This window comes from Protopterus annectens, chromosome 14.part0 (assembly GCF_019279795.1).
Source record: "Protopterus annectens isolate FY-2018-M chromosome 14.part0, PAN1.0, whole genome shotgun sequence".
Classification (NCBI taxonomy): Eukaryota; Metazoa; Chordata; order Ceratodontiformes; family Protopteridae; genus Protopterus; species Protopterus annectens.
In genome coordinates this window covers 686,611,148-686,683,236 of record NC_056748.1, presented here as the reverse complement: position 1 = coordinate 686,683,236, position 72,089 = coordinate 686,611,148, and positions in this window count along the sequence as shown.

Genomic DNA, 72,089 nt, shown 5'->3' with positions numbered 1-72,089 from the left:
TATCACCTTCAGCACCCCTTATCAGAGGAATGCCTGGGGGATCCATACTCATACCACTGTTGTTTTCACTCTTTATTAAACAAACAACCCCTCCAATCTCTCCAACGTTCCTGTCACTCTTTACACAGATGTCACGGTTATCATTCAGTCTAGTCCCTCACATTTAGCTATTCAAACCCACCTTTGGTCTGACCTCTACTCCATTCATTCATGACCAAACAACCATAAGCTACACTAAACCCCTCCAAAACAAAAAAAAGTATGATATTTGGAACCTTGCAAAAGCTGAAATAACTCACAATATTGTACATTTCAATGGCTGCCCAATACAAACAACCACAACTTTTAAATAGGTTTATAGCTAATTATGTAACTTTCAAAGCCATATTGAAAACACGAGGAAAATGATTAGGCCTCTTTTATTTTGCTCCTGGATAATATCTCCCATTCTCTCCAGTCCAGTAGGCAAAGGATTCCTACTTGCTCATCTTGAAGACAGGCCACCCACCACTGCTATTGCCCCTAAAAAATCATCTCTTCTACAGTCCATTGAAAATTAAATGTAATGATTAATTTCCAATTTCTCCTACAGGAACGCCACTACAGCATCCTCTCCAAATCCAAATGGCTACCAGTCTCCTACAGAGTTGAGCTACTCCTAGGGTTTTGTTCTTTTTAAAGTACTTCTACCAGGTGTCTTTTCACCTCTTGCAGCCAAACTCCATAATACCCCCCCCCCCATAACCTCCTCAGCCTCTCCCAATTATCTCCCTCAATCAAGACACCCTATACCAAATTGCACTGTACTGGCCATGCCTTTTAAAATTCTTGCAATCATACTTTAACATTTCTTCCATGCTCACCTAAAAGAAGTCTCCTCTTTCCCCACTTTCAGAGCACAGTTCAAAAGATATCTCCATCAAAAATCTGACTGCAAGTGATTTTCCACTGGGCACATCACATAACTCCTTCCTCATTTTGCATCACTTCTACTTTGATACTCTATTCTCACTTGCTGCTTCCCACTCATATTTACTACTAAAATTAATTTACATTTGTTTTTATACTCTGTTAATAATAATTATATAATTTCAATTGTCAGTGAGATTTGTTACCTTCTGTGATCATCCCGTCTTTGTGCATCTGTTTTGTTTTATTTTTTTTAGTTTATTCACCTGGTCTCTGCCTGCACATGGTCTGTTGTGATCAGTGTGCTACCCTGGTAAATAAAATAAATAAATAAACAAGTACTTAAGTTACTTTGCTAGGTATTGCCCCACTATACATTTAGAGTGAAGCAGTAGATGCCACCACAAAAGACTCAGGCACAGTTTGCTAATTGTAATCAGTCTTTAAAATACCTTTAAGGGAGAATAAGACAGACAGTTCTACTAAATTCTGCACTGTCGGCTGTCTTCTGTTTAAAAATTGTCTGTAAACCTCATAATTGTCTCTAGCTAAGATATTTAAGTTGCTAGAAAGCTAGGGATGATGATAATTCAGGTAGCATTTTAGATGCTGTTGAGGAATGCTAGCAATCTTCTAATACTGGTGATCATGCACCCACTTCAAAACTTTACTAAAAGAGCACCTAAAAACATGCTGGCTGTGCCCTTGCAAATCCCACTCTAATATCACCCACCCCATCCAACCACTACCTTTCTTTCACCCACCCCACTAACTACCTTGATTATAGCAAGCTCAGATGCTCATAAGCCTACTACTTATTATACAGCAGGAACTTCTTATTGTAACAATTGTTAATGTCTGGTATGTACTTCGCAGATAAAGATTCTAGTTGTCTACTGATGTACTATGTTCTTCATCTATAACTATGTTTGTAATTAATTGCTATGTTACTCAAATTGTTAATCGTTATGTAAATCCAATGTAACTACTGTCTGTATATTTTAACTGTGGAGCTTTTCTCCCCGGGCCTCCGCTGAAAATGGACCTACGTCCAGTCGGACACTCCCGGTCAACAAATGTAAATAAATAAAATCATATGAGAATGATGGACATAAATTAAAAATCAAATCATTAGATGAAAATAAACACAGTGTTGTACTGACTGTGTTTGGCAATGCCACCCTAACCAATTGTTAGCAATCCGTTCTTGGTTGCGGGATCATTGCATAGGCATTATTTGATTGCACAGTAGTTGGCTTATCAAGTTGCTCAATGGACATATTTTACAGCAGGTGGGAGGAGAATTGCATACACTTTTGGTTTTTGATTTCTGGTTATAGGTAATGTTTTAAGCAGAAGTCACTATTAATGATTTTAATTCTGGATAATAGTTGTCAGTTTGTTTTCTATATCCACTGTATCAGCATAGTTATAGTGTACTGTGTTAAATTATTAATGTGAATGTTTCTGTATACCATAAGGACAGAGTAGCCTTTTCATGTAAAGTGGTAGAGTCAGTCTCCTGAGTGTGCCATTTGGCTTGGTGGCTTTAATACTAATGTTAGTCATAGTTCTAAAATTCCTTGCAGACTTTTTTATGTGCAAAAAATGTGCATAGTGTCAAAAAAAACATGTCTACACATTATAAAATATATTATGTGGGGCTTTGTCTTAAGATATAAATGTATGTCATTGACTGAAACTTCTTTTTTTTTCAGACTGCCTTGATTTTTATTCCTTAATGTGAAGTGAACAAAATGTTACATCTGGAAAAATGTTTTGAAAGTAGATTTGGACTTGCATGTTAGTACTGCTTCTCAGTCTCGGCCCATGCCTTTTATGGTCTGATCATCTGTATCTAGTAGTATCCATAACTGATCAATACTGTGTGTTTGTTTATTTAAACTATACCACAGTAGCCTACTGATACAAAGTTATCCTGGTTTTCCACCTGAGAAATTAAGACAAGACTTACAGTTTCAGAGCAGTCCTTGGTCAATTGTGATTGTTCTTAACACATACTTGTCTTGCTTTGGCTCATTAGCAGCAGTGCAAAGAACTGCCTGCTCACACCCTTGTTCTCCCCTCCCCTTCCCTGTTTATTACCTTAAGACAATCCCAGATTTAATAAATATTACCTGTGGCAGGCACCATTTGTAAAACTACAATCCACTCTGCTACAGGCCCCATGAAGGCTCAGTGTCTCTCCAGTAAGTGTTTTACAACTGTAAATGCCTATTTATGTTGAATTGTATTAGACATTTTACAACTGTATATGTTTATGTTGAATTGTGTTAGACATCTAATATGTTTTATGCTTTATTTTTGATGTTACTATGGCATGCACCAACTTGTTACTAGTATAATAGTATGTATGGTCTATTTGCATAGCTGCACCTTGTTCACTAATGTTATTCATGTAATAGTGTTGTGTGTAGACAGCTCATGCTAGTGTCTAAATTATTTCTATAAGTTTGTGCTGTTACTGGTGGATAGCATCACATTAGAGAACCACGACAGATTGCTGCTCGCTATATTTTTATCTGTGGCTGCATAACTGTCTGTTTTTTGTTTTCTAATGTTCTTCCAATTGGCTCAGTATCTGCATATACTAAGTAGTGGTTCAGGACATTGCATGTGGTAGCTATTTGCTCAGTGTGTTTTTTATAATCTTTATAATATATATTTACCATCTCAAAAGTGCTTACTCCTCTCTGTACTCTTCTTTTCTAGACCTAATACCACTCTTAAGTATTCAACTGCGGTACCACCTTTAACATTCCTATAAGAAAAGTGCAGTCCGGGTCTGAACTGTCTGCAAACAGCTACAGTTAATTTTGAGTATGTGTCTAACTGTTTGAGCCAATCTTCATTTTCCCGGAGAGCACTGTGCTTTGGCTGTAAGCAGCCCCCACCACCACCACCACACACACACATCTTCCATTTTCTCTTATTCCCTTCTGTTAGCAAATAGTATCCATAACTGATCAATACTGTGTGTTTGTTTATTTAAACTATACCACAGTAGCCTACTTATACAAGGTTATCCTGGTTTTCCACCTGAGAAATTAAGACAAGACTCACAGTTTAAGAGCAGTCCTTGCTCAATTGTGGTTGTTCTTAACACATACTTGTCTTGCTTTGGCTCATTAGCAGCAGTGCAAAGAATTGCCTGCTCACACCCTTGTTCTTCCCACCCCTCCCCTTCCCTGTTTATTACCTTAAGACAATCCCAGAGTTAATAAATATTACCCTCCCATCTTTCCAATAGCCAACCACAGCTAACTCAACACTACCTCCTCCATATTCCCTCTACTATCACACCTCCTCAACTGACATGTACAAGCATACCTTTCCTTTGCTCACTGCATGCACTCTCCTTGCATATCTTACATCCTACCAAAGCTCCATCATTCCCCACTCAACCACTACCACTGTACTACTACTCACACCACCACCCATGTCTCACCCATACCAGCTCCCTCCCACCAGCTCAAGAACCATCCCGATGCACCCCCACATATTCTACCAACTATATTACTCAAGCGTAAAGCATCCTACAACTTAACATAGTAACCCTCCCACCATACCTATACCCACAGAGAAAAATCATAAAATTTCCCTTATAAACAAACACATTCTAAAACTGAGAAAACTAATAATCTCATGCATATCAAAACTAGCCCTAAGTGGAGACATCCACTCCAACCCTCTTCCCTACCATCTCCAACCCCAATCCTCACAATCAGACTAGAAATCACAACTTCTCCCATATTACAGCCAATAGAAAGCCAAGTGACTTCCTTCTACTAAGCCTAAATATTAGAAGTATATCCAGCAAAGTCCATGAACTCCATGCCACCATAGACTTATACTCCCCAGATATAGTCGTCCTGACAGAAACCTGGCTAAAACCTCACATTACCAGTGAGAAAATACTCCCTACAGGTTACGGCATACTAAGAGTAGACCGGCTAAACAAAAAAGGAGGTGGTGTAGCTATAATATTTAAAGAACAACTAAACATCCAGATCTTAAAATCATCAGCTCCACAAATAGGCAATGAAGAAATAATATATACCAACCTCAAAATTAACCGAAACAAAACCATCAACATAATTGGATGCTACTTCCCACCCGGCCAAAACATCCTCCACTAGAAAACCTCTCAGCTGGTCTACCCACCATCTCACCCAAGAAACTATCATCTTAGGTGATTTCAATATTGACTGGCAATCCTGTTCTGACAACAATCCAACCCATCATGTACACCTTCATGGCTTCACCCAACTAGTCCAGTCACCAACAAGGATAAATAAAAACTCCAGCAAGCACTCTACCCTGGATTGATACTAGTCAGTAGAACCCCCAGTCATATATAACAGGCTGTTTATCAGATAGCCTCAGTGATCACTCCCCAACATTCCTACTCAAAAAATACCTGTACCAAGCTAAACCTGTCATCTATCATCCAAATCGTAAAAAAATCAACTTTAACCCACTCACATTCATCTCATCCCTCAAAGAATGTATTGGATGCTCTAAAGTACCTCAGTCTAGATGACCAGTTGAATCTTTTAATACTACCTTCCTGAACATCCTTAATTACCAAGACCCATAAGATTTTCCAGAACCAAAGCACAACCCTCCCATGGCTGCAGAAACCACTAAGTCAGAAATGAAAATAGGGATAAAGCCTGGAACACTGGTGCAAAACCAAAACCCTCATGGCTAGACATGAAATTCCTAGAACTACACAATAGAGTCAAAATAAATTGTGTTAGACATCTAATATGTTTTATGCTTTATTTTTGATGTTACTATGGCATGCACCAACTTGTTTCTAGTATAATAGTATGTATGGTCTATTTGCATAGCTGCACCTTGTTCACTAATGTTATTCATGTAATAGTGTTGTGTGTAGACAGCTCATGCTAGTGTCTAAATTATTTCTATAAGTTTGTGCTGTTACTGGTGGATAGCATCACATTAGAGAACCACGACAGATTGCTGCTCGCTATATTTTTATCTGTGGCTGCATAACTGTCTGTTTTTTGTTTTCTAATGTTCTTCCAATTGGCTCAGTATCTGCATATACTAAGTAGTGGTTCAGGACATTGCATGTGGTAGCTATTTGCTCAGTGTGTTTTTTATAATCTTTATAATATATATTTACCATCTCAAAAGTGCTTACTCCTCTCTGTACTCTTCTTTTCTAGACCTAACACCACTCTTAAGTATTCAACTGCTTTACCACCTTTAACATTCCTATAAGAAAAGTGCAGTCCGGGTCTGAACTGTCTGCAAACAGCTACAGTTAATTTTGAGTATGTGTCTAACTCTTTCAGCCAATCTTCATTTTCCCCTGGAGAGCACTGTGCTTTGGCTGTAAGCAGCCCCCACCACCACCACACACACACATCTTCCATTTTCTCTTATTCCCTTCTGTTAGCAAATAGTATCCATAACTGATCAATACTGTGTGTTTGTTTATTTAAACTATACCACAGTAGCCTACTGATACAAGGTTATCCTGGTTTTCCACCTGAGAAATTAAGACAAGACTTACAGTTTCAGAGCAGTCCTTGGTCAATTGTGATTGTTCTTAACACATACTTGTCTTGCTTTGGCTCATTAGCAGCAGTGCAAAGAACTGCCTGCTCACACCCTTGTTCTCCCCTCCCCTTCCCTGTTTATTACCTTAAGACAATCCCAGATTTAATAAATATTACCTGTGGCAGGCACCATTTGTAAAACTACAATCCACTCTGCTACAGGCCCCATGAAGGCTCAGTGTCTCTCCAGTAAGTGTTTTACAACTGTAAATGCCTATTTATGTTGAATTGTATTAGACATTTTACAACTGTATATGTTTATGTTGAATTGTGTTAGACATCTAATATGTTTTATGCTTTATTTTTGATGTTACTATGGCATGCACCAACTTGTTACTAGTATAATAGTATGTATGGTCTATTTGCATAGCTGCACCTTGTTCACTAATGTTATTCATGTAATAGTGTTGTGTGTAGACAGCTCATGCTAGTGTCTAAATTATTTCTATAAGTTTGTGCTGTTACTGGTGGATAGCATCACATTAGAGAACCACGACAGATTGCTGCTCGCTATATTTTTATCTGTGGCTGCATAACTGTCTGTTTTTTGTTTTCTAATGTTCTTCCAATTGGCTCAGTATCTGCATATACTAAGTAGTGGTTCAGGACATTGCATGTGGTAGCTATTTGCTCAGTGTGTTTTTTATAATCTTTATAATATATATTTACCATCTCAAAAGTGCTTACTCCTCTCTGTACTCTTCTTTTCTAGACCTAACACCACTCTTAAGTATTCAACTGCGGTACCACCTTTAACATTCCTATAAGAAAAGTGCAGTCCGGGTCTGAACTGTCTGCAAACAGCTACAGTTAATTTTGAGTATGTGTCTAACTGTTTGAGCCAATCTTCATTTTCCCCTGGAGAGCACTGTGCTTTGGCTGTAAGCAGCCCCCCCACCACCACCACCACACACACACATCTTCCATTTTCTCTTATTCCCTTCTGTTAGCAAATAGTATCCATAACTGATCAATACTGTGTGTTTGTTTATTTAAACTATACCACAGTAGCCTACTGATACAAGGTTATCCTGGTTTTCCACCTGAGAAATTAAGACAAGACTTACAGTTTCAGAGCAGTCCTTGGTCAATTGTGATTGTTCTTAACACATACTTGTCTTGCTTTGTGATTGTTTCCAGCCCCTCATACAGGAACCTAACAGGGTCTCTACCGCGCTCCGCCCTGCCCCTATTCCCTCCGCCCCAGTGGTCCCACCTTTATTGCACTCAAACCCTCCCATCTTTCCAATAGCCAACCACAGCTAACCCAACACTACCTCCTCCATATTCCCTCTACTATCACACCTCCTCAACTGACATGTACAAGCATACCTTTCCTTTGCTCACTGCATGCACTCTCCTTGCATATCTTACATCCTACCAAAGCTCCATCATTCCCCCACTCAACCACTACCACTGTACTACTACTCACACCACCACCCATGTCTCACCCATACTCAGCTCCCCTCCCACCAGCTCAAGAACCATCCCGATGCACCCCCCACATATTCTACCAACTATATTACTCAAACGTAAAGCATCCCTACAACTTAACATAGTAACCCTCCCACCATACCTATTACCCACAGAGAAAAATTATAAAATTTCCCTTATAAACAAACACATTCTAAAACTGAGAAAACTAATAATCTCATGCATATCAAAACTAGCCCTAAGTGGAGACATCCACTCCAACCCTGGCCCTACCATCTCCAACCCCAATCCTCACAATCAGACTAGAAATCACAACTTCTCCCATATTACAGCCAATAGAAAGCCAAGTGACTTCCTTCTACTAAGCCTAAATATTAGAAGTATATCCAGCAAAGTCCATGAACTCCATGCCACCATAGACTTATACTCCCCAGATATAGTCGTCCTGACAGAAACCTGGCTAAAACCTCACATTACCAGTGAGAAAATACTCCCTACAGGTTACGGCATACTAAGAGTAGACCGGCTAAACAAAAAAGGAGGTGGTGTAGCTATAATATTTAAAGAACAACTAAACATCCAGATCTTAAAATCATCAGCTCCACAAATAGGCAATGAAGAAATAATATATACCAACCTCAAAATTAACCGAAACAAAACCATCAACATAATTGGATGCTACTTCCCACCCGGCCAAAACATCCCTCCACTAGAAAACCTCCTCAGCTGGTCTACCCACCATCTCACCCAAGAAACTATCATCTTAGGTGATTTAAATATTGACTGGCAATCCTGTTCTGACAACAATCCAACCCATCATGTACACCTTCATGGCTTCACCCAACTAGTCCAGTCACCAACAAGGATAAATAAAAACTCCAGCAAGCACTCTACCCTGGATTGGATACTAGTCAGTAAGAACCCCCAGTCATATATAACAGGCTGTTTATCAGATAGCCTCAGTGATCACTCCCCAACATTCCTACTCAAAAAATACCTGTACCAAGCTAAACCTGTCATCTATCATCAAATACGTAAAAAAATCAACTTTAACCCACTCACATTCATCTCATCCCTCAAAGAATGTAACTGGCATGCTCTAAAGTACCTCAGTCTAGATGACGCAGTTGAATCTTTTAATACTACCTTCCTGAACATCCTTAATTACCAAGACCCCATAAGATTTTCCAGAACCAAAGCACAACCCTCCCCATGGCTACAGAAAACCACTAAGTCAGAAATGAAAAACAGGGATAAAGCCTGGGAACACTGGTGCAAAACCAAAACCCCCGCAGCTAGACAGAAATTCCTAGAACTACACAATAGAGTCAAAAAGCTAATAAAACGGGACAAATTCCAATACTACCAGTCTGCCCTAGACTCCTCACAACACAGCCCCAAACAATTCTGGTCCTCCATAAACTCTATCCTCCACCCAGGTAAAGTCAGTACCCCTCCTCCTAACATCCCTCACTCCTCAGAAAATATTGCTACCTCATTCAACACACACTTCACCCAAACCATACTATCACTAGCTAAACAACACACACCCCTTCCCCTCCAACCCACACCTTCAACTAGTAATCTCCCCACTGCCTTCTCTTTCTCCTGTACCTACCTCCAACATAAAAACTCTTAACTAAACTTAAACCCACCAAATTAGCAGCAGACAACCTCCCAAGTGAATACCTACAAATCGCAGCTGATGCTCTGGCCTACCCAGTATCCATCTTGATTAACCGATCTCTGTCAGAAAGTTACGTTCCCACATTGTGGAAAGTCTCACATATAATTCCCCTCCACAAAGGCGGACCCTCTGCAGAACTAACCAATTACCGCCCCATAGCTATTCTCTCTCCACTCTCCAAAATACTAGAGAGATGCATACACTCTCAGGTCTCACACTACCTCCTTACTAACAACCTCCTTTCCAGTACACAGCATGGTTTCCAATCAAACCATAGCACCACCACTGCCTTACTCTCCTTTACTAACACTATCCTTCAGCATAAAAACAATGGCTATCTCTCCTCTGCTACTTTCCTAGACCTATCTAAAGCATTTGACATGGTCCCACACAAACAACTTATCTCTGTCCTCAATAACCTATCCTTCTCACAATCAGTCACCAACTGGTTTCAGAGTTACCTGTCTGACCGCCAACAATCCGTTGTATGGCAGAATGACATATCTCCCCAACTACCTGTCTCCATAGGGGTTCCCCAAGGATCCATCCTTGGACCCCTACTTTTCTCTGTTTACACCAATAATCTAGCCTCTGCCACCAAACATGGCACACTCATCCAATACGCAGATGACTCTACCATCATCTGCTCAGCCCAGTTCCTACCCAAACTGCAAAAAGTCACACAGGAAGCCTTTTCCTCTGTTGAAACATGGTTATCCGATGCCCAATTAATACTCAACCCAAACAAAACTAAACTACTCATCTTCCAACCCACCAAACATACTCAAAACAACTCTCACTTTAACATCACAGCAAAAGACAACACCACTATATACCCAACTGAACACACCAAATTGCTAGGAGTGGAAATAGACAATAAACTAAAATTTGACATTCACATATCCATGACCATAAAAAAAGTCCACAAAAAAACTAGGAGCATTATACAGAAATAAACAATTTCTCACCAAAGCAGCAAAGATTTCAATAGCAAATTCCCACCTTATCTCCACCCTACTTTATGCCTCTCCAGTATATACCAACCTGAGGCAATGTGATCTAAACAAGCTAGAGACCTGCTACAACCAAATCGCAAAATTCGCCACAGGGGCATCCTACCATAGTCACCACTGTCTCTCACTTGCTGAACTGGGCTGGCTTGAACTCCCTCACCTCCTTCAGTGGTATCAACTCTCACTCACCCACAAACTAGTAAACCATCCACTAAATGTCCCATCCCTCCAGAATCTACTCCAACCCTATCGCACCACCAGACCACTAAGATCCAGCAACAAAAATCACTTGCAGATCACTAAAGCCAATAACTCTGCTGGTGAAGCACTATTCTCTTGCGCCATAGCCAAATTATGGAACTCACTCCCACCCACAATTACCTCCGTACCATCATGCACCAACTTCAAAACTTTATTAAAAGCGCACCTAAAACATGCTGGCTATGCCCTTGCAACTCCCACTCTAATATCATCCACCCCATCCAACTACTACCTTTCTTTCACCTCCACTAACTACCTTGATGATAGCAAGCTCAGATGCTCATAAGCCTAGTACTTATTATACAACAGGAACTTCTCATTGTTACATTTGTTAATGCCTGTTATGTACTTCACAGATAAAGATTCTAGTTGTCTACTGATGTACTATGTTCTTCATCTGTAAATATGTTGTAAGTAATTTCTATGTTAAATTGTTAATCACTATGTAATCCAATGTAACTACTGTCTGTTTATTTTACTGTGGAGCTTTTCTCCCCGGGCCTCCGCTGAAAATGGACCCACGTCCAGTCGGACACTCCCGGTCAACAAATTTAAATAAAGTAAAATAAATAAAATAAATATATATATATATATATATATATATATATATATATATATATATATATATATATATATATATATATATATATGACCATTGTAGGGTACCTTTAATTTTACTATGAGGTGAAGGGTAAGATTGATACATACAAACATATGTATATTGTTTATATATATATATGTGTGTGTGTGTGTGTGTGTGTGTATGTATGTATTCCGTAATTCATACTATACATTATGACAAGCTTTGGAAGTCTGAATATGTTCAGTTTTTAATAATATTTTAATGAGAAGAAGTTATAAGTTAAACATTTTTTTTTTTATGTTTTGTCCGAGTGGTTATGTAACATGAGTGCATTAAAATATAGAGAATTTATTAAGTTTCTCAAAAATGCAAGGTTGACTGAATTTTAGATAATTGAAGTTCCATCATTTTAATTGCCACAAACTACAAAATATTTGATAAAGCAGTTCAGAATATACTATGTAAGCAGTGCACTGCCTTCCTTAAAACAGGCAAAATAGTTTTCATGCAAAATCCATTTCTCCTTAAACCCATGCTCAAGGCAATAAAAAGCACCTAATAGATGGTACAACCAGACTTTATTGCAAGCAACTCATAAAACATAGGTAAACACTTCATTCCAAATAGGACAGTAATCGCATCCTTTTCAACTATAGCATGCAGGTAGCATGACAGAATGCTCACCTCAAACAAAGAATAAATCAACAAGCTAAAATCAGAACCAATCAAGCAACAAAAATGTGTCAGCATGTAAGAATGCTCATCTTTCCCATGAACATTATTCAGATAATAGTGTCATACCATGACTCTCTACACAACAGTCCCACAATCCCTTCAAGGGCAGTGTACCGCAGCTCACTCTGTACGACAAGTGGAAGGAATGCAAGGAAAAGTAGGATATTTCCATTACAAAGGGATATGGACCCTTTTTCTGCCCACCAGGCAGGAACAGCCTTAGGTCAACTGGTGCCCTAGGCAAAAGGGCTCCATGGTGCCCCCTACCACACCATCTGGTGCCCCCATCCTGGTCTACCTAAACCAAATAAATACTGGAAAAGTGCCCCGCCACAGCGGCGCCCTAGGCAGCCACCTAGTTGGCCTATGCCTAAGGCCGGCTATGCCACCAGGTTGCCATAGGAGTCTGTGTCCCCTTCCTTCTATCAGCCTAGTAAAACAAGCCATCATAAGCCCAAAAGAAACATATTCATCAGAACAGTAAAAGGTTAACATTAAATAAATCTAGACCTATGTCACTGGGGCAAACACAATAATCGAATAATTAATGGCTGTGTGATTTTTGATAGTATATAAAAATGGTTAGTATGTGTTAGAATTTTATACACTGATGAAGGGTTTGTTTGACCTTAAAGCTTTATTTTACTAAACACTTGTTCAATATCAGCGTTGCTTGGTTTGTTTCATTCTACACCCACTGGGGCAAACATACTGGGTCTAATGTAGAAGGGATAACACACAGCAAAATCTCTGTGCTCCATCACTGAGAAGCCTAAAACTAGACCAACCCTCACCATAGTATGACCAACAAATTTCCTGTTCATCTCCACCACTTTGAAAATAGTAGCAGACTTCCAAACCAACCAAGGAATGATACTTAGCCAAATCAAAACTGTTCATGGAAATTTCTGCTTAACCATCATCAGATCCCTGATAATCTTTGACAGGAGCCTATAGCTGGTACAATACTGAAGTCATTTTACCCTAAATGTATGATTAAAAACTGAGGTACTCCATATACTGCCTAAATATGATTCCAAATACCAATCAGCTCCCACCAATGAAAGTCTCTGTGGCCTCACCGAATGACCTTTTAATTTGCAGGATCAAGGCCAAAAGATATGATCTCAGACTTCACTGACACTCTTCTAGAAAGTCAATAGATGAATGAAAAGCCCAGAAAAACATCTTCTTCCTACTTGAAAAAAGAGAACAGGAAGTAACACACACAGCATGTCATGATTGAAATCACATAATAAAATAATTTAGTCTAACTACCTAATATAGGATAAAAAGGCACAGGAAACTTATTAGCTTGCCTGATAATTCCCTCAATCTGCCTTCCATGGCTAAGTCAGAAATCCTGCAAATTCTGAATTAACTAGTTCAGTACCATTAGGCCCGGTGCCTTGAGACCCCGATTCTTAATGCCTAAAATGGGCCCAGAACTCAGTCTTGTTATACCTCCTTGTCCAGTAGTGACTGGACTACCTCATCTCTGTCCCTGACTGACCTCAGATGACTATTAACCTTCTTGCAATCCTTGCCTTGATTTAATAGGGATTTCTAACAGTAGAGTCCTGCAAGAGACCCCAAGCAGCTTCCTTGTCCATGCACAGTTCAAGCAAACTCATCAAACCTTCTAGCCTAATAGTGGAATGAGAGGGCTGGCCTCTCAGCCCTCTTGAAAAGGGCATTTTACCTCCTAACTTCCCATTTCCCCACCTCATTCACAATATGTCTCTATTTCCTTTTTACCTGTTGTTATTCGACAAATTTAGTGTCCTTCCTTTCTTATACCAGCTCTTTTTTGCACTGCGCATCTCTTCACAATGAGTGCACAGATGCACAAATCTGCACACCAGCCAGATACACTTTCTTTCATAGAAAGCTCAGGGCAACCTATGACTGCCAGTTCTCCTTCCAGACAGCTTTTTATGAAATCATGACTAACTAAGAGTTGGCATGCCTGCACTCCCACCATAAGGACTAATCTACTGCCTTTAATTTTTGTAACTGCTCATTCTAACACAGTTATGCATTTCCTCAAAATACTGAGCTTCCATAAGCCAAAAAGAGTAATTTTAGCTGAGTCTCCTTCCCTAAAACTTCTGTCATTTAGTAAACAACCACTAAAAAACAGTTATCCCATTCCTTGGCACTAACTGGCACCTCTTTTGCTTGATGCAATAAAAACCTCTACAAATTCATCTCTCTGAATTGTTTTCTTTTACTGCTGGAGGAATAAGAGGAATAATAAAAATGCCTGTATCTCCAAAAAAAAAAAAATTCTTTCTCACTCATAATGGTTGAGCTCCAGATGTATCCTTACTGAGGTCCCCAACCACTGATCCCAACTGGGCTTTACTGTCCTGGTCCTGCTCATAAGACCTCAGCAGCTCATGCAATCCAGATCTGTCCTGATAATTGAGCTTTTGCATTAAGCTTAATAACAACTCACCTGACAACTGGTTTTGTACAGCTGTCTGCCTTGAATCAACACTAAATTACCAACAAAAGTGTTACTTGGAACAAGCTGAGGTCCTGCCACCATAATGACAGCTGCTGCATTCTGTTTGTCCTGCTTTATCTCCCTCTTTTACTAAGGGCCTCTGTATATATGCAGGCATCTCCTCCTTTCCTCTTCCAACTGATCTTTGCTGTCACCTCTTGGATGACTCTCGATCCCCCATTTGGAGATGTCTTTCAGCTAATTGAAAAATAGCTTCACTGCCTGGGCCATAATTACCTGCCATCTCTGTTTCACCTTAGGTGCATCCTAGAGGAGAGCAAAAGGAAGCACTAAGAAACCCGTCTTTTGACAATTTTTTTATCTTGCTAGCTGAGTCACTTAAATACCTGATATAGCCTTCCTTCTTGCCCTCCTTCTCTTATGTGACAGGCCACCTGAAAAATGGCCGAAAATCATACCTGATCCCCATAATGCCCTGCCTCACCTAGGTTTCCTATCCAATCTCTTACTCAATGCCCTACATAAATGTATGTACATTTTTTTTTAATATTACCATTTCTCCCCTTGATAGCATTATCCTAATTTATGCTAACATTAATTCTCTTTTATAATAATAATAATAATAATAAATATATGCATAAGGATACCCATCTACCCAACCCTTGCCACCTTCAAGGTAAACATAGATAACAGGATGGCCAGCTTCAAATTCTGTTTGGTCTATTTTTTCTTGCCCTTCTTGAGGATAGAGGGACATTTTTTCTAGGATTTTGGCTAGGCTTGAAATGGTCTCCACAGCCATTGCCTAGTACTTACCTATGAACATATAAACCAGTCGGCCCCTAACAATCACTTAACCCATTCTACACTCCAGATAAGCACAGTATCTAATGAACCCATGGTTCTCTCCCGAGGCTTATATACCGAAGCATCCATATCTGTGCATCTCCCACTCCTGATTTCCCCTAGTTGCCTAGATTTTGACTCATATTTTGGTCTGTCCTTCCTAACCTTTGTGCTTCAGAAAATCATTGCATATTAAAGCTACAAACCTATGACACTTCAGACAGAATGTGAAATCTGCTATTCCTGACTTTTCTAAAACAGTAAGGAGATATATAATAAAAACACAATGACCAACCAAGTATTCTGAAATGTTTTAATCCACACACTAAGCGCTTTCACCATCAACACATGGCATCATCAGAGCGAATGGAATCAAATTGTTCCCTTGCTTTTATACATAATATTAAAACAATGCTCCAATTGGCCAACACCATAATTACCTTGTTCTTAAAGCAGCAAACTCGTGCATTAATACAATGTTTGTGAAACATATATATTTATACAAAATTCTTACAAATGAAATATATATATATATATATATATATATATATATATGCATAACATATAGCAACATTATAAAAATAGTATGCTGAAAGTGTACATTTTTACCCCTCTATATAACATTTGCCTTTTGTTTCAGTATTGGTTTTAGGGAGATGTGTTCATTTAAACCAGGTGACATAAAAGCTTTTAACAAAGTCTGCCATCTGTATTCCAAAAGTTCCACCTTTAGTTTTTCATCTCCTCCTCTTTCACTGAACAACACCTTGTCTATGACAAAAAATACAAATCTCCTAAAGTTAGTACACTTCGTACTGTGTACATATAGGGCGTTGTGTATATCATGACCCTTGATAGCCCTGAGATGTTCCCCTATCCTATCTTTTAGTCTCCTAATAGTCTTACCTACGTAGTAGGTGCTACAGTTGGTACACGTGGCCAAATACATCACCTTTGTTGTATTACAATTAACTCTTCCTGGACAGGTAATAGATCTGTTGTACCCTTGTATACTAACATAAGGGCCATCACTGATATACCTACACATCCTACAAGTACCACATCTACTCATTTTAGAGACAATGTTTTTGATATTATGCTGTTCCAAAAATTCCTTTATATACCTTCCCCTTGAATAAACTATTCTAGGGAAAGTCCCAAGAAGATTTTTTAATTCACCACTGAAACAAAAATTCCATGCTGTACGAACAACTTCCTCTATTTATTTTACTTGACTGTTGTAAGTTAATAGTAAAGCTCTAGAGTTGACTAAATCTTGTTGTTTAGATATCATCGTGGTATAAGGGACCCCATTCCTAAGTCAAAGTAAGATTAAAGTTCATGAAATTAATATTGCTTCAGTCTTTGATGTTAGCCAGAATTGCTCTTTGCAGCACCCGCAGTGTGCCAGTAATGACTCTCTCTGCAATTCGTACAAGTTACATATATCGGTAACATATCTAGTTGTAGATTCTTTTTTGTTACACCCGTTGCTCCTACTAGTACTAGAACTGTCTGGGTATCTTTCATCCACATTGCTCTTGTTTCTGCCTGCAAATCTTGATATTTTATGACTTTATGTATCTCTGTACGCACTATGGTGGTGGTGCTGCGGTAGCGCTGTTGCCTCACAGTAAGACGTTGTCCCATTCGATTCTCAGCTAGAGCATCTTTTGTCTGGAGACATGCGTGAATGGGCGTACCTTCGTTGAAGGTTGTGCATCAAGGCTGGCAACTTGGCACATAAAATTCTACTGCCAATCATTAGCAGACCGGAGTTCTGCTGTGGCCACCCCTAACCGGGAAAAGTCGAAAGACACAACATGTATCTCTGTACGTAATGCACTGTAGTCACGGGGTGTGGCAATTTCAATCATTAATGTTACTTTTGTCTTCTTTTCATGGACCACTATATCTGATTCTCTCACATCTATGTCTTGAACTGTTGGTAATGTGTGAGCCCATGTGATGTATACTTCATCATTTTCTGTGATGCTTTGTGGCTCATGTTTCCAGTTTTTTTCAGCTACTTCAATACTGTAATGTTTGCACAATTCCCAGTGCAACAGTCTTGCCACATTATTATGCCTTTCAGTATACAGTCCTTCTGCCATTAGTATGTCACAATCAGGTGTGCAACTGTTTCCAATTCTGTATTACAAAACCTTCATTTGTCTGTTTTACCCACATGTTCAGTGAACTTTGTCAACTACCATGTACATAGTCTACTATCTTGGGCCGCCAGTATTAGCCTTTCATTTCTTTGTTTGAATTCACCTCTCCTGCACTATTCCTGCATTTGATCCTGAACAACATGAGGTTGTTCCAGGAGCTTTCTATACTTCCAGCTATATTTATGCATTTTCTACATTTCTTGCCTTCTCATCTGATCCTTCACCTTATATTCTTTTTTTTTTGGCACATTCAGTTGCTGCTTGATATTATCTACTTCTGGTTTGATTTCCATTCCCACTTGATGCCAGTATGCTTCTACTAGACTCAGCAGGGAAGTCAACTTAGATTTATTCTCATGCTACAAAACTTTCACTACATTTTGGTCTTGTGAGGTCAGCAGATATTTATGCAGTCCCAAGATTGCAGATCTGTACATGTTATCATTTTCAAGGAGACCCGTACCTCCTTCGGAATGGGGAATATATAATCTTTGTGTGCCCTGATTTTTATAATTCATTTGATGAGCATGAAGCATCATTCTTGTTTTCCTGTCAGTCACTCCAAAACTGTAAGTTAGGACAAAAAAAAACAAATTGGTTTATACCTTGGACTTTGTTCCTAGATGTCAGCACTGTTTTCAGGATTGATTAAATATTCCTTACTGATTTTTATTCACATTTGTGCATGTTTTATTGTTGATCCTTCATTAATTCCCAAATATTTATACAGGCCCTCTTGCTCAAGTTCTTTTTCCATTTTTTCACATTCTTGTCCCAAACTGATGTTTTCTTGGTGCTGCACCATTCCTGCTTTAAAGGTTGCTTTTGCACATCTACCAAGACCAAATGACATTCTTATATCATCTGAATAAGTCTGGCTACTTACAGCTGTGTTCTCATTCCCTCATCTGTATAGTTATGCAGTTTAAAATCATCTACAAAGAGAAGTTGAGAAATCTTTACACTTTGCTGCTTTCTGGGAGCCAAAATGTAACAATGGCCTAATCTGTTAAGCAGACAACTTAATGGGTTAAGGGCAAGACAAAAGAGCAGCCATGACAGAGAGTCAACCTGGAATATCTCCCTATGAATTTTTATCACTGGAATAATAATTTGCCCTTTATCATGGCTTAACTGCAAAGTGGTTTGCCACTCTTTCATGGTCACTGTGATGTAGTTTATCAGTGCATGGTGTATCCTATACATTTTTAAGGACTCTTTTATCCATGAATGTGGGATACTGCTAAATGCTTTTTTGTAGTCTATCCATGTCATACTTAGATTCTTCCCCTTTTTACAGTTCTCAACTATGACTTTAACAACAAATGATCCCTTGTTCCATATGACTTTCTTTTATTACCTTTTAGTTCTATTGCCATGATTGAGTTTTCTTCTAAATGACTGTAAACTCTGTCGGCATCAATTCCAGTGTATAGTTTACACATCATCAGAAGGCAAGTTTTTGGTTTATAGTTTTTAGGATTGCTTTTACAGATTGGCTCTTAAGTAGGAGTATTGTTTTTCCTGTTGTTAGCCAGGCTGCTATTTCTTCGGGGTGTGCATATAAATAGTTCTTACTCATGGCTAAATCTTCACGTAAAGATGCTAATACTTTTAACCAGAAGTTAGGTACTGCATCTGGGACTGGAGTTTCCCAATTAGAGGCTTTTCTTAACTTTGTTTGGCCATTACTTCATCCCATTGCATATCCTGTACATCTGAACTTCTTAGTCTTTCTTTGACTTCTTCTATCAATTTAGCATCTTTGTTACATTGCACAGGGTATTCATAGATGTTTCTCCAAAATGTATTTATTTTTTGTTTTTTGATGGTGTTTCCATTCGTTTTGCATTGTTTCCCAGTTCTCTGTGAAACTTTTTTTGGGTCATCAATAAAATGCTTGTTTTGTACTTTTCATTTATATTTATTTATGTATTTTTCTGCCTGTGCTATTTTTAGTTTATTTGTGATGGTGCACAATAACTCCTGATCTGTTCTGGTACTGTGCATTGCTTTTTTCGTGTCTATCTTTCCAGATATTTTTTTTTTCTGTTCCCTCATCTATACTCTTCTAACATTGACACTTCTTGTCTTAACTGCTTTATAGTTTTCTCTATTTGATACTTCCATGACGGTATTCGATTTCACCCCCTCAAACTTCGAACTTCTTGGGGTTTATTTAGTTTCTGTAGTCTATTTCTTTCATTGACTTTAATATGTCTGTCCATCTCTATTAAATCAAGCAACTCTTTTCTTAGATCATTTTGTTCTGCACTGAGGGCATATACTCTGTTCCCCATTTCCTGTGAGCATTCCGTAGATAGTTCCACAGCATCTTCCTGTACCACATTTTCTTTGATTTCATCCTGTGTTGTCTATTGCTTTTTTATATGGCAACTCCACAGCCTATCACCCCACAGCACTGGCTGCATCAGAGTTGCCACAGATTCTTGTTCCTTCCTTTGCTGTGAAACTCCCAACTGAAAGTTTGTATTGGTTTCCTATGGAAGCCCCTAAGGTATCTTCTTCTTGCAACTGATCAGACAAAGATATTATTGGTTCCCCATGTGGCTTAATCAATAAGATACTAGTTTTTTTTTTTTTACTTATTGTAGTACTGTGGCACTGCTTGCTTAATGATTTAAAAAGTAAATAAAGCTAACATAAAGAAAGCATTATATGATTGACCTCAGTCTTGTAAAGCACAGTGCAAGCAATGAACTTCTTCAACTTCTGCTATTCCTGTTATTAATTAATCATAGAGAGCTCAAGATCAAGCAGAAGCCTCATGACAAAGGAATCTTCTGAGAAGCACAACTCCCACTACACCCTAAACGGATGACTCCTACCAAGAGCAAGAAGGGAAGTGCCATTCCTTGGACCTTGTGAGACTCACCCTGCCTCTTTCCATACCAGTCATCACCAACCAAGTGAGAACTGGTGGTATTTATTTCATTACTCAATACAATTAATTATTATATGTTTGTACATTTTCTACTATTAGGGTGCAATAAAAAATGTTTCTTTCTTATAATAATTGCCATGGATTTGACTTTTCTGGAGAGCTCATTTTACCTAGCATTCTGTAATAGTCACATCATGGCAGCAAAACCTCACTGCCACATCCCAGAATATGGGGCTACAGTGATCACTCATTTGAACCACTCAAAATTATAATGTAATTTTCACCTCTCAATCTGAACCCCTCCTTCCAAATGTTGATAACTTTGCCCTGAGCACATTATAACCTTTCTGGTCATGGTGAAGTCGGATGAATGGCATTGCAAGTCTGTTCTTTGCGCTGTATACCCCAGATGTGAAAATCCAAGCATCAGTCTATTCTATGATATCTGTGCCATAAGCTTGAAGTCCTGCTGCTTCTTTCTGCATTTTTCTCTACTCACAATTCACCCTGCCTTTCTGCTGCTGCTGCTACAACTTGTATGTCAGGTCGTGTCATAACATTCATCTGCTGATCTGTTTGTTTACACAATACCATGTTATGAACTGTGGTACACTCAACAAGAACTTTGCTGCATTTGTCCAGATTATATTGAAGTACCCCTTCCTGGAGTGTCTAATAATCAGTAACATCACTTCATTAGTCTGAATACGTGATCATCTATGTTTTGGGTTTCTGAATTAACCGTGTTATATATAATTTTCTGCATGGTCTAGAGTATACATCCCAGGGTCACTAACCAGGGCTTTAGGACATGTATATTATCACCTGCAGCACACAACAGCAGCATATTATGTGTGCCTGTTCCCTGCATGCATAATGTGTGTGTGTGTGTGTGTGTGTGTGTGTGTGTGTGTGTGTGTGTGTGTGTGTGTGTGTGTGTGTGTGTGTGTGTGTGTGTGTACAATCTATCTGTAATCTCCTTGCATCTACCAACCAGGTGACTCTGTGGTAAGTCCCCTTACAAGAACAATTGATAGAGATAAGTTGTGCCAAATGTGTGAATCATGAGAACTGTTATGTGGTGTCCAGATACATTATAAATAATCCCCTGGCTGTTAAAAGATGCCTGTTATTTCAAGGAATGGATGCCTTTTCTTGTAATGTACTGCATGCCCTCTTGAACAAGTGGTACCTTGATTACAAATAGGTGAAATTTGTGTCTCACCTAAATGGTAAAAATGGCCTGTATGTTTTGCTCTCTTCTCTGCAGTCCTGGGAAACCAACTATACTCCTTCACATATTGTAGCAGAATGTTAAGAAACTGGTTTGGATTCATGTGGCTGATGCTTGCAGTATCCCTAATGTGTCACCAACAGATCCCTGGAAGGTCCATGTAGATAACTTGGTTAATGCTACAGATACCGTTGTGTCCACATGAATGTGCATGCCATGCATTACACTTGTGGGTGACACAGATTGACTAAGTCATTTACAGTATCCGTGTGTGCTCAGAAAAGATCTACAGTGTGAAAGTCTGCCAGGTGATGGTATATCAGTTGCTGTCTATGCATTCTGCACTGGCACAGATATACAAGACTTGCAGTATACCATGACTGGCTCCAACAGTTATCAACACATGCTGCTGTGATACTGCTTCTTTCTACTTCTAGAATGGTTTTGTATATACCATGAGAATATCCCTGATCCATAAAGAAACTGTCCACAGTCATTGGTTCAGCCAGGTTATGGTAAGTGAGGTCCATTAGCATGGATAGCCACAGTATGCAGTACCACAATAATTCAAGAACTAGCTACAGTGGCTGCACCACAAATCTGCTGCTGTGATGCCTAAAATGTTTTTTAGCTTTCCCCATTAGGGGTCACCACAGCTGATCACAGGTATGCAAACTGATTGGCAGTGTAGTTTTTACGGTGTTGAATTGTAAGCCTAGCACCCGACCTTCACAGAAGGCACACATGCATGCAGACATCTACCTTCATGTCTTTAAAACTCATTCAACTACAGGGGGACATGTAAACTCCACACAGAAGGTGCTCCAGCTGAGAATAGACCTGGAGAATCTCTTGCTGCGAGGCAACAATGCTAACCTCTGCACCACTGATGTGATGCCTGTGCTGTTTTTATTATTTTTCCTTCATAAAATGGGTCCCATCATGTACACTGCAAATCTTGGCTTTAAAAACAAATATGCACTAACACATAATGTTGCCATTCATACATTTCTGAATTTGCCTTCTATTTTAGATTTCTTCATTTTCGTAATCCATGTTACTCACTCGCATGATGTTCTTCATTTGTATATCAGTAATGTGCCATGTATCATGCTGTTTTGTGATTTGACCACTTTGTGACCAATCTGTCTGTATCATAGAGTCTCCCACACCATGTCCATGACCCCTGTCTTTGCTATTTTTCACTCCCAATACATGCACAGTATACAAGTGTGAGCCAGCTTCTTTTGGATTTGCTCAAAGTGCTTGTTTGTCTGTTTGTTTATTGGTTGTTTTTTTATTGCTGACCTATATTTATTAGTAGTCTTCATATCATTGTTTAGTACTATGAAACATGTGGTAGTACTCATTAACAGAAGGAGTATAATGTCTTCAAACTAGTTATTACTCTCAGGATACATGACACTAATGATCCTCGATCATTTATATAGGGCTGTTATTTCACAATTATCAGGATATACTATTTCCTTTTGTTCATCCTTTCCACTTTTTATTATTCAAGTAAAATAGGAGAAATAAAAGTGTGGCATCATTTTACTGCTATTATTTTTCTTTCTTATGCTTTTCCAGGGCCCACTGAAGTGCTGATTAATGTGGTTTCCTCAACAATGTTGGCTACACTTGTCAGTATAAAATGAAAAACTTTTAATGAAACAATTCCTGTCTTTGTAACATCTTTGTGTTAACACTGACTGGTCTCTGCAGTTTAAGCAGAATATTTATTTTCACTCTGCTTTGAGAAATTATCAGGGGTACTCAGTACTGAATATTATGAGTAATATGTCTAGGTGTTCTTGAATTACAAATTTATGCCATTTGACTAAATGTCTTTTAACATTTTTAGGTAAGTGGTATAGCAAATGTAGTATTTGTTGATATGATTACCAACAACTTGATAATTTTCATATTTCATATCATCATTTTCAGTTTAATAATATATAATGTTGCCCTTCTATTGCAAAATTGCTGATGTGTGACAATAAAAATGTGAGAACATATTCAGCAAAGTATATTATTATCAATGTGCACCAGTCTGTTTTGCATAAATAAGCATATCTGTAACTTATCAATTCCATGTGGATTATTTTTGAAGTACTGCAAAACAATTCACCATCTTTCTTTTTTATAGAAATGCTTTATGATGATTCTGTGCATCTTGCAGAATACTCAGCATAACTGACTGCCAGAGATAAGATTAACATAAAGTAAAAGGTTTTGGTGATTGAGTATTATACTAATTTATGTTCATTTCATTTTTGCTTGCAGTTTTCTAATGTTCTCTTATTGGTGAAAGAAAAATATATCTGTCTCAATAATGGCTGATAAATTAAAATTAAAAGTGCCTTTAGACAGTTTTCATGAGTAAATTGGAAAAAAGTATAAACAGGGATGTTCTTAATTGGAGACAGAAAGTGCAACAAACAAGCTAATTTAATTTTATAAGTCTCATTTCCCAAAGCAACTGAATTCTTCTAATGACCTTTCTAATCACCTTAGAGGGTTCCTGAAGTTCTGTTATGAACAACTGTGTATTTTCAAATAAATTAGAAAACTTGGTTATGACCTTGCAACTTTGCATTATAATGGCAGTTAATTAGGCTGAGGTACATAAGTAATATTTAAATCCAAAGTAGCACATAAAATATAACAACATTTATTTCTGGTCAATTAATCTGCAATATGTATTTAAAATTATTCAAAACTGTTAAATATTACAGGCATTTATTGTAGTAAACCTTGGTAACATTTCTTGCCTCTCAAATAATTTTGAAAAACTGTAAGACACAAAGACATATAAACACACACACACACACACACATACATACATATTCACTTTTGATCATTTAATAGTAATTTGTAAACACAATGTACAAGCTTTTCATTACAGAATAGTGAGTTGGTTGTGGTATATGACATTATTCATTTTATGTAGGATATAGCAAAATAATGAAATATTATGTTTAAAAAGAATAAGTAAAATGTTTCTTAGGAGATAAATGCAATCTCAGCTTAGCCAGAGTACTTCAGGTTATGACATACCATCTCCCTTTCTTTAGAGAGTCACTGCTTGTCAGTTAGCCTGTTACATTGGCAGAACAATTATAAAGGCTTATCTCTATTTTTTAACTGCAAAATGCTTCCCTGAAAAACAATGACTGTTACCGCCATTTGAAAGATAGTGCTAGTTTTTAGAAATGTATTTAGAATTTAATACTATATATATAGTATCACTTCCTATGGTTTCATTACAAACCAATCCCTTCTCATTATACATGTATACACACTTTCCACCCCATATCCTCCACTAATCCTTTAACCCACATCCCTCAACCAAAACAACTCAAATACCTCTACTACTTAACTCAACTCCTAACTTCCATACTTTTATCTGGTGATATACACCCCAACCCAGGCCCAAACCTCTCCTCCTCAAATTCTAAATCCATCCTATTTGCATCCCTTAACGCACAAAGCATAGCTAACAAAATTCCAAATCTACATTCCTGGTTATTTCATAACAAACCAGACATCCTAGCCATTTCTGAAACCTGGCTAAAACCACATATAAAAGATTCAGAGATAGTACCACCTAACTACTCAATCATCAGATCAGACAGAACCCATAAAAAGGGAGGTGGTGTAGCCCTACTCTACTCATCCTCCCTATGTATAACTCCCTATAACAAAGCCATCCCCCAGTTCTACAAAGCAGAATTAATACTGGCTCTTCTCCAGCTGAACAAACACAAATACATATACATTGTCTCTCTTTACATTCCCCCAGGAGACAATATACCAATTCTCAAAGAAATCCTCTCCTGGCTCTCAGCTAACATTAAAAATGAAATTATAATCATGGGAGATACCAATATTAACTGGTCCTCCATTCAGTCCCCCTCTCACTCCCTTAACATCAACCTATATAACTACTGTCAACTCATCAACTCCATTACTAGACCATACAAAGACTTCACCAGTAGCAGCACCCTAGATTGGATTCTAGTCTCCCACCTTCACTACTACCCAGATAGCGGAACATTACCTGACTCCCTCAGTGACCACCTTCCTATCTTCACTAGACGTCTTCCTTCTCCCTTACAAGTCACTCATAATTATATTACTTCCCGATGCCACAAAAACTTTAACCCAGAAGCCTTCTGCAATTCCCTAAAATCACTTAACTGGTACCCCTTGATGATGCAATCATTCACTTTAATACCACATTCCTAAACCTTCTAGATACTCATGCTCCTTCAAAAACCAAAAGAATAAAAAAACAATCCACTCCCTGGTTAACTGCGCACACCCTAACCTCCATGTGACTTAGAGACAAAGCCTGGACACAATATCAAAAGAACAAATCTATATCTTCCCTCAATGAATACAAAACTCTTCATAACTCAGTAAAAAAACTTATCTCTACAGACCGTCGTAACTACTTCACCCGACTCCAAACAAATCACAAAACTAACCCTCAAAAATTCTGGTGGGCTATAACTATGCTCCTAAAACCCGGAACCACAGAAAACCCAATCCCCTGCCCAAATGTAGATGACACAGATCTTGCTACCCAATTCAATTCCTTCTTCATAGACTCTATCACCAAACTTACCTCCTCTTTCTCAAATAACATTCCTTCTCCTACCTCCACTTCTCCTCACTCTTCTCCCACCTCTCCTCTTGCTTCTCCCCCTCCAACTTCTCCCACTTCTCCTCAGACTTCTCCCCCTCCAAGTTCTCCCACCCCTCTTCATGCTTCTCCCCCTCCAACTTCCCCCATTCACACCACAGCCCCACCTTTCTCCTTAACTCCTATTCCTACATCCACCATATATAAACTCCTGAAACAACTAAAACCATGCACCAATGCCCCAGATAACATTCCCTCATATTACCTTAGCATAGCTGCAGAAGCCATTGCCCTCCCTATCAGCATACTAATTAACCACTCTATCCAAGAAAGTACTGTTCCTCAAATCTGGAAAAAAGCTTACATCATTCCCCTACACAAAGGTGGTAACAATAATAACATTACCAATTTCCGTCCCATAGCCATCCTGTCTCCCCTTTCAAAAGTTCTAGAAAAATGTATCCATCTACAGCTCCTTCCCCATCTTCTGGACAACAATCTATTAACTCCCACACAGCACGGATTCAGACCCCATCATAGCACCATGACCGCTCTCCTATCCTTCCTTGAAACTCTGAATAAAGCAAGAGACTCTGGCTTCAATGTATCTACCATCCTACTCGATCTCTCTAAAGCCTTCGACACTATCTCTCATAACCTACTTCTTACTAAGCTATCTAACCTAAACCTTACCCCCTCTTCCCTACATTGGTTTACTAGCTATCTCTCTAATAGGCAACAAGCCGTCAAATGGAAAAAAGCCACCTCCTCCTTCCTCAACACCCCTACAGGTGTTTCACAAGGTTCTATTTTAGGTCCGCTCCTCTTCAATATCTTTATTAATGACTTCTACCACTCTATCCCCCTTGCAAACATTATTCAATATTCAGACGACTCCACAATCATTTGTGCTTCCTCATCTATCCCAACACTTCTAAAACTCACCCAAGACTCTTTCACCACCACAGAACAATGGATGAAAGACAACCATCTTGCGCTCAATGCTGCTAAGACTAAACTTATGATATTTACCCCCTCCAAAACAAATTACTTTGATAGATCTCTATTCACTATCACCAGCCAGAACAACACATCTCTTGAGCTGGTATCTGAAGCCAAACTACTGGGTGTCCAAATTGATGACAAGCTCAAATTCAACTCCCATCTGCTACTAAATATAAAGAAAACTCATCAAAAATTGGGCATGCTCTACCGTCACAATAGGTTCCTCACCTCAACTACCAAAATTACTCTCTCTACCACATTTCTCCTTCCCTCCCTTCTCTATGGTGCCCCTCTTCTTACAAACCTACAATCTTCTCTGAAAACCAAGCTGTCCTCTTGTTGCAATAAAATAGCCAGATTCGCCACCAGTAATAAATTATCCACCCATCACTGTGAACCTCTCTTCCAACTCAACTGGCAAGAGCTTCCTAACTACCTCTCCTACACTCAGCTCACCTATGCACATAAACTCATTTTCCAGCCATCCCTCTGTCCCTCTCTCTCATCTACCTTCAAAATGCAAACAACTCAAAGACTTCTAAGATCTAATAATCAAAACTTCATTGAAGTTTACAGACCCTTACAACCTCCTGGACAAAACCTCCTGTCCTTCTCACTAGCACGCCTATGGAACTCCCTTCCCCCCTGCATTCGAACCATTACCAACCTACCATCCTTTAAAAAATCCCTACACTCTCATCTAAAATCCTCTTGGGAATGCTCCTGTATACATCCCTCATAACCTACTCGCTACTCCCAACACTTCTCCTCTTTTCCTTTTTCTCAAAACCTAACCAGCAAATTCATGCTGGCTTCTAGCATATAACTCCTTATTTGTACCCTGCAATCTTACAATGTTTTTCTTTAATTTCTCACGTAAACTATGTGTGTAATATAACCTTTGTATAATCTGTATATGGACTATAATCTTTGTATTATCTGTATGTGGAGCTTTTCTCCCCAGGACTCCATTGAAAATGGGTTCTTTAGGCCCAATGGACTATCCTGGTTAAACAACTGCAAATAAATAAATAAAAAAAATATATATATATATATATATATATATATATATATATATATATATACACACAGAGAGAGAGAGAAGTATATATATATATATATATATATATATATAGAGAGAGAGAGAGAGAGTGCATGATTTGAAAATAGGTACATTAGAAAGGCAACATAATTGTGTCATGTATTGTTTCCTTATATTTCTAAGGCTTTTGTAATTGTTTAACATCTGATTGGAAATACACCCCCCCTTTAGTTTCACTGTATGACACCTTCTGTCTTGATCCTAAAACTGAAGTCTAGCCTTGTGCTCATTCTTACTTTGTTGCTTACAGTGGTATTTGTTAGCATGTTCAAGAGATGCATTCTCATGGTGTATGATGAAAGATTATGACATTCATGTTGGGATAGTCCTTAGAATCATATAATTTGATATACTTCACAGCCAGTTTTGAATTTTCTGATTTTCTTGGAAATTTTTTTTTGTTTGTTTACTCTCTGTGTTTTTCAATACATTTACAGTTGCTTTAGTTGCCAAACACATTAGCAGTAAAAGCAGTTGCAGAAATAAATCCAGCCCTTTCAAGCAAGAAATTTAGCAATTTTATCTCTATACTGTTTTTTTTTTTTTGCTGAGGACTCTTCTTTTAGGTATGATTCATAACAAAAGAGGTTCATGCTAATGGAGCTGAGATGATTTCTACTAAATGTATGTCACTTTGTGTACTTTGCTAACATATTTAGTAATAATCTAGACACATGAGCATGCCCACTATCAAACATTTCAAAGAACACCATTTCTTTGAGTTTGTTAAAATAGATAAAAATGAAAACTTCCTCCAAATTCCACCAAAGAAAAACATCTCTGTCATTTCATTTACATACATCATGCTACTTCTAAAGATCACTCCCCAAAAGTGTAATCAGTGGATTTCCAGTATCTAAAGACCACTCCCCAAAAATGTAACCAGTGGATCTCCAGAATCTAAAGACCACTCCCCAAAAATGTCATCAGTGGATCTCCAGTATATAAATGTATTAAACATTTTTAATTATGGTAAATAATGACAGCATTGATGTCTCAGAGAAGCAAAAGCATTTATCACAGATTGCCATACTGCAAGTTTCTATACTGAATATCCAGAGACAGTGCATATATTTAGTTTATTAACATTACTGCAAATTGCAGGATTCAAAATGCAGTGCTGCTTTTAGCAAGAAGCAGAGATTCTGATCAGTTTTGCAATAAATCATTTCTACACTGCTTAAACAAAAATTGATGACAAGGTGAATGGATGTCAACGTAATCATATGTATCTTTACAGGTATATACTGAACAATGGAATATAAAACCATGAATCTTTCAAGTGTACAAATTGCCAAATTTATTTTGGTTTCTGAAACATGATCTTTTGGCATTGAAAAGATTTGTCATGCCTTAAAGTCAAAGATAATCAATTTTAAGTTGGAAGTGTAATTATTTACAGCAAACTTTTTTTTTTCTTTTGTCTTACTCAGATAAGTTTCCAGGGCTGAGATAGGTGGGGTCTCGCACTCTGATAGCAAATAATAACCAGCTACAGTGGGGTAAAAATTTATATAAGTGATATCTGCTACTGTTGCCCTATGTAATTTCTCTATTGATGATGGGTCCAAGGTAGATTATTATAATTTTGTCTTTTAATAAAAGTCCAAGCAACTCAAAACAACTATTATTGCAAGGTACCCTTGTGACAACTGAAACAAATGATTAGTAAAATGGATAAGGTAATTCAATGAAAAGGTAGCCAGAATGACATTCAAAGTCACATAAGCAGCATTTTTTATTATATGCATTAGAATGGGATGAGTGTTTTGCCATCTCTATCATATAAACATTGTCTCATCATGCTGGAAAAGCAACAGCCTAAGAAAATACATTTCATAAATCATTATATTTTACTTGAAACCACAAGATTATCCTTTAAATGTGTTTATAGTGTGAGACTCAAAGGTAGATAGGTAAATTTACCACTGAAAGTAAACTTTTTTTTATATCACTTCCATGTCCTATTTCCTAAGCAGATCATATGTTGCTACAGTGACTTTAGCTTAGCATGTTCCTTAGTCCAATTATTAGTAAAAGATACTACGGCATTTAAAAGAGTTGAGGTGTTTTATTATCTAACTAGGGAAGATCAATAATACTTCAGTTTAATGAATGTGGTATATGTTTTGCTTCTTTTACTGAACTAAACAAGTTTACAGAAACTCAAAACTACGGTTCAGTCTTCGGATTTAATGCACATTTATCTCTCCTATGATTAGCCCAAAATATGCAGTTCATCTTTCAAATGTTAAATCATTAATTTGATTTATTTAAAATGTAAAGCTTTCTTACAATCAGAAAATGATCTTGAGATATAGTTTAGCATAATATCTAAGCAACAGGTAGTCTTAACATATTACACCTTTTTAAAATACTTTTATGTCCATAAAAGTAAAATAATAAAGATGACAGTTAAAATAACATTACACACAAACAACAGGAGCACGGAATAGAAAATGAGATGAATATTTGAGGAGTTATGGGTTTGACTAAGCCATACAATAGTTGGATAAATAGGGTTCTGTCATGATCTATTTTTTTAGTTTTAACCAAAAGACACATCATTACTATTTTCCTGTATTATTAAATAACATGCAAAGTAAGCATTATTTTTTTACATAATATTTATCCTACAGATGTACAATTATTCAGTACATTCAGGCAAGTATGCTGTCCAGTCTTGCCATCCTACCTACCAGTTACTGTACCTCCCTGTATATCCATAACTTTTGGAATGCCTGTTCAAAAAACAAGGCACAAAGTATTGATGTCTCCTGTATGTAACAACCCTGCACACTGTGTGGTATGCTGACTGCCACTAACGAGTCACTGGGCTGATGTAAAGTCTCTCCTGTGGCACAAATTTCAATCTTACCTTGACTACCTGTCACCAAACAAAAAGAGTATTTTATATTGTAAAATATAGCAACGTACTGTATAAATCTCCAACACAGTTTATTGTTAGCACTTTTGTTCAAGACAATAGATGAAGTTCATCTATTTTCTTGAATGAAAGTGCTAACAATAAACTGTGTTGGAGATTTATACAGTCCGTTGCCATTTTTTGTTTTACTAAGTCGAATCGTTTTTGGAGTTTATATATTGTAAAATATGTTAAGTCTATATATTTATATTAGCATGGGCTTCATGCCACTTTCCTTTCCATGACTGTAGTAGCTAGTACTCCCTCATTCACAATTAAATTCTATCTCAATTTCATGTGCTTTACCATAACCATTCCTATTCATTAAAAAAAAAAGCAAAACAAAAAAAAAAAAAAACCTCCTCTTTGGCCAAGAAAATCAAGTCAGTACTTCAAAATAAGACAAAAAAGTAAATGACCAAATGTTCAGGTTTGAAACCGGTCTTAAGGTAAAGTTAGCCACACCAATGTAGATAACACTTTGGAAAACGTAAAGAACAAACTGTAATAACAAAGAATCCTTGTAGGCTTTGTAGACTGACATCTCCAAACTTATATGAAGTGCCTGATTATTAAGGAACAGTCTCATGTCGAATATCAGATTGAGAGTAATAATATGCCATACATAATCTGGCTTTATATCAAAATGGATAAAAATACATTTTTAGTATTAATATTCACTCCTAGGATGAATAACAGATCAGAGTACATCATAGAATATACATTTGACAGCTATATTGAGGTACAATTTGGCTATACTGAAAACTTATATAACATGGATAGTGTTGTTTGGACAATAGTTTATTGTATTCTGACACATGACAGCAAGGTGTCAAGGCTTTTATTACTTCTACACAGGTGCACATCAGAACTGATTTAGCATACAGGTAAACCTGCATTTATGGGCTTGGCTCCATAGTTTATTTAAAACGAGTTAAAATGTTATACCTGATATTCTGCATCATAGTCATTGTATTACTGCTGCTCGTTTGGCAATAGACTCTTAGGAGGATTTATAAAAGCTGTAATATTTGTAGCAGCTATGAAAACAGAATATTCTGCCAGATATGAATGAGCACATTTTTCCCTTATCTAGCATATCCTTAGTTCTTGGTTTTATGCATTTTGCAGTTACTTTACCCCAATACACCACATATCAAAAACATTAAAAATATTGTTAATTGCTCTAAACATACAGGTAAAAAAAGTATTTAGAAACTAATTAGTATTTCTTATCTTGTTACTTTCCATTTAATTTCTGGCAACATTTTCTCTCATAAGCATAAAACATGTTGTAGTACAGGAAAATAATTAGCAATCAGAATTTAGGTACTCATTTTTATAACTTTTAAAATAACTGAAAAGTAAATGGTTATGAACATTTATTCACATAGTTTTAAAGAAATATACTTCATCCACAGATTATTTAAAAAAAATTAAGACTCTTAATGTAATAAAAGCAATTCTGGTAATGATGTACCTCAGGAGAGCTCACTAATTTAATATTAGGGAGGTCCCATTAGATCTTTTTAAAGAAAATTGAGATCAATAGTAGGGTAAGCATGGAACCCTGACAGACTCCTTTAGTAACATCATCATGAAGAGTAGCTGCTGTACTGCTGACCTGCTTTTCTAAGGAATCTACAGTGAGGCTACGTCTAACATCATAAAACATGATGAGCAGTTTGTAGAGCATATTTTAATTCTAAAAAACAAAAATCACCTCTAAGTTGCCTTCCTCCATATTTGTTAGTATTTGGTTCACAAGGGGATAAGTAAATGTTTTTGTGTTGCATGTTTGCCTAAAACCATGCTGTGTGACAGGCTGTTAGATTTTTGATGTATGAAGTGTTTGATCATACCCAGCTTTAGCAAGTAGGCATATATGTATGTATGTATGTGTGTGTGTGTGTGTGTGTGTGGGGGGGGGGCTTGTAGTTACTGACAGTATAAAATAATAATGAAAACCCATTTTTAAAGAGGGTGAGCACTGTAATTTAAATTAGCACATATATGTGACTCAAGAGTTTTACACAAAATGGTAATCTAAACTAGTGAGAAGAAGAACCAGCTCCTCAAAATCAAGAGGGGGTTTAATAGCATTTCTCAATGTCTAAGGTGAAAAAAGACAGGATGTAATACAAAAATGGAGCCAGGCTACCATGGCAGAAAATCAGGCTATGGCTGCATTAACATTTGTGCATATGAGAACATTGCTGACCCAGATCAGCTACTATGAACTAGGCCAGGCTCAGCTTGTTTAGAGGAGTTGCAGCATGATCTACAACACAGGTCATGGAGACAAATATGATATTAACAGGGATAGCTAAAGGTTAATATACTTGAGACTGTGACAGCTTTGTAAAAGCTTTGTTGGGGACAAAACTACCTGCTTCAGAAATTCATGTTGGACATTGTCACAGGACTGGCAGGGTACCAGGAAATCAGTATAACCATAGACAAATAATTTCTCCACTTTGTGACTTGTAAAACAAAATAAAAACAATTCTGTTCCTGTCATAGTGACCTGGTGTCAGATGGTTGTGTAGCACAGAGTGTATCAATCAGGAGTTCTGTCCCAACACAAGACAGAGGACGACTGCATTTCACTAGTTATTAAACTTGCTGAACACAATATAATTAAATTTCAGCTGCAGTACCTGGTTCTGTTTAATGTGTCCTGTCAAATGGAACCTGGTCCACTACCACCCCCAAGGAAACCCAAAACTAGTTAAAGAAAAAGAGCAGAGTAGTCATCGATGAAACAGAACAGGATGGAATGTGAAAGAAAGGGGCATCCCTTGGCCAAGAACAGCAAGGTAGCCAGCAGGACCTCACTAAAGATTGTTTCCATTATTTAAACAGATATCAAATGTTGAGGGAGTATTCTAAGATAGTTTAGCAGTTAATCAGAGCTAAAGCCTGTTCAGGAATGTTGTGTTATTAGGACAGAGTGTCTCACTGAAGTGGACTAAGAACCCTGTTATGAGCATGAGATGATAAGAAGTACTGAACATTAACTTGCCTCAAGTATAGTGTACTTCTGTGTGCATGCATGATCAAGAGAGAAATACTGGGAGGCCGGCTTTCTCATAGTGTATCAGCTGGAGGCATGACACACAGATGTTTATACTTTGACAATCCTAGACTCCCTGAGGGCAGAGAATTAAATACAATTTAGGGAAGTAGTGAAAGGCAGAAGGGGCAATATGTTCAACTTGTCTGCTTGGTATCTGAAGATGAGACCTTTATACTGGACAGGCAGAAACTGAGCTCTGTGTTCAGCTCTACAGGTTACCCTTATAATGTTGTTTCAAAAGTTTTTGAAGAAGTTACTCTTAAAAGAAACAAAGGTAACTAAAACCCCTGTTAAGAAATTGCAGTTAGATGATATGCACTACCATGGTTAAGCAATCTAGGGATGACTTTTCTAAAGCATTTATTAACAGTTATAACTTAAACATAGTAATGTAGCGCAGGTACTCAAGAAAAACTGGAGTATCTTTTCATATTTTGATAATGTGATGGATATGGTAGGAGAACCCCCCCCCCCCATAGTAGTGTATAGAAAAGCAAAGTTGTTTAAACAGTACTTTGACAGAGTTGAAGATGATTCCATCTTAAAAATAGAAAAGAAAGTTGGGACCTATAAATATGGGTTTTGCCCACAGTGTAAATATATTTTAGACAGATTTTATAGTCATCATTGGGGTTAAGATAAAATCTGGGTACCATACCAATTGTAATTCCATGGGTGATTTATATTGTTTTATGCCAGCTCTGTGAAGAATTTTACATAGATAAGACCAAAATGCAGCTTAGAGGTCATATTTATGAGCATTGTTTATACATAAAGAATAAAAGTAATTTCATGTGCATTATTTTTTTTTTGTTAGAAATAATACATAAAAGTGCAAGGGGAGGACCATGGGAATACATATCTGAATCAAGGGAGTTAAAGTGGCAAATTAAATTTAGTGCCCTTATACCCCTGGACTAAATGAATGTATATATGTTTCAAGTATATTAAAGTTACGATCTTATAATATGTGAAAAATTAAAATATTTATATGGTGTGTATTTAATCAGATATTTTAACATGTGTGTGTGTGTGCATATATACATATATATATACATATATATATATATATATATATATATATATATATATATATAAACATATCTTTTAATATTATTTATGAGGAATTAATGCCGGGAGAGCTTTTCTATATTACTAGTGTTAAATTTTGTTTTTTTTTTTATGATTGTTGCTGGTTAAACATGGATTAAATGAGGAGGGTTATTTAAATGTAGATTGTTTTGGTTATATTAGACTCTGAAGAAGTCTTTTGTTGTATGCAAGATGAAAGTGCTTAATCCGTTCATTAAAAGTTTATGATTTATTGTCCCAGTCCACTTCAATAAACACATCACACCAAATGATGTTTGATTACCTTTATTAAAATCTTATAAAAATAACTTTGTTAATCAACATTTATTAATTACAACTGAAACATAGTATAGCTGATTCTAATCCCAGTATAAATCCATATAATATTAATAAGGACAACGCAACCTTGCTCATCCTGACCCAGTAAGCAGCATCCATGCCTCCACTCACTTACTTTACTTATGAAGCAGCATCCCACCACTCACTTCATTTACCATTTAATGAGTTACACCTCCAACCTAATAAGCAGCATCCTTACCTTAGCTTGCTTGTTTTACTTATGAAACAGTGTCCCATTACTCGCTTCATTTACCACTTATTAAATTAAACATCTAACCAAATAAACAGCATCCTTACCTCCACTCGCTTATTTATCAAGCAGTCTCCAACTGCTCACTTTTCTTTCCCAAATGATTGAAGTAAACTTCCAATACCACGGGGGAACAGAAGAGGGCAAGCCTGTCCCTCTTCTCCACCCTACCCAGCCTGATAAAATAATGATCCCCACTATTCCAGCAAGAAGTGGGAGGGAGGGAAAGTAGCAAGTTCATGTCAAAATGTGATTCCTTTCCCAATTACACTTGCATAATCCCCTTAAGCCCCTCCCTACTCGTACCTCATTTCCTACCAATCATCCCTCCTTCCCATTTAACCCTTTCCTCATCCTATCTTCTTAACTACCACTAATATATTTATCTAAACTCCACTCTGAAGATGTCCTTGGACAAATTGGTTTGTTATTAAACCTCATTTGTTTTCCTTGGCTGGTTGCTGTTTTTTTTTTTAATTTTTGGTCAGTTTGTGTCAGTTCTTTGTATTTATGAATTAATAGAGAGAAGTATTAATCTATATTTCATTGATCATTGTATGCCTTTTTAATCAACTTTAATCATTTATAGCAATAATTGTTTTAGATGCTTGTGTAAATAGTTATTTGTTTAATTATCTTAATGTATTTGTTCCTGTGTATAGAATTTCAGTAAAAATATTAAAAAAAAGATGTATACTGAAAACCATGACATTTCTTTTTAACTAATGCTCTGTAATAGTATTAATTATAATAATATAATATATTGATAATATTATTGTAATAGTATTATGTTTGTGGTACTATTATTTAATATCAGTCTCAAATCATGGCCACTTACTGTTGCCTGCATTCATATAACTGCTGGACATAAGCATGTCATTAAGATTGTTTTCATGAGCAAACTGTGAAGATCCCATGTTTGTTTTGTATCATCACCTAGTGTTATCTTCATGGAAATCAAAGCCATAAAGTATCTTTGTGCTTAAGAATAGCTTGAAATACTGGGTGGTATTCATAGTCAGTACGAGATTGCATTAAGGCCATCCATGTGGTCGGAGAATGAGCTGAAAGCTGTAATTGACAGAGGTCACTCACACTGCCACATGATGGCCATGAATAAGCCTAAGCAAACAAAGTCATAATGAGATATAAATGGGAAATGATGTAACCCAGCATGTGCTAATGAAGCATTCTCTCACCTATTTTGCAATTCAAAGTAAAATGTTTCCACTTTTCCGCGCCATATGCAGATATGCGATATAAAGGGTAGTCTCACCATTCCTGTCTATATCACAATCCACAAAAATGCTATCACTTACTGCTATTTTCCTTTGTGAGCTTTTTGTCTTGGTTGAGCCAAAACCACTTGTGCACAGCAGCACTCACAGACCAAGGTAGAGAGAGAAGCAGAGGATAACTCACTATAATTTTGATAACTGGAAGATATTTCATAGGTTTAGATTGGACAGAGATATTATAAGGGTCTTGGTGAGTATGTATGACCTGCCATAGGGGTAATGGAAAATGTGTGGACTTCCTGTCTCTGTGGATACTACAGCATATATAGCCCTTACTGTATTTGCCACAAGAGACCTTCCAGAGAAAGACTGGGGACATGTCTCTCTCTGGCAGTACTCTGATCCCTAACAATGTCCCTGCATATTTGCTGGTGGACAGCTATTGCTTTACATGTTTTCTGGTGTAGCTGTAACAAATTCATGCATCTGGCCTCCCCACTGTAAAGGTGTTACTGTCGACATTGTTATCTCTGAATGCCTGCCATTATCCTGAAAGGGTTCTTCTGGGTTTGGTGATACTGGTGTATAAGTGCATGAGTTTTCTCTCCGTAAAAGTGTGGTGGCATGTCAGCTTATGCTTGATTTTGTGATATGCTGTCACTTCTTTAACAGGTACTAATGTGCTGTGCGGTTCATAGGTGTATACTAGGCTAATGTCTCTGGACCCTTTACAAGCCTAGCCAAAAAATTGCCCAGGCACCGTGCCACCTGATGTTAGTTCACAGTGCCCATATCCAGTAGGGCAACTGGAGTGATCCCTGGGATGAACTTTCTGTTACCCAGATTTCTCTTGAAAAGGGCCAGTGAGGTGCTCTGTGTGACATGAATGGAAAGCTTATTCCAGAGTATGGGCAGTCTTTCGGAGATGAACCTGTCCCTCAGCATGTTCTGTTAATTGTGGAAATGAGGTTGTGATCTTTGGAGCGTGTGGCATGGGGGTGATTGGGATTTATTTAGGTGTAGCATTTCAAGTAGTGCTGGGTCTGACATGGCTTTGTAAGTCAAGCAGAGATCACCTCTAAGTAGACAAAAAGAGACTGATAACAGACGAAGTTTCATGATTCTGTCCAAGTAGGACATATGTTTAAGGCCTAGGATCCTTTTTGTGAGGTACTTTTGTGGCCTCTCCAGCTGTTGTAGGTGTCTGGTCAGGTACATGCCACAAGTGGGTCATTATATTCAATAACTGGTCTAATGAGGAATGAGTAGAGAGGGATGATGACCTATTTCTTCCTGGATGCAAAACCTTTGGTTATAATCTGTGCCAAAAAGAAAGACTTTCTGACCACAATGGCAATGTGGTGGTCGAAGGTGAGATGGCTGTTGACCTGGGTGCCCAGATCTCTAAATGGCCCCTTCAGTGTTCAATGGGATCCCATCAGCATGGCAATTCATGGGAAATGAAGTTTTTTCCAAAGGAAATGATAATGCACTTTTTGGCATTAAGCTTCAGGCCATGGTTCTGACACCAGTCATTGGTCTCAGAGAGGCCCTTTTGTAGGATGTCTGCATCATTTGGGGAGTTGATAGTGACTCCTAGCTTGCAGTTATCAGTGAACTTGGTCATCCAGAGTCCTTCTATGTTGGCTTGGACTTCTGAGAAGTAGATGCCAAACAGGAGAAAGCCCAAGATCGAGCCCTGTGGGACTCCGCTTGTGACTGGTCAACAGTCTGACTTGGAATCTGCAGCTTCTCTCTTTGGGTCCTGTCTGTGAGCCAGTTTGCAACCCACTTAGTGATGTAAGGATTGATGCCTAGTTTGGTAAGTTTATCAATGATACCTGAGTGGGGAATGGTATCAAAGTCCTTGGCCAGGTCAAGATAGGCTGTATGTACTGCCTTACCCTCATCCACAGCTTTGGTGACTGCCTCAAAGAATTTAACCAGGTTCAGCAGACAGGATCTCTCCTTGACAAAGCCAAACTGTGTGGGGTCAAGAGTTTGTAGATTGCCTATATCTTTAAAAAGGTCTATGATGATGTGCTCCATAGATTTGCATACCAGACTAGTCAGGCTAATGGGGCAATAGTTCCCAGGGTCTGTAGTTGCTCCCCCTTTATAAAGTGGTATGACTGTAGCAGTGTGCCATTCATTAGGGACATAACCAGAGGTAAGGCTATGCTTGAACTGGGCACAGAGATGTGGTGCCAGTTCATTTTGCAGGTCATGTAGGATGCAGCCAGGGATATTATCTGGTCCTATGGATGCTGTATTCTTGGCTTCGGACAATGCAGCTTTTACCTGTGCCATAGAAATGGGGGGGTACCAGGCTTTCTTCTGGTATTGTGATAGGGCCCTTGGAGGGTGGGTAAAGTTGGCACTGAATCTGTATGCCAGTATGTTGGCTATATCTGTTGGCTCAGTATAGGAGTTGCCATTGTGCAATAACTCAAAGCAAATCTGGATATTGCCTTGGAAGTTTTTGATATAGCTATAGAAGGCTTTGCGGTTGTTTTTGGTGTTAGCTGCAATTCTGCCTTCATAGCTGGCTTTCGAGGATTTGATAAGGGATCTCAGCTTTTTCTTAAGCCTGATAAGGGAGGTTTTCCAGTCTTTTGACTTCATTCTTTTCTGCAACAGTTTCTTCTTTCTGTTGTAGAGTTTACTGATGGCTGGAGACCACCGAGACCACCAGAATGGCTTTCTTTTTTGGAGGATAATGTCTTAGTTCTATTTAGTATGGCAGGGTCCATGCATTTGTGTATGTGCTCGTACAGTGCATTGGTGTATGATTTGGCAGTTATGTAGCTATGTTCCATTGGCATATGTGCCAAGAAGTTAACCATCTCCATTTTTAGGAACCCAAAGTTGGCTTTAGACAAGTTTTTCAGGGTGATCACCTTAGGGGGGATTATAGGTGAGATGGAGATTTCCAAGGTGATCAGTTTGTGTTCGGCTTTAACCAGGGAGGAATTGACTATAGGTATGGAGCGGTGGTGTCCCATGTCAGTGATAACCAGGTCGAGGATGTTGCTTCCTCTAGCAGGGGGTCAGAATGAGCTAGTCCAGGGCATTGGAATTGATAAATTCCAGAAAGCATTGAGCCTGTACATTGGTACTTGAATAGTTTTCCCAGTTGATGGAAGGGTAGTTGAAGTCACCCAGTATGAGAGTATTGGGTTGGACTTTGATAGAGTCCAGGGTGCTTAGGAACTTGGAGTGAGAGTCTAGGGACATGTTTGGGGTTCTGTAGCAGGCTATGACTTGCTGTCTTACCCAGTGTTAGTTGTACCTGAAGTATCTTGGCTGCATTATGGTGGGTTACCAGTCTAGAGGTGGGCGTATCCTTTAAGAATATGGAGACACCACTGCCTTTGGAGCTTCCAGCCATATTCTAGAGCCGAAAGGTATGGAAAGAGTTGTAGCCTGTGAGCATGGGCGTGCTTTCTGCCTCTTTAAACTAGGTCTCCGTTACAGCACAGATGTTGACATTCTCCATTTTGAGGTGAACTTCGAGTGAGTGCATCTTTAGATTGAGACTTCTAGCATCAAGCAGCATGACCCTCAGATTGCATTTGTTTGTAGGTGTTACAGTGTAATTTTTGTCTTTGGAACACTGCCTAAAAAGGCACTATAGGGGTGGCAAGAGCTTTAGCCAGTACCCAGAATTCCAGGGGTGACAGATGCAGGCCATCTTTGGTAAAGCGTCGCGGTCTGTCGATCATGTCATCCCAGGCAGACAGATACTGGATCCCCTTAGAATGACACCAGAAAGTTAGCCAATTGTTGATGTGTGAGATCCTGCCATTAAACTGGAGGACTGTATGCCATCTTTCCATTAAACTGGAGGACTGTATGCCATCGCACCATTAAATTAAAGGACTGTATGCCATCTTGACATTAAATTGGAGGACTGTATGCCGTCTTGCCATTAAATTGAAGGACTGTATGCCATCTTGCCATTAAAATGGAGGACTGTATGCCATCTTGCCATTAAATTGGAGGACTGTATGCCATCTTGCCATTAAATTGGAGGACTGTATGGCACTTTCCTCAGGCTGCCTCAGATATTACTATGTTATCATCATCATCATTTTCAGCAACCATTCTGCTGCTGATATCCTCCAAATTTATCGGTATACTAACCCTGTAAAAACTTTTTTTAAAACATTACTAATAGTGAAATAGCATACTCTACTACATACTTATTAAGGAGTTGTGGGGGAAACTTACCATGTCCCTGCCTTCACTGTCATTCTGTGTAAATGTGGAAGTTTCACTTATTAATAGTAATTGCCATGTGTAATGTAATCACTCCATGTCAGTGTTCAGGTCTCTGTATAAATATATAATATTTTTAAATCAACATCCCTGAGCAGATGAGTGCTACTGCTGCAGACATTGGTAATAGCCAGCCTCCCTACCACCCTTAATTATTTCAGTGCCATCTTCTTCTGTACCATAGTCATCCCCACAGAAGAAGGGAAGGTCTTCCTCATTTGATGTTAATGTGATAATTGTTGGATCCCCCATACTAGTGTGGGTAATTGCCTTCTTCCTCATCTTGCTACTACTATGACCTAACAATTCATTTGCCACCTTCTTGTAATGTGTTAATGTGGAGATTCTTCTGCTGACTACATTAATGTGCAGAACAACTTGGTGCCAGGCTTTTGTTTCTAAGCTTGTTTAAGACCCCCTTTACCAAAAACACATTTACCATATGTCCTAAGGACTGCCATGAGGCTGCAGTTTTCATCATGGCTGAAGTTATCCTTTCCCTGCTTTGATCCTTTGTTCTGCATCATCACTGCACATAAAAAATATTCCACAGTAATACACAGAAAAAAGAAACAAAAACTTTTGATGTAATTATCAGTTTAAACAACACAATAATGACAGCATGCCTGTCATCATCAAAAGAGATAAGGTAGATGACACAAACCACATATTTATGTAACATGCAAAATCTCAGTCCAGCCAAGTAAAGTTATGGCACAATAATGTCTGCAGTACCATAAAACATTCACAACACAGTTTAACAGACTTGTCCTTCCCTAGCCCCTATCACTGTCTTGTATTCATAATACTGCCATTTTTCATTCTTCAGCTACACTCAGAAATGTCCACATATTGAACCAACAAAACATGCTTAGCACTTCAGTACTTCCCACTTAACCCATTGCATTTCTACTATTTAGGCACAAGCACTGAATGACAACCGCAGTAAATGACTTTCTCAGTAATTACTAATCATTTCCACTGCTGCTGTAATGATTTTTTTCATTTACAAATGACAACTTTACAGTAGTCACTGAAGCCATTGTAATTTGCCCAGCATACTAGCTGATATGATGGAGAGAAGGAAGGTTGATATATTGTGTGTGCAAGAGACCAGATGGAAGGGGAGTAAGGCCAGGTGTATAGGAGGTGGGTTCAAATTGTTCTATCATGGTGTGAATGGGAGGAGAAATGGGGTAGGGGTTATCCTGAAGGAATAGTATGCCAAGAGTGTTCCAGAGGTGAAAAGAGTGTCAGAGTGATGTTTATGAAGCTGGAAATTGATGGTGTAATGATGAATGTTGTTAGTGCATATGCTTCACATGTTGGGTGTATGATGGATGAGAAAGAAAAATTTTGGAGTGAGTTGGAGGAAGTGGTGGTGAGTGTAGCCAAGGGTGAGAGACTGGTGACTGAAGCAGATTTCAATGGGCATGTTGGTGAAGGGAACAGGGGGGATAAGGAAGTGATGGGCAGGTATGGTGTTAAGGAGAGGAATGCCAAAGGTCAGATGGTAGTGGATTTTGTGAAAAGGGTGGACATGGCTGTGGTGAATACGTATTTTAAGAAGAGGGACGAGCAGAGGGTGATGTACAAAAGTGGAGAAAGATGCAAACAGATGCAGTAGGACCAGTCTGAAGGAGATTGGAGACTGTAAAGTGGTGACAGGGGAAAGTGTAGTTAGGCAGCATAGAATGGTGGTTTGTAGGATGACGGTGATCAAGTAGAGGAGGACAAGTGTTAAAGTTGGAAAAGGGTGATTGTGAGGTGGAGTTCAGAGAAGAGTTTCACAGGAACTGAGGGCAGTGAAGAGTTACTGAATAGCTGGGTAACTACAACAGAGATGGTAAGGGAGACAGCTAGAAAGGTGCTTGGTGTAACATCTGGAAAGAGGAAGGAGGACAAGGAGATCTGGTGGTGGAATGAGGAAGTACAGGAGAGTATACAGAGGTAGAGGCTGTTGAAGAAGAAGTGGGATTGTCAGGGAGATGAAGAAAGTAGACAGGAGTATAAGGAGATGAGCATGGCAAAGAGAGAGGTGGCGAAGGCTAAGGATAAGGCATATGGAGAGTTGTATGAAAGGTTGGACACTAAAGAGGGAGAAAAGGATCTGTACCAATTGGCTAGACAGAGGGACCGAGCTGGGAAAGATGTGCAGCAGGTAAGGGTGATAAAAGATAGTGAGGGAAATGTACTGACAATCGAGGAGAGTGTATTGAGCAGATGGGAAACGGTACTTTGAGGAGCTGATGAATGGAGAGAATGAGTGACAGAGAAGGCTGGATGATGTGGGGATAGTGAATCATGAAGTGAAACAGATTAGCAAGGAGGAAGTACAGACAGCTATGAGGAGGATGAAGAATGGAAAGGCTGTTGGTCCAAATGACATACCAGTGTAAGCATGGTGGTGGAGTTTTTAACCAGATTGTTTACTGAAATCTTGGAAAGTCAGAGGATGCCTGAGGAGTGGAGGAAAAAGTGTTTTGGTACCTATTTTTAAGAATAAGGGTGATGTACAGAACTGTAGTAACTACAGAGGGATAAAACTGATCGGTCACAACTTGAAGTTGTGGGAAAGAGTAGTGGAAGCTAGGTTAAGAAGGGAGGTGATGATTAGTGATAAGCAGTATGGTTTCTTGCTGGGAAAGAGCACTACAGATGCAATGTTTGCTCTGAGAGTGTTGATGGAGAAATATAGAGAAGGTCAGAAGGAGCTGCATTGTGTCTTTGTGGACTTGGAGAAAGCATATGATAGGGTGCCTAGAGAGGAGTTGTGGTATTGTATGAGGAAGTCAGGAGCGGCAGAGAAGTATGTAAGAGTGGTATAGGATATGTATGAGGGTAGTGTGACAGTGGTGAAGTCTGCAGTGGAAGTGACTGATGCGTTTAAGGTGGAGGTGGGATTGCATCAAGGATCAGCTCTGAGCCCTTTCTTGTTTGCAATGGTGATAGGTTAACAGACGAGATCAGACAGGAGACCCCATGGACTATGCTGTTTGCAGATGACATTGTGATCTGTAGTGAGAGTAGAGACCAGGTTGAGGAGACCCTGGAGAGGTGGAGATATGCTCTAGAGAGGAGAGGAATGAAGGTCAGCAGGACTCAGACAGAATATGTGTGTGTGTGAATGAGAGGGAGGATAGAGGAATGCTGAGGTTGCAGTGAGTAGAGTTGGCGAATGTGGATGAGTTTAAGTACTTGGGATCAGCAGTTCAGAGTAATGGAAGAGAGGTGGAGAAGAGTGTCAGGAATGATTTCTGACAGATGGGTACCAGTAAGAGTGAAAGGGAAGGTCTACAAGAGGGTAGTGAGACCAGCTATGTTGTATGGGTTGGAGACGGTGGCATTAACAAAAAGGCAGGAGTCAGAGCTGGAAGTGGCAGAGTTAAAGGTGTTAATATTTGCCCTGGGTGTGACAAGAATGGACAGGATTAGGAACCAGTATATTAGAGGGTCATCTCAGGTTGGATGGTTTGGAGACAAAGTCATCGAGGCGAGATTGCATTGGTTTGGACATATGCTGAGGAGGGATGCTGGGTATATTGGGAAAAGGATGCTAATGATGGAGCTGCCAGGCAAGAGGAAAAGAGGAAGGCCTAAGATAAGGTTTATGGATGTGGTGAGAGAGGACATGCAGGTGGTTGGTGTGATACAGCAATATTGCACAGGACAGTAAGAAATGGAAACAGATGATCCGCTGTGGTGACCCCTAATGGGAACAGCCAAAAAAGAAGAAATCAATAACACAAACATTTCTTGAACTGAACTCACAAATGTTACATCATTCTAAAGTATGTCTTATTAATATGAAGTACTTTGATTGTTTTATCTTAATTTAAAAAGCCTGCAGTTTCCCAAGTCATTTACAGCCTCTGAAGAGTAATACAAACTTAATGTGGTGGCATTAAAGTACTTCACATAAATTCAGGTCCGTTTATGTGTGCTGTATGCAAGTAGGCCATTTTATATTTATCTATATGAAGTGCAGTAATAAACCATCACTTATGCACATAAGTCATTATTGGCTACTCATAAATGTGGCCTCATGTTGAAATGAATATACTGCAGACACCAGTATGAGCATGCCGCAGGAATGTGTGGATTGCTCCAGATATGTTGAAAACTGAATATATTTAGATAGAAAAACAGAATATAGTCATATGCGTGAACGTTTGCACAACCTTCAAGTGTAATCTCTGCCTATCTAATACCATTTACATACCTTCTCACCTCAAACCACTTAACATTGAAAAAATTGGTAATAACACACAGAAATATTTATTTCTGCTATCCCACCCCACCCCACCCCAAAAAAAAAAATAATGTTTCTGTACTGCATTAATAAATGACATTCATGTACAGTACTACAAAAAACGATAGGAAAAACAAAGGACAGCAATAGTAAGTAATATAAAGAACTTAATGATTTGATGATTTCATGCTTTTTTTTAATTTAGCCATCATATAAATGAAATGGGACTGTATTCCTTTAAAACATGAATGTAACAAAGCATTTTTGGTTAAACTAAACTAACTCATCAATGTCATCAGTGCCTGGTATAATTCCCCTTTTGGTTAACTGGGTTTGATTAAGGTGATACCGCACCCCACAGGGTGTCATCCTAAACCTGTGAACCACAGCCCTGCCCATACTTTGTTTATTTTAGTTCTGGAATGTAATGATTGAAGCACCTGTAAAGGTACAAGGCAACACTCCAAGCTGGTCAGATAAGAGACAATAATTATGCTCTACAAAAACCACTGACCAGTGAAAAATGCATGGAATGTAAAGTATTAACTCCTGGAAGGCTGTGTTGCCAAGGTACTAGAGTTTTTATTAAAAGTTTAATACTTTGTGTGCAGTGTGTTTTTCACTGGTCAGTGTTTTTTGTATATTTTATTCCTCCTTTGAGTGGCTTTTGCATAATTATGATCTATCTTCATAGCAAATCCTACCTGGACATGATCCAGATGTGTATCTGTGGTTCAGAACAGAAAAAGATTGATATCTGGCAGGATTTGGGTGATCACCTGTCATCCAAAACAGGGATCACCCTTCCAGCTAATGGTGCGGTCATGGGTAAAATGACCTACAGATGCATAGGCTTAACCAGTTGGCTGAGAAGGTTGACCTTGTGACCTGGTAGTGGTGAAAAGGCTAGATTTCTATAGTATTATTTTTTTTTTGGTCATATTAACACAGATTTAAAAAATAAACTATAAGAAGGCTTATAATTGAAGATATTTAATACACAAAATGTATACCTGCAACTATTTGTCTATAACATCATTACAATAATGCGAAAAAAAGTATAAACATATGCTCACACAGAACTTCACCTGTACAATAATATATGGAAATTTTAAGTGATAACATAATTGTCTGTATAAATTCAACTGTAATATAGGTATTAGTAACACAATAATCTGAATGTATACATCTGTATGTGGCAGAAATACATCTGCATCAGTAGACTTACAACTACTTTTTCATGTATTTATACAGAAAGCAAAAAAATGCATTTTCACATAATTTCAATTTAGTATTGCATTACCTATTGATAGTAGTTAAATTACAAGCAGACAGTTTTTTTGCATTGAAATGATTTTGTCTGTGTAGGCCAGAAAAAAATTTAGTGTAACAGTTGTAAAAGACTGTCGTTTCTTCCACAATATCAACTGCACATACATGATGGCTGAAGTCTCAGTAAGGCACCACACCCTAGTTAGAGGGCCAGTTGGGGAAGAGGGTGGGGTTGTATTGTCAAGTAAATGATCAGTATATCTATTAGTGAGAAATGACCAGTTGTATTACTTCTGTATTACTTTTGTTTACATTTTTAAATCATCTCCTTATATGCTTAGAATTACTAGATAGAAAACTATCAAAACACATTTTTAAACGGCTAAGAAACTGAAAACATCCTTTAATTGGTACATTTTTCTGTGTGAACACCTTCTCCCTGAACGCAATTCACAGACTGTTTCAAGCAAAGCATAATATTACAAAACACAATTCTTCCAAAACTGTAACAATATCTTTATAACTTGTAGTAAAGGGAAGATCCATACAGTATACAAATTCAAACATTAATGCACATTTAAACAAATCCATAGTAAGAAAGTACAGCAGAGTGAAATGTCCTGCAAATTACAAAAAGTGCATCCATGATATTAAGGAAAAAAAGAGGAGAAATACACCTAAACAACAATTATCTTATCTCTTATCTTTCTAGCTGAGGAGGAAATCCAGTATAACAAACATCAGTAGGACAACCACAAGGCATGTTGAAGAAGTTGGAAAGCATGAATAAAGTAGAAGTACTTTGTATTCATATGACTTCATTTACATGTGTGTGTGTGTGTGTGTGTGTGTGTGTGTGTGTGTGTGTGTATATATATATATATATATATATATATATATATATATATATATATATATACATGGTTCCATTTCTTTAACTTGAAATACTGAAATCCTGAATTTCAGTATTTCGAGTCAAGAATGTTGAACCCTCAAAATCACGAAACACCACAATCACGAACACTATCAACATCAAACCTAAGAAAACACAAATAGATACATAACCCTCCCCCCAAAACAACACAGACACTGCCAACACAAAACTGACACCACTACCACCACATGATTCTGAAGGGGGGCAAGCCCACCTGCACCCCCATGTGGGGGGCTGTGCCCACCCACACCCTCGCTACTTATATATACCAACTCTGAGCTTTGGCCAGTTAAGACCTATATGAAATCAAATCAACTGGACGTATAAGTGAATTTAAGTAAATCTTTATGTGTACTTTTTTCAAACAATACAGCATTTAAATTGATTTATTTGTGTTGCATTGAATACTATCTAGCTGGAAGTTGTGGCTCTGTTTTTTCAGTTAATGCTTGTTAGAATTCTTGAATAGTCAGTGATAAGTGGGGGTATCTGCACTTTTTTTTCAAATAATACAACAATTAAATTGACTTATTGTGTTGCATTGAATACTATCTAGCTGGAAGTTGTGGCTCTGTTTTTTTTTCAGTTAATGCTTGTTAGCATTCTTGAATAGCCAGTAATAAGTTGGGCTATCTGCACTTTTTTTTCAAATAATACAGCATTTGCATTGATTTATTTGTGTTGCATTGAATACTATCAAGCTGAAAGTTGTGGCTCTGTTTTTTCAGTTAATGCTTGTTAGCATTCTTGAATAGCCAGTGATAAGTGGGGATATCTGCACTTTTTTTCAAATAATACAGCATTTAAATTGATTTATTTGTGTTGCATTGAATACTATCTAGCTGGACGTTGTGGCTCTGTTTTTCCAGTTGATGCTTGTTAGAAATCTTGAATAACCAGTAATAAGGGGTTGGGAGGGTGGTCTAATGGTTAAGGTGTTTGCCTTACAAACACAAGTCACAGGGATAGAGTCTCACAAGGGATAATTGGCTAGGCTTAAAATGGCTCACAAGGCAGTTAGCTTAGTACTAATTTATGAACCCATGAACCTATAAGTGGGGGTATCTGCAATTTTTTCAAATAATACAGCATTTAAATTGATTTATTTGTGTTGCATTGAATACTATCTAGCTGGAAGTTGTGGCTCTGTTTTTTCAGTTAGTGCTTGTTAGAATTCTTGAATAGCCAGTAATAAGTGGGGAGGGGGGTATCTGCACTTTGTTTCAAATAATACATTATTTAAATTGATTTATCTGTGTTGCACTGAATACTATCTAGCTGGAAGTTTTGGCTCTGTTTTTTCAGTCAATGCTTGTTAGAATTCTTGAATAGCCACTGATAAGAGGGGGTATGTGCACTTTTGTTTTCAAATAATACTGCATCTAAATTGATTTATTTGTGTTGCATTGTATGCTATCTAGCTGGAAGTTGTTACTCTGTGAATAGCCAGTGATAAGTGGGGTATCTCCACTTTTTTCAAATAATACAGCATTTAAATTATTTGTGTTGCATTGAATACTATCTAGCTGGAAGTTGTGGCTCTGTTTTTTCAGTTAATGCTTGTTAGAAATCTTGATTAGCCAGTGATATGGTGTTGGTAGAGTGATCTAATGGTTAAGGTGTTTGCATTACAAACACAAAGTGCTGGGATTGAGTCTCACAATGGATAATTGGCTAGGCTTAAAACGGCTCACAAGGCAGTTAGCTTAGTACTAATCTATGTACCTAGAAGTGGGGGTATCTGCATTTTTTTCAAATAATACAGCATTTAAATTGATTTATTTGTGTTGCATTGAATACTATCTATCTTGAAGTTGTGGCTCTGTTTTTTCAGTTAATTCTTGTTAGAATTCTTGAATAGCCAGTGATAAGTGAGGGTATCTGTACTTTTTTTTTAAATAATTCATCATTTAAATTGATTTATTTGTGTTGCATTGAATACCATCTAACTGGAAGTTGTTCCTCTGTTTTTTTCAGTTAATGCTTGTTAGAATTCTTGAAGAGCCAGTGATAAGTGGGGGTATCTGCAATTTTTTTCAAACAATACAGCATTTACATTGATTTGTTTGTGTTGTATTGAATACTATCTTGCTGGAAGTTGTGGCTCTGTTTTTTCAGTTAATGCTTGTTAGAATTTTTGAATAGCCAGTGATAAGTAGGGGTATCTGCACTTTTTTTTCAAATAATACAGCATTTAAATTGATTTATTTGTGTTGCATTGAATACTATCTAGCTGGAAGTTGTGGCTCTGTTTTTTCAGTTAAGGCTTGTTAGAAATCTTGAATAACCAGTGATAAGGGGTTGGGAGGGTGGTCTAATGGTTAAGGTGTTAGCCTTACAAACACAAGTCACAGGGATTGAGTCTCACATGGGATAATTGGCTAGGCTTAAAATGGCTCACGCAGCAGTTAGCTTAGTACTAATCTATGAACCTATGAACCTATAAGTGGGGGTATCTGCATTGTTTTCAAATAATACAGCATTTAAATTGATTTATTTGAGTTGCATTGAATACTATCTAGCTGGAAGTTGTGGCTCTGTTTTTTCAGTTAGTGCTTGTTAGAATTCTTGAATAGACAGTGATAAGTGGGGGGTATCTGCACTTTTTTCAAATAATACATTATTTAAATTGATTTATTTGTGTTGCACTGAATACTATCTAGCTGGAAGTTATGGCTCTGTTTTTTCAGTTAATGCTTGTTAGAATTCTTGAATAGCCATTGATAGGTAGGGGTATCTGCACTTTTTTTCAAATAATGCAGCATTTAAATTGATTTATTTGTGTTGCACTGAATACTATCTAGCTGTATGTTGTGGCTCTGTTTTTTCAGTTAATTGTTAGAATTCTTGAATAGCCAGTGATAAGTGGGGTATCTGCACTTTTATTTCAAACAGTGCAGCATTTAAATTGATTTATTTGTGTTGCATTGAATACAATCTAGCTGGAAGTTGTGGCTCTGTTTTTTCAGTTAATGCTTGTTAGAATTCTTGAATAGCCAGTGATAAGTGGGGTATCTGCACTTTTTTTCAAATACAGCATTTAAATTGATTTATTTGTGTTGCATTGAATACTATCTAGCTGGAAGTTGTGGCTCTGTTTTTTTTCAGTTAATGCTTGTTAGAATTATTAAATAGCCAGTGATAAGTGGGGGGATCTGCAGTTTTTTCAAATAATACAGCATTTAAATTGATTTATTTGTGTGGCATTGAATACTATCTAGCTCAAAGTTATGCCTCTGTTTTTTTCAGTTAATGCTTGTTAGAATTCTTGAATAGCCAGTGATAAGAGGGGTATCTGCACTTTTATTTTCAAATAATACAGCATTTAAATTGATTTATTTCTGTTGCATTGAATACTATCAAGCTGAAAGTTGTTACTCTGTTTTTCAGTAAATGCTTTTTAGAATTCTTGAATAGCCAGTGATAAGGGGTTGGGAGGGTGGTATAATGGTTAAGATGTTTGCAACACATGGTATTGAGTCTTACAAGGGATAAAAATGGCTCACAAGGGCATTTAGCTTAGTACTAATCTATGAACCTATAAGTTGGGGTATCTGCACTTTTTTCAAATAATACATCATTTAAATTGATTTATTTGTGTTGCATTGAATACTATCTAGCTGGAAGTTGTGGCTCTGTTTTTTTCAGTTAATGCTTGTTAGAATTCTTGAATAGCCAGTGATAAGTGAGGGTATCTCCACTTTTTTTCAAATAATACATTATTTAAATTGATTTATTTGTGTTGCATTGAATACTATCTAACTGGAAGTTGTGGCTCTGTTTTTTCAGTTAATGCTTGTTAGAATTCTTGAATAGCCAGTGATAAGTGGGGTATCTGCACTTTTTTTTCAAACAATACAGCATTTAAATTGATTTATTTGTGTTGCATTGAATACTATCTAGCTGGAAGTTGTGGCTCTGTTTTTTCAGTTAATGCTTGTTAGAATTCTTGAATAGCCAGTGATAAGTGGGGTATCTGCACTTTTTTCAAATAATACAGCATTTAAATTGATTTATTTGTGTTGCATTGAATACTATCTAGCTGGAAGTTGTGGCTCTTTTTTTCAGTTAATGCTTGTTAGAATTCTTGAATAGCCAGTGATAAGTGGGGTATCTGCACTTTTTTCAAATAATACAGCATTTAAATTGATTTATTTGTGTTGCATTGAATACTATCTAGCTGGAAGTTGTGGCTCTGTTTTTTCAGTTAATGCTTGTTAGAATTCTTGAATAGCCAGTGATAAGTGGGGGTATCTGCACTTTTTTTCAAATAGAGCATTTAAATTGATTTATTTGTGTTGCATTGATTACTATCTACCTGGAAGTTGTGGCTCTGTTTTTTCAGTTAATGCTTGTTAGAATTCTTGAATAGCCAGTGATAAGTGGGGTATCTGCACTTTTTTCAAATAATACATCATTTAAATTGATTTATTTGTGTTGCATTGAATACTATCTAGCTGGAAGTTGTGGCTCTTTTTTATCAGTTAATGCTTGTTAGAATTCTTGAATAGCCAGTGATAAGTGGGGGTATCTGCACTTTTTTTCAAATAGAGCATTTAAATTGATTTATTTGTGTTGCATTGATTACTATCTACCTGGAAGATACGACTCTGCTTTTTTTTTCAGTTAATGCTTGTTAGAATTCTTGAATAGACAGTGATAAATGGAGGTATCTGCACTTTTTTCAAACAATACAGCATTTACATTGATTTGTTTGTGTTGCATTGAATACTATCTAGCTGGAAGTTGTGGCTCTCTCTTTTTCAGATAATGCTTGTTAGAATTCTTAAATAGCCAGTGATAAGTGTGGGTATCTGCACTTTGTTTTCAAATAATACAGCATTTAAATTGATTTATTTGTGTTGCATTGAACACTATCTAGCTGGAAGTTGTGGCTCTGTTTTTTCAGTTAATGCTTGTTAGAATTCTTGAATAGCCAGTGATAAGTAGGGTATCTGCACTTTTTTTCAAATAATACATCATTTAAATTGATTTATTTGTGTTGCATTGAATACTATCTAGCTGGAAGTTGTGGCTCTGTTTTTTCAGTTAAGGCTTGTTAGAAATCTTGAATAACCAGTGATAAGGGGTTGGGAGGGTGGTCTAATGGTTAAGGTGTTAGCCTTACAAACACAAGTCGCAGGGATTGAGTCTCACAAGGGATAATTGGCTAGGTGTAAAATGGCTCACGAGGCAGTTAGCTTAGTACTAATCTATGAACCTATGAACCTATAAGTGGGGGTATCTGCATTGTTTTCAAATAATACAGCATTTAAATTGATTTATTTGAGATGCATTGAATACTATCTAGCTGGAAGTTGTGGCTCTGTTTTTTCAGTTAGTGCTTGTTAGAATTCTTGAATAGACAGTGATAAGTGGGGGGATCTGCAGTTTTTTCAAATAATACAGCATTTAAATTGATTTATTTGTGTGGCATTGAATACTATCTAGCTCAAAGTTATGCCTCTATTTTTTTCAGTTAATGCTTGTTAGAATTCTTGAATAGCCAGTGATAAGAGGGGGTATCTGCACTTTTATTTTCAAATAATACAGCATTTAAATTGATTTTTTTCTGTTGCATTGAATACTATCAAGCTGAAAGTTGTTACTCTGTTTTTCAGTTAATGCTTGTTAGAATTCTTGAATAACCAGTGATAAATGGGGGTATCTGCACTTTTTTCAAACAATACATCATTTAAATTGATTTATTTGTGTTACATTGAACACTATCTAGCTGGACTTTGTGGCTATGTTTTTTCAGTTAATGCTTTTTAGAATTCTTGAATAGCCAGTGATAAGGGGTTGGGGGGGTGGTCTAATGGTTAAGATGTTTGCCTTACAAACACATGGTGCGGGGATTGAGTCTTACAGGGGTTAATTGGCTAGGTTTAAAATGGCTCACAAGGGCATTTAGCTTAGTACTAATCTATGAACCTATAAGTGGGGGTATCTGCACTTTTTTCAAATAATACTGCATTTAAATTGATTTATTTGTGTTGCATTGAATACTATCTAGCTGGAAGTTGTGGCTCTGTTTTTTCAGTTAATGCTTGTTAGAATTCTTGAATAGCCAGTGATAAGTGGGGTATCTGCACTTTTTTCAAATAATACAGCATTTAAATTGATTTATTTGTGTTGCATTGAATACTATCTAGCTGGAAGTTGTGGCTCTGTTTTTTCAGTTAATGCTTGTTAGAATTCTTGAATAGCCAGTGATAAATGGGGTATCTGCACTTTTTTTCAAATACAGCATTTAAATTGATTTATTTGTGTTGCATTGAATAATATCTAACTGGAAGTTGTGCCTCTGTTTTTTTTCAGTTAATTCTTGTTAGAATTATTAAATAGCCAGTGATAAGTGGGGGGATCTGCAGTTTTTTCAAATAATATAGCATTTAAATTGATTTATTTGCATTGCATTGAATAATATCTAGCTGGAAGTTGTGGCTCTGTTTTTTTTTTCAGTTAATGCTTGTTAGAATTCTTGAATAGCCAGTGATAAGAGGGGGTATCTGCACTTTTATTTTCAAATAATACAGCATTTAAATTGATTTATTTCTGTTGCATTGAATACTATCAAGCTGAAAGTTGTTACTCTGTTTTTCAGTTAATGCTTGTTAGAATTCTTGAATAGCCAGTGATAAGTGGGGGTATCTGCACTTTTTTCAAACAATATATCATTTAAATTGATTTATTTGTGTTACATTGAACACTATCTAGCTGGACATTGTGGCTATGTTTTTTTCAGTTAATGCTTTTTAGAATTCTTGAATAGCCAGTGATAAGGGGTTGGGAGGGTGGTCTAATGGTTAAGATGTTTGCCTTACAAACACATGGTGCGGGGATTGAGTCTTACAAGGGATAATTGTCTAGGTTTAAAATGGCTCACAAGGGCATTTAGCTTAGTACTAATCTATGAACCTATAATTGGGGGTATCTGCACTTTTTTCAAATAATACAGCATTTAAATTGATTTATTTGTGTTGCATTGAATACTATCTAGCTGGAAGTTGTGGCTCTGTTTTTTCAGTTAATGCATGTTAGAATTCTTGAATAACCAGTGATAAGTGGGGGTATCTGCACTTTTTTTCAAATAATACAATATTTAAATTGATGTATTTGTGTTGCATTGAATACTATGTAGCTGGAAGTTGTGGGTCTATTTTTTCAGTTAATGCTTGTTAGAGTTCTTGAATAGCCAGTGATAAGTGGGGGTATCTGCACTTTTTTTTCAAATAATACAGCAGTTAAATTGATTTATTTGTGTTGCATTGAATACTATCTAGCTGGAAGTTGTAGCTCTGTTTTTCAGTTAATGCTTGTTAGAATTCTTGAATAGCCAGTGATAGGTGGGGGTATCTGTACTTTTTTCAAATAATACAGCATTTAAATTGGTTTGATGTGAGTTGCATTGAATACTATCTAGCTGGAAGTTGTGGCTCTTTTTTTTCAGTTAATATGTGTTATAACTCTTGACCCACAGTGGTGGTGCTGCGGTAGCATTGTCGCCTCACAGTAAGACGCTGTCTGGTTCGATTCTCAGCTAGAGCGTCTTCTGCATGGAGACATGCGTTAATGGGTGTACCTTCGTTGAAGGTTGTGCGTCAGGCCTGGTACTTAAAAATCAACTGCCAATCATTAGCGAACCGGAGTTCTGCTGTGGCGACTCCTAACTGGGGAAAGCCAAAAGACACAAACATGTTATAATTCTTGAATAGCCAGTGATAAGTGGGGGTGTCTGCACTTTTTTTCAAATAATACAGCATTTAAATTGATTTATTTGTGTTGCATTGAATACTATCCTGCTGGAAGTTGTGACTGTTTTTTCAGTTAATGCTTGTTAGAATTCTTAAATAGTCAGTGATAAGTGGGGGTGTCTGCACTTTTTTCAAATAATACAGCATTTAAATTGATTTATTTGTGTTGCATTGAATATTATCTATCTGGAAGTTGTGGCTCTGTTTTTACAGTTCTTTCTCCACCTACCCTCCCTGCTTTTGTTTTGATGTTAATCTTTGTTGCTTTGAAACTGCCCTCCCTTCTAGTAAATTTGCATTTGGATACTCCTCCTGGGCCCATCTCATTTGCTCACTCAAAAAAAAATTGCATTTTTTTTATCTGTTTTTACTGTATTTGTGTTTCTTCTTACTTTATTTTACTTTTGCGTCATCTTAAAAGTACTCAATTGTATTTATAACTGCTTGGTATAACTATCATTCTAAGCCTTTTGGTTTAAGCACTTGGGCTTCAGACCAGTTTTTTTACATTAAGAAAGTTTGTTGTCTGCACTGTTGTGACAGGACAGGTAGCTTACATTCTTCTAAGTTGAGAAATGCTGAATAAGGCTCAGTGTCTGTTATTCTAAAAGTGTATTAATTCTGGTTTAAGCACTTGGGCTTCAGGCCAGTTATTTTACATTAAGAAGGTTCATAGTCTGCACTCTTGTGGGAGGAGAGGCTGGACGCTTCCCTTCTTAGCTGGGAATTTCTGGCTAAAGGCTTATAGTGCCTGCATATTTGAACTGTTTCTTACTGAAATTGGTGCACCTTGTTTGCTGTGGCATAGACTAGATCCAGGCCTGCTGAATCTAGCTTTGTTTGCATAACTTGAGCACTAATCCAGGCCTTCTTAAAAGTATTCAATTGTATTTATTACTGCTTAGTAGTAACCTGATTAAAGTGTAGCTATCATTCTCAGCCTTTTGGTTTAAGCACTTGGGCTTCAGACCAGTTGTTTTACATTAAGAAGGTTTGTGGTCTGCACTGTTGTGGCAGGATAGGTAGCTTACATTCTTCTAAGTTAGGAACTGCTGATTGAAGGCTCAGTTTCTGTTATTCTAAAAGTGTTTAGTTCTGTTTTAAGCACTTGGGCTTCAGGCCAGTTATTTTACATTAAGAAGGTTTGTGGTCTGCACCCTTGTGGGAGGAGAGGCTGGACTCTGCCCTTCTGAGCTGGGAATTTCTGGATAAAGGCTTATAGTGCCTGCATATTTGAACTGTTTCTTACTGAAACTGGTGTGCCTTGTTTGCTGTGGCATAGACTAGATCCAGGCCTGCTGAATCTAGCTTTGTTTGTATAACTTGACTAATTGTAACTCTAAACGTTACACTAAACTTAACTAATCCAGGCCTTCTTTTTGGAGAAGGATCCCCTGCACCCCAGTGGCAGGAGTGTGCGGTTAGAAATTGTCTGATTGAAGACTACAGGAACAGGTCTCAGTTTTGAAATTTTTTTACTGGTTAATTGGGTAATTTGTTTAAAAGCTTTTTCTGATTGCTTGTAGACATCTAAAGCTGTTTTAAGTGTATTTTTTACTGTTTGTAGTCATTAAAGCTGTTTTAAGTGTATATTTTACTGTTTTTGCCTTATCTTTTCAAAAAAAAAATATTTGTCCTTGTTTCCCACCTTTCTAAGATAGTAAAGTCCAGTTTTCAGGCTAGTGCTGAATTCAGGGCTGTGTTACAATTTTCTGAGTTGCCCATACCTTACTTGGATAGAGGGAAGTTTCTCTGTTCACCTGTGAGAGAAAGAGTTTTGAGCAGCCATCTCTCCCTTGAGGATTGGTTCCAGCCCAGAAGTTAGTAGCTTATAGACCATTTTGGGCTAATTTCTATCTCTTTCATTTCCCTGTTGTAAAAACTGCGTTTGCACGGTTTTGCATGTCTGGGCAGCGCTGGTTAGCTAGGGCAAAATTTATCCCGGCTCCACCAAGTCTCCTCTTCAGTTTTTTCCTTGAGTGTAGTCTAAGACTCAACCTAAGCACTTAAATAGCATCCTACAGTCCAACACTTGCTCAGACATAATAGCAAGCACTAGTATACCCTGACAATTGATTGCTCAGCAGGGCAAGGCTCATTATTCACCCCTCACTAACCAAGCGACTAAGGAGCTCACCCTACTATTCAGGCATGACCAAAGGATAATTTCAGATATACCCTCCAGTCCAGCTGGTGAACCGGGGTATCCTGAGGCAATGTTACAACTACCTCATGTACACAGACAACCCTCTGCTCCTACCACAAAAAATTAACATATGCGAGAGATGCACTTATATAGCTAAATTGGAGGCTAAGCTCTCTCCACCCAAGACTGGAACAGGCAGTCATGAGGAGAAGGTTATCACTTGCACCACACCTCCAGTCTCACATAGACATACTAAACCAGCACTGTCAAAAAATGCACATAAATACATTAAATCATACTTGGAGGTTCTAAATAAAAACCTGCAAAAGCATCACAGACCTCCAAAGCAGACACCCAAAAAACCTGCACCTCCCATCACAAACCAGACAACACATAAAACACAAAATCAGTGTGCCGCACAATCACAGCCCTTAAGACGAAATAACATACCTAACACACTAGTAATAGGGGACTCTATAGTCAGGCACACTGACGTCCCACTCACTAGGCTGGACAAGGAGAAGGTTACTGTTAGCTGCCTGTCAGGAGCCAGAATCTGCCAATAACACAAGCACTCAGGTCACTCCAGAACAAGTACAAATATGACTCTGTCATTGTTCATGTTGGTGTGAATGACCTGAGATGTACCTCCCTGGACTACATGAAAAGAGACATGGAAGAGCTCTTTGATCATGTAGCCCAGGCGGGTATGACCCTGACCCTGAGTAGCATCCTGCCCTCACCAAGAATGATACTGCAGTATAAAGAAAAAAATATCAATTTCAAAAATTGGCTAAGCTTCTGGTGTCATTCAAAGGGGATCCAGTGTCTGTCAGCCTGGAACGATATGCTCGATAGGCCTCGCTGCTTCTCAAGAGACGGCTTGCACATGTCACCCCTAGGCTTTTGAATACTGGCAAAGGTTCTTGCTGCCCCCATAGTGCCTTTTATAGGTAAGGCTCAAAAGTTAAACCCACCTCTGTAAACAGCACAAATAAAAAAATGAGGGTTATGCTACTCAATTAAAGGAGTTTAAATCTCAAACTGTACGCGTTTGAAGCACTCTTCAGTATAGAGAATGTCGACATCTGTGCAGTAACTGAAACTTGGTTCAAGGCTCCACAGAGCACCCCAGCACTACCGGGCTACAACTCATATCACACATTTCGGCCACAGAACATGGACCAAAACACAAAAGGAGGGGGTGTATCCATATTCATCAAGGATACCTACACCTCCAGGTTAGTGGCACAGCATGATACCTCCGAGATCATCCATGTGCAACTAGCATCAGGCAAATCTGCAATGCAAATTGTGGCCTGCTACAGATCACCCTCCATGACCCAGGACCACCACTCCACCTTTCTGGAGACACTGGAAAACATGAAGGTCCTACCGAACACCCTGATATTGGGCAATTTCAATTACCCTTCCATTAACTGGGAAAACTACTCAAGTACAAACTCCCAGGTCCAGCGCTTCCTGGAATTTATCAACTCAAATGCCCTGGATCAGCTGGTAAACTCCCCTACCAGAGGTGAAAACATACTGGACGTGGTCATCATCAACATGGGTGATAGGTGTTCCACACCAGAGGTCAATCCATCACTGGTTAGATCAGACCATAAAATAATCACTCTGGATGTCCACACCACACCACCTCATCCAACCAAGGAAACCACAGTGAAAAACTTTTCTTTAGCAAACTTTACCTTACTTAAGACAGAAGTGGTAAGTTTCACAGCCCCCACGCTAAAGGATAATAGTGTCCAAGATCCAGGAACCTTTACAAATGCACTCTGTGAGCACCTACAAGGATGCATGGATTGTGCCATCCCTAGCAAAACCAATACTCACTCACCTAAGAGAAGGAAACCAGTCTGGTGGACCCCTGCCATAAACAGGCTATACAATAGAAGGCGGAAACTAGTTCAGAAAAAAAGCAAATCCCAAGAGGAAAGACATCCCTGATCAGTATCAGTATCAGTAAGAAACTAAGGTCCCTCATAAAATCATCCAAGGCTAACTTTGAAAGAAAAATAGCCAAGGATATGAATGATAACCATAAAGCCTTCTTTAGCTATGTCAAGAATCTAAATGGCAACTCTCAGATATGCTCTGAGCTAGTGCAAAATAGCACAAAATATACTGAACCCACTGATATTGACAACATCCTGGCAGATAGATTCAGTGCAAACTTCATCCTCTCTTACCCCCAAAAGGGCCCACAACAATACTGGAAAAGTGTAGTGTCCCAGAAATCACAGACGCACAGGTGAAAACAGCCCTTTCAAAAGCCAAAAGCCCAGCGGCAATGGGGCCAGATGGTGTTCCAGGCTGCATCTTGCATGAACTAGAGAATGAACTAATCCCCCACCTAAACACACTGTTCAACCTCAGCCTCTCCACAGGGTACATGCCCACAGAAGGGCACACAGCAATGGTTATTCCACTCCACAAAGGAAGGGCCACAACTGACCCTGGTAAGGCTGACTAGCCTGGTCTGCAAGGCTATGGAGCGCATCATCATGGAACTCATTAACAAAGACATTGGGAACCTCCAAACACTTGACCCGACCCAGTTTGTCTTTGTTAAGGGAAGATCATGCCTACTAAACCTTGTTGACTTCTTCGAGACAGTGACCAAGGCCATAGATGAGGGAAGGTAGTTCACACAGCCTACCTAGACCTTGCCAAGGCTTTTGACACCATTCCCCACTTGGGAATTATAGAAAAACTCACCAGCCTGAACATAAACCCCTACGTCACAAGATGGGTTGCCAACTGGCTTACAGACAGTACTCACACGGTAAGAATAGCGGGCTCCAGGTCCAACTCTAAACCAGTCACAAGTGGTATCCCACAAGGCTCAGTCCTGGGACCCCTACTGTTTGGCATATACTTCTCAGAAGTACAGGCAAACACAGGAGGACTATGGCTAACCAAGTTCACCGATGACTGCAAACTGGGAGCCATAATTGACTCTCCGGCTGACACGGACATTCTCCAAAAGGGCCTTACTGAGATGGACACCTGGTGTCAAAGTCATGATCTCAAGCTAAATGGCAAAAAATGCATAGTCATCCCATTTGGGAAAAACAAAACACCCATGAATTACCACATAGGTGGCACCCTTAATACAGAAGAGGTAATAAGAGATCTGGGGACCCAGGTAGATGGTAATCTCTCCTTTGACAATCATATTGCCAAAGTAGTTAGGAAATCTTTCTATGTAGCCCATCTAATTACTAAAGGGTTCACATCTAGAAATAAAGAGGTTATAGTGCCCCTCTACTCGTCACTCATCAGACCCATCATAGAGTACAATGCCTCATTTGGGATGTACCTCACAAGACACTTCCAACAGCTGGAAAGACCACAAAAGTACCTCACCAAGAGAATTACTGGTCTCAAACATATGTCCTATACAGCCCGACTGGAAAAACTCTAGCTGTACTCAGTGGCATATCGCTTACTCAGAGGTGATCTCTGCCTGATTTACAAAGCCATGTCCAACTCAGAATTGATGGACATGCTCCACCTAAAGAAATCCAAGTCACGGCGAGCCACTCGCTAATGAGCTTAACCTTGCCACAACAATAAATAGAACATGCTGGAGAGATAGATTCCTGTCACAGAGACTCCCCATGCTTTGGAAAAATATTAGGCAGAGCCCCTCACTAACACTCTTCAAGAGAAACCTTGACGAGTGGATGGGTAACAGAAAATACACCCCTGAGATCACTTCATTGGCTCTTCTTGACAGAGGCTTAATTAATTAATCAATGGGGTGGCAAAAGCTAACACACTCTGGCTAGGTTATAAATGCCCTTGGGCAGATAGCCTAGTACCTACCTATGAATTCTGAGGTCACATGAAACTGAACAAAATGGAACACACACCTTTCCTCACTTACTCTACACTCCAACTATAGACAGTCACATATAAAGTCACTAATAACACACTACACCCATACAATACTCATCGCATTCAGCACTCACACACATACACTATCGCCCACCTACCCCAACCTACTTCTACAACTCCCCACAACAACTACATATTAACACATTAACACTAAAACCCTTAAAATTTTAATACATACCTCAATCCCAATACAGACACGAACATCACATGCCATAGCAAACAACTCTTAAAGTGACAGCACATACTAAAGAATGCACCAACGTAAACCCAACAATGTATCAGTAAACCAAGATTCAAAATAGTGCAGTTTTGAAAAACTGCACTTTCGACATTCTCGACTCGAAATACTGAAATTCGAGATTTCAGTATTTCGAGTTAAAGAAGCAAACTCATATATATATATATATATATATATATATATATATATATATATATATATATATACTGAAGCTCTTCAATGCATTCAGTACATTACTGCAAATGAGTGACAGAGATGTGTCAATACAGAAGTGCACTATTTTATCTTTAACCGATTTCATTAATGTATAAAAATAATTTATAAAGCATGGCCAATGAAACACTACAGTGCATTTGGTTTATTATTGCAAACAAGTGTAAAAGATATGGTTATATATGTACAGAATACTGCACATATATATTAACATATACTGCACATATATATGTGCAGTATATACATATATATATATATATATATATATATATATATGCACACTGCATATATATATGTTAATATATATGGACAGTATTTTGTTTAACTGATTTCTTAAAACATAAGCATTTATAAAGGATGTTTTTAGTACAATATTGCAAACAAATCCATACAAGACACAAACATGATAATTTTTTTTTTGTAGTAGACTAAAATGTAAGTAAACCCCATCAAATCTTGATAGCAATACTCTTTATTTCCAAGTACATGTAATCACGTCCCATAAAATTTAATTTAAAGTATGCATAAGCACAACTCATACCATTCTTCCCACATACATATATAACCCCTTCTTGAATTTGTACTCCCAAGTATGCATAAGCACTTTCCTGTACATTTTTTTACTTCAATAAAGATTTATAATAAATGTTTTAAAGTAAGAAACTGAATGCTGTGTAAAATATATGAATTTATTGTTTGTGTTTTCTCTTTTGTTCTCCCTTTGTTTGCTTTTCTTATATGAATTATACTTGTATTTCTCCTTTTTTATTTTATTTTATTTCTTCCTGATATATATGTTCATTTTCTACAGATACAAATTCCTCAGGAACAGCCCTACCATAGACCTCCCAAATAGAGAGAGTGTACACTCTCTGTCCATCCAGGGAAGTCCTTGCTGGGTCAGGACAGCGACACCCGACCTGTATGCACCCTGGCATGTCTCACTAAACAGGGGTTTCAGGGCTTGCTTGAAAATGTGCTGGAGCAGGTCAAGGACAGATGGATTCAGCCAGATTAAGCCTCTCTTCATTGAGTTCAAAACATACTGACCCAGATTGTGCTGCCCACACAGCACCACATGCCCCTACCCGTTCAACATTGGAGACTTCCGCTGCACCACAAGCTAACATTGGAAACATTTGAGGCACTGTGGGTGGGGGACATTAAGCCAACTGGTCTCTTTCAGTGAACCTACATTAAGCGTAGCAATTCTCAGTTAATGTTTGGCAGGTTGGTTGGTTTTACCTCCAGCTTTTGCTCAATAGAGCTATCCTAGGTATCTCAGGCTGGGCAACTAGACATTGGGTGGCCAGGAGCTTATTGACCCAGGGCTGCTGCGCTTTATGGCTGGCACACATTGGCCAATAGTGGCACATATATCCCTTCCACCATTAGCAAGGGTCCCTTGCATGGGTCAGAGTAGGTCTGATCCTCAACCCACTTATCACCAGTAAATACCCATGCCCATTTTTTGCAACATTAGTCAACATGACCAAATCATCTAGAGCCATATTTTATACTAAGTGGCTAACCCTGCCACAGTGCGCAGTCTGTAATCTGTGTTCTCATATTTTGAGGATACTGCGCACCACAGTAGATGCCCAAAGTGGTTGGTTTGTACAACTCTTCCCCTTATAGAGCACCATGTATTGTCTGTGCTACTGCCCTTAGCCCCATTCATTGGTGAATTTGAGATGGAAACACTCTGCATGTTTTTCAGACATGGAAGAATCCCCACGGAGACACAGGGAGAACATGCAAACTCCAAACAGGCATTGGTTGGAGGTCAGGATCGAACCTTGTGCATTGGAGGTGAAGACCTTAACCTGGGTGGGGGACACCTGCTGACACCACTCCTCCTTGCCCCTTTTTTGCTTTCTCCTACACCTGATACCTATTTTCCTCCCATACTATTGTATGTAAAAAAAAGTAGTTCAGAAAATAGGGGTATTTATCTTGAGGTGTTCCCGCTGTGTCTCCCTTTTATTGTGTCTCCACTTTTTTCAGTCTTTCCTGTAGCCCCATTTATATTCTTTGAAGTAACCAACAGGGTGTCAACATAACTTTACCACTATATAAAATATTTTAAACCCCCTTATCTTTTAAGAATATTAATAACAAAAGTTGCGCAGTCCACTGCTTGTCTTATGTCTTAACAGTTTGACAGTGCATAGATGCGCCCATCAGCAATATCCTTATACATATGGCTTTCATTAAGTACTTCATATGTACATAATGCTTAATTTTAGGTACTTTATACTTTTGCCATAAGTAGGCGTGTTTTTCAGCATACCTTCATTTTTCTTTATTCAGAGTGAATAACTCGCACTTGTCTTATTTGTATATATGCATAGTGGCTTTCTTTGTGGATTAATGCTATGTAGCTGTGAAGTCCAAAATTATGAATATCATCCATTGCCTTTTTAATAAAGTATTTTAGTGCAATGGTTTCTTAGTAGGCAACATTGCTGAAGAACTGCATATCTGTCCCTAGCAGGTACTGTTCTAAAGTTGTGAGACTGAAAAATAAAACATTAAATGATTAGGGTTACCACCTGTCCCACTTTGCAAGGGACCGTCCCTCTTTGGGCAGTTGTATCCTACAAAAATATTGTAAGAATGGCAACTGTCCTGAAATATTAGGGCAAAATTATTTCCTATATTTTATGTAATAGTTGCATAAAACAGTTATTCTGTATCTGAAACACCTAAATGTTATAAGAAACAGAATAAGGAACTAAAATGCTACAATAATAAGCTTTTATTTAGGCAAAAAAGTGAAGTTTTGTCCCTTGTACTGGCCGTGGGTATGTTTAGGCCTGCAAAATCTGATGTTTGTACCGCAATTGTCCCACTTTGGCCATCTGAAAAGGTGGCAACCCTATAAATGATGACGAAATGCAGTATAACACAGGGAAAGTCTCAGATAATTTCTAAATCATTGCTGTGTGACCCATGTAGTTCTGAACAAAATGAACATAAGCACAATACAATACTAGACAATATCAAAGTGGAATAAAAAGTTCTACATTTGCATATCTTACAGTTCTAGGAGTGGCACAAAAAGGCATATGATCAATAAGACAACTAGTTGGGAGAAGCTAACAGAAGTCTTAATTTACTGCTATTGTTTTATTAGTACTAAAGAAGCTAACACAAGGACAAAAAGAGATGGTTACCTATAATTGATCCCTATATACAAAGGAGTAGAAATTATCTGGAACTGAAGAGCAAGCTGTGGTATTGACAGCAGGAAGGCAAGAGAGGGCTACCTTTAGTGAAGGGTGACAACATAATATTAGATTTCATTCTTTGGAAAAAAGAAACTAAAATATTAGTTGCTTAAGAGAATAAGTGAAAAAACGTTATAACTTGTAGATCAAGTAACAGAAGTGAGGAGGGAGATAATTGTGTGGGAGATAGATATAAAGTGAAAGTATTGTTAATATTAAAGGAAAGGCATTATGGTATGTTTTCACTGGTATGTAGAATTTCAGTTATTGCCAGTATAATAATAATGTAAGAATTAAATCTGTTCGGTAGGGCCTGTGAAGTGGTATAATATGTATAATAATTAACATGTCATTGGTAGTTATGCTGGGGTGTTTATATGATCAGTGAAACTGTGTTATATAGACAATATTTTGAGCTGCAGGTATTTTGAGGAGTGGACTACACTAAATATGAAGATAATAACTTGGTGGTAGCAGAGAGATGAGGTGGGGAGGACAGGCTGTGTCGATTGGGTTTCCTTGTCTGAAGACTCCAGCTGCTGCTGCAAAAATCAAGAAAATATTGCTATAATGCACCTAATTATTGTTAAGTCTGTCATTCCAATTGTACTGTAAGGAATCACAGTATAAGGATATACGTTGTTAGCTGGCAGCATCACACAGCCTAGAGTATCCTTTCCCTTCAGATGATACTTACAATAGCATGTAATGAAATAGTGCTATACAACAGGTAAACTGAATATATCTTTGGAGGGAGGTATTTCTACTAAAGGCTAACGGTTGGGTGAAAATATTTCTTTGAAAGAGCAATTATGAAATAGTAGAACATATTACATTTGTTCTATTCTATTACTGTTTTATTAGGGGTGGGTTTTTCTTTCCTTCCTTAAACAAACCATTTTGTTACAGAGTAAGATGTTTATTAACAAGTGAAATGTGCAGCTTACTTTAAAGGAACTGAATGAAAAGTTAGTAATTCTACTTGATGCAGTAGGTCTTTAGAACTGGGATTGCATTGTGGTAATATGGCAGTTGCATATTAGCCAGATATGTTTAATGGGAAACTATGAGCAAGTAGAAAAACTCTTTGTTCCAGTTCATATATAGACAGATACAAGGGAAAGTATAAACTAAAGATTATTATTGAAGAAGTTAGCATTTGATGACTAATATAAAACCACAAATTAAATAAATGACTAGTGTTTCTATCTTGAGCACTTAATGGTTTGGAGGGAACTTAAATCAAAAGTAACTAACAAAGGATACCTGACTAAATACAATATATAAGTTTTATAAAAGGAGCATTAAAGTAGGTGCAGTAAAAGTATAACCTAACAGCAGGTACTCTCAACCCATTGCAAATATTACAAAATATAAAGAAATGTGTAGTTTTGCAAGTCTCATCCTAAAGTAGGAGCTGGATTCAATAAAGCCTACACTAAGTGTACACTGTTATCAGGAACAGACAACACAGACATAACACACAAATTCTTCCTCCTAATTTTAGTTTTCCTGATATTTTTGCAGCTTTAAATATTGACAGGGATTCATAAAGGTTACCACAAAGTTTAGACTACATGTACACATAGTGTAATCATTCTGAGTCACTAGAAAACACAAACATTAGATAAGAACTTTATTGAATACATATCGTGTACACTTAGTGTTGGCTTTATTGAACCCAGACACTCAACATGTTGACTCAAACTGAACCAAACCAGTCTAAAATAGGGGAAAATTACCACTCTATTACCACTCTATAAATCACCACCTGAGCTACACCTGTTTTTGATAAAAGGTCTGTTTTTGTACTTTACAATTATTTGAGGAATATGTGATTATGACAAGTAAGTGATATGTAATAGATGTAAGTAAATAAAAAGGGTGAATGATTCCGCCACCAAACAGAGATCTATAAATGGCTTTTTTAAACAGAATGAAGTAAGTGAGGAATAAAAAATACCTGCTTTTACAAGATATCCCATGAGAGTGTTGCTTGTGGATACCATTATCCATACAGCACAGCCATATACTGTTTCATATACTTAAAGCATGGGTCTGGACCAAAAAGGCTCTTTATCTACTTCTTCAGTCATTATAATGTCATTTGATTTTACACTGAATTCGAAGACAACGGATAGGGTAACTCACCCCACACAGTTGTAGTGCTTTGTTATGTTGTGGCTGTTCATCCTGAGACTTAACATACATCACCAGTTGCAATGCTTTTGTTGACAAGAAATGCTACAGTAGTTTTAATATGTGTAGAATCCACTGTGTTCTGCTACACCTGATTATGGAGTGAGTAGGTTAGTCGTTACATTTGCTTGTAATCTGTCTCTGACTTTACTCATCATATTCCACAGACAATCCCATGTTGCCACCTTTTGACGTTTGGTACATCACTGACATCTCTTAACCTGGCCCATTGTATATAGTAGATCTGTAAATTTTATACTCAGCACAACTGGTGTTTATTATTGTATCACCAGTTTCCAGTTCAGAGTTGTATTCTTAGCTTCTCACTTTTAGTTATTCATTTACAAGGGCGCAGTGTATTTGGTCAAACATTCAATTAACTGACCATAAAGTGAAGGTGTACACTATGTCATATATCTGAACGATCAAGTTGTTTGCTGGAATGGGTTGTGCAATGTAATGTTGATCGCCATTTTGTGGTGGCTGTGTAACTGTGGTGTTGGTATACATAATTAAGTGGAGGGGTGAAGCCACCCTGGAAAAATTGTTTTGTGCATATATAATTCCTGCACTAAGTTAAAGTAAATATATTCACTGCAAGAACCATATAAGAATCTCAAAATATGGGAACAAAAAGCTTTTGGAGATAAGTATGAGAACCATATCCTTTCAGGAACTTGGTATCGGACATACAATTTGTATAGAACACTCTGCCTCGATTCGGCAGAACTGAAGAAAATTCTTAGTGAAATATTTTTTTTTTTATCTTTGATGTTTAGTGAAATATCTCTGTACAAAACTAAGTCTACCTTTGTTAGCATTAGCAGCAAGCATTGGTCTTTTATATCCAATTCATTTTTCACATCACCCCTAAAATATTTGGGCTTAATCATTAGCCCTTCTGTAAGCACAAGAAAGTATAAATATATACATACATACATTAAAAAAATCTGTAGTCCTGACTTAATTTGTGCCAACTTCAATGTCTATACAGTGCATGGAATGAAATAAATGTATCAATTTTGGGTGTCCTTTTATACAGTTAAGACAAGTGTCCTCTTTTCCACATCAGTAACTTCAGGCAGATTAAAATATATCCTTATCCAATAGATGTTACCTGCATTTGTCTAGACAAGGATTAGACTTCAAAAAAATGAAATAAAAACAGTAGTTATGAAAACAAAAATGGGGCACACTTCCAAGGAAACAGCATTATGTAGTATAAGATAATCTCTCTGTACTAGTAATGAGCCCTGTTTTTTAATTTCTCCAAATCTTTAGGTTTTCTAATACCATAACGGGAATGGATCCCAGTCCTAAGTCAAAGCACGATTAAAGTTCATGAAATAAGTATTGTTTCACTCTTTGATGTCGGCCAAAAGTGTTCTTTGAAGCACCTACAGTATGCCCAGTAGTGACTCCTCCTGCAATTCGTACAGAGTTACATGTATTGGTAATGTATTTAAATAGGATTGTAGACTCTTCTTTTATAAGACCCATTGCTCCTACTATTATTGTAACTATCTGGGTAACTTTCTTCCACATTGCTCTGGTTTCTGCTTGCAAATCCTGATATTTTATGACTTTGTCTCTCTCTGTATGCAGGACACTGTAGTCACTGGGTGTGGCAATTTCAATGTTACTTTTGTCTTCTTTTCCTGGACCACTATATCTGGTTTTCTAGCATCTATCGTTTGAACTGTTAATAATGGGTGATCCCATATGATGTAGACTTCATCATTTTCTATGATGCTTTGTGGCACATATTTCCATTGTTTTTCAGCCACTTCAATACCATAATGTTTGCATTATCCCCAGTGCAACATTCTCATCACATTATTATACCTTTCAGTATACAGTCCTTTTGCCATTAGTATGTCTCAACCAGCAACGAAGTGTGCAACTGTTTTCAATTCTGTTTTACAAAACCTATATTTGCCTGTTTCTCCCACATATGCAATGGACTTTGTAAAATAACGTGTATGTAGCCCACTATCCTGGGCTGCCAATATTAAGCTTTCATCTCTTGGTTTAAATTCACCTCTCCTTAACCATTCCTGGATTTGTTCCTGATCAACATGATGTTCTTATAGAAGTTTTCTATACTTGCAACTATAGTAAAGCTTTTTCCACATTTCTTGCCTTCTCATTTGGTCCTTCACCTTATGTTCTTTCTATTGTTTTTGGCACATTCATTTGCTGGCTGATTTTTATGTACTTGTGGTTTGATTTCCATTCCTGCTTGACACGGATATGCTTCTGCTAGCCTAAGCAGGGAAGTCATCTTAGATTTATTCTCTTCATATTTCAAAACTTTCACTACGTTTGGGTCTTCTGAGGTCAGCACATATATGGAGTCCCACAATTGCCAATCTATACATGTAATCAGTTTCAAAGAGGCTCATCCTCCCTTCAGAAGAGGGAATATATAATCTTGGTATGCATTGAATTTTATAAATCATTTGGTGAGCATGAAGCATCCTCCTTGTTTTCCTATCTAATCTATCCAGCATGTTTTGGGGCCAGTCAGTCACTCCAAAACTGTAAGTTAGGACAGGAAGAGTAAACTGGTTTATAACTTGGATTTTGTTCCTAGATGTAAAAGCTGTTTTCAGGATTAATTTAAGTCTTCTGAAGTACTCTTTACTAAGTTTCATTCACATTTGTTCATATTTTATTTTTGATTCTTCATCAATTCCCAAATATTTATACACTTCCTCTTGCTCAAGTTCTTTTATATTACATTCTTGTCCCAAACTGAAGTTTTCTTGGTGCTGCAGTTTTCCTGCTTTAAAGGTTGCTTTTGCACATTTATCAAAACCAAATGGCATTCTTGTATCATCTGAAAAAGTTTTGACAACTTGCAGTTGTGCTTTCAGTTCCTCATCTGATGAACTATACAGTTTCAGATCATCGAGAAAGCGAAGATGAGAAGCCTTTGCACTTTGTTGCTTTCTAGAAGCCAAATTATAGCCATGACGTAAGCTGTTAAGTAGACAGCTTAATGGATTATGGGCAAAGCAGAATAGCACAGCAGTCACAGAGAGTCACCCTGGAATATCCCCCTTTGGATTTTTATCCCTGGAATAATAAGTTGTCCTTTATCATGGCTTAATTGCAAAGTGGTCTGCCACTGTTTCACTGCCACTGTAATGTAATTGATCAGTGTAAGGTGTATCTTATACATTTTAAGCACTCTTTTATCCATGAATGTGGGATACTATAAAATGTTTTTTTTTTTGTAGTCAATCCAGGACATACTTAAATTCATCCTCCTTTTACAGTTCTCCACTATGACTTTATTTAACAACAAATAATCCTTTGCTACATATGACTTTCTTTTATTGCCCTTTTGTTTTGTTGCCATAATTGAGTTTTCTTCTAAGTGACCATAGACTTTGTCAGCATCAATTCCAGTGTATAGTTTATACATTCTTGGAAGACAAGTTATTGGTCTATAGTTTTTAGAATAGCTTGCAGGTTCACTCTTAAATAGGAGCATTGTTTTTCCTGTTGTTAGGTTGGTGTCTGTTCGGGCTGTGCATATAAATAGTTCTTACTTAAGGCTAAATATTCATGCAAAGATGCTAATACTTTTAACCAGAAGTTAGGTACTGCATCTGGGCCTGGAGTTTTCCAATTAGAGGATTTTCTTAACTTTGTTTAAATCTCTCTGGTTGTTACTTCATCCCATTTAATACTTCTATCCATTTAGCATCTTTATGTTCCACAGGATCTTCATAGATACTTCTCTAAAATGTATCTATTTCTTCTTTTTTTGGTGGTCTTTCAATTCCTTTTACCTTACTTCCCAATTCTGTATAAAACTTTTTTGGGTCATCAATACATTGCTTATTTTGTACTTTTCCTTTATATTTGTTTACGTATCTTCTGAGTTTTTCTGCCTGGCTGAGATTTTTAATTTATTATTTGTGATAGTGCAGGATAGATTCTGATCTGTTCTAATACTGTGCATTGCTTTTATCACATCTATCTTTTGGAGTATTTTTGTCGATCTGTTCCTCTTCTATACTCTTCTAACAGTGACACTTCTTGTCTTAATTGCTTTATAGTTTTCTCTGTTCG